At 56.7% G+C, this 60,948-nt stretch overlaps 1 protein-coding gene across 2 annotated transcripts; it reads right to left on the bottom strand.

The window, feature by feature from the left end:
- Positions 1 to 7,125: 7,125 nt before the first annotated feature.
- Positions 7,126 to 60,500, bottom strand: PLXND1 (plexin D1). 2 transcript variants are annotated; one of them, XM_059663663.1, is made up of 36 exons: positions 59,013 to 60,499; positions 42,914 to 43,090; positions 40,095 to 40,226; positions 39,714 to 39,814; positions 39,481 to 39,610; positions 38,081 to 38,258; positions 37,792 to 37,900; positions 37,266 to 37,368; positions 30,960 to 31,064; positions 28,122 to 28,211; positions 27,824 to 27,917; positions 26,515 to 26,669; positions 25,549 to 25,700; positions 24,339 to 24,438; positions 24,102 to 24,241; positions 23,207 to 23,374; positions 23,041 to 23,131; positions 22,575 to 22,838; positions 22,339 to 22,488; positions 21,468 to 21,582; positions 19,971 to 20,078; positions 19,764 to 19,876; positions 18,865 to 18,969; positions 18,220 to 18,350; positions 17,775 to 17,973; positions 15,625 to 15,771; positions 15,273 to 15,429; positions 14,613 to 14,716; positions 14,470 to 14,533; positions 13,722 to 13,756; positions 13,374 to 13,478; positions 12,717 to 12,880; positions 11,480 to 11,627; positions 9,980 to 10,120; positions 9,771 to 9,845; positions 7,308 to 9,550 (listed from the first exon to the last, which is right to left on the bottom strand). In XM_059663663.1, exons 1-36 carry the CDS (start codon positions 60,336 to 60,338, stop codon positions 9,434 to 9,436), a joined length of 5,793 nt encoding a protein of 1,930 aa, XP_059519646.1. In that variant the 5' UTR covers positions 60,339 to 60,499; the 3' UTR covers positions 7,308 to 9,433. The 2 variants fall into 2 exon arrangements, with proteins under 2 accessions (XP_059519647.1, XP_059519646.1); XM_059663664.1 differs by lacking the exons at positions 24,102 to 24,241; positions 24,339 to 24,438 and having other exon boundaries at positions 7,126 to 9,550; positions 59,013 to 60,500.
- Positions 60,501 to 60,948: the final 448 nt, after the last annotated feature.

Here is a 60,948-nt window from a genome sequence, read left to right on the forward strand (position 1 = left end):
GGAAAGTGTGGTGGCTGCCCCCCAAGCTCCAACCCCAGAGCCCCCAACCGTGGACTCTCCTCGTGCAGCTCCAGTCCACTCTGCCCTCCCTCTGCCGGAGCCCAAGGTGAGTGGCTGCACATAAAATTTTGTGTGTTCGTCCTTTAAGAGGGTGCCTGCATTTCCAGATCTCTCTGGGCTTTTCACAGCCAGATGTTATGTGGGCACCTTTCTCAGTTCTGCTGCTCTGGGCTGGGGAGACCAGCTTAGGGTTTAGACCCCAGAGTTCTCAGTAGGAACCTCACACAGCTGAGCTATCCCTCCAGAACTTCAGCTGCTATCTGTGGGGATCCGGCCACCCCTTTCATGTCTTCACGGTTCCTACTAGTCTCTATGCGGTCTCCACTTTCCATCCTTGACTATCAGAGCTCTCTCCAGCTAACCTTCAGCTGATTTTTCTGGGCAGTTTTTCTGTATTTTAGTTGTATTTCCAGTTTGGTCCTGGGAGAGTGTCAGTGTGGCTTACACTTACTCTGCCACCATTTTTAATCCCCTTGTAATCCTTTTAATGTATTGTTGAATCTGATTTGCTAATACTTTGTTGAGAATTTTTGCATCTATGTTCATCAAGAATATTGGCCTGTAATTTTTGTATGTAATATTTTTGTCTACTTTTGTTATAAGGGTAATGCTATCTTTATATATTGAGTTTGGAAGCTTTCCTTTCTCTTCAGTTTTTTTCAATAGCTTAAGGTTTTAGAAGAATATATATTAACTAGAGGCCCAGTGCATGAATTCATGCATGGGTGGGGTCCAGCTGGCCTGCCCCAATGGGGGCCCAATTGGGCCGGGCCAGCAGGGGGAGGGGCTGGCTGGCCCCGCCCCTGATTGGGGTGTTGGGGGCAATTGGGAGCTGGGCTGGCCGGGGCGGGGGGCGCCGACTGGGGGCCCAGATCAGGCCGGTTGGCTGCTGCAGTCACTGGGCTTTTATATATAGAGATTCTTCTTTGAATGTTCAGTAAAGTTCACTTGTGAAGCCATTTGGTCCTGAACTTTTATTTATTGGGAGGTTTTTGGTGTTTTTTTTTCTCTGCTTCAATTTCATTGGTAGTAGTTTGTTTAGATTTTGTATTTCTTCCAGGTTCAGTCTTAGAAAGTTATATACTTTAGAAATTTATTTATTTATTCTAGATTGTCAAATTTGTTGGCATATAATTGTAGTATTCTTTAATGGATCTTTGTACTACTATGGTGTTGGTTGTTACTTCTCTTTCATTTATGATTTTATTTATTTGGTTCTCTTTTTTTTTCCTTGATGAGTTTGACCAAAGATTTGTCAATTTTATTTATCTTTTTAAAGAAATAGCTCTTAGTTTTATAGATCTTTCCTATTGTTTTCTTAATTTCTCTTTCATTTATTTCTGCTCTGATCTCAACTATTTCTTCCTTCTGTTTACTTTGTTGTTTTTTTCTAGTTCCTTTAGGTATAGTTATAGTATTTATTTGGAAATTTTCTTGTTTCTTGAGGTAGACCCGTAAAGAGTTCCCTCTTAAAACTCTTTTTGCTACATCCCACAAATCTTGACAAGTTGTGCATTCATTTTTATTCAAGATATTTTTTAAAATTTCTTCTTTGATCCATTGGTTGTTTAGTAATATGTTGTTTAGTCTCCACACATTTGTGGGTTTTTTTTTTTCTTTTCTGTAGTTGATTTCTAGTTTCATGTTATGGTAGTTGGAAAAGATGTTTGATATGATTTCAATCTATCTTGATTTTATTGAGGCTTGTTTTGTGACCTAATATGGAGAATGTTCTATGTGCACTTGGAGAGAAATACATATTCTGCAGTTTGGGGGTGAAATGTTCTATGAATGTTTATTAAGTGGATCTGATCTAATGTGACATTTAAGGTAATTATTTCCTTATTAATTTTCTGTTCATTATGGAGATATGTCTATGTATTCATTGATGCGAATGGGGTATTAAAATTCCTTGCTCTTATTGTATTATTGTGGGTTTCTCCCTTTGTGTCTATTAATAATATTGCTTTATATATTTAGATACTCCTGTGTTGGGTGCATAAATATCTGTGATTGTTATATCCCCTTCTTGAATTGACCCCTTTATAATTATGCGATGTCCTTCTTTGTGTTTTTTAAAACATATTTTTGTTTTAAAGTCTATTTTGTATGATATGAGTATTGCTACCTCAGATTTATTTTTTCCCCCAGCTTTCTTTTCATTTCTATTTGCATGAAATATCTTTTTCCATCTCTTTACTTTCAGTCTGTATGTGTCTTTCGATTTGAAGGGAGTCTCTTGTAAGCAGCGTATAGATGGGTCATGGGTTTTAATCCATTCAGCCACACTGTGTCTTTTCATTGGATAATTTCATTCATTCACATGTAAAGTAATTATTAATAACTGTGTACTTACTACCATTTTGTTAATTGATTTTATTCTCCTCTGCTCCTTTCTTCTTTTCTCTTCCCTTGTGGTTTGCTGGTTTTCTTTAGTGTTTCATTTGGCTTTTACTCTGTTTTTTGTATACTTTTTATAGATTTTTGGGTTTTGGTGTATATATATATTATTTGGTATATATATATTATTTGATATATACACACACACACATACACACACACACACACACACACACACACACATATACTAGGGGCCCGGTGCACGAAATTCGTGCACTGGGTGTGTGTGGTGGGGGAGTGTCCCTCAGCCCAGCCTGCCCCCTTTCACATACTGGGAGCCCTCAGGCGTTGACCCCCATCACCCTCCAATCGCAGGATCGGCCCCTTGCCCAGGCCTGACGCCTCTGGCCTAGGCGTCTGGCCCAGGCAGCGGGGACCTGCAGTGGCAGCGGGGGGTGCCTCGATCGCGCGGGCTCCGCCCCTGCCCCTGCAGGACGCCTCTAGCTGAGGCGTCCGGCCCGGGCAGCGGGGACCCACAGCTGCAGCGGCCCCGCAATCGTGGGCTTCGCTTTAGGCCCAGGCAAGGGACCCCTAGCTCCTGGGACTGCCAGCTTCGACAGTGCCCAGCTCCCATCGCTGGCTCCACCCCTACTTCCTGCTATCACTGGCCAGGGCGGCAAAGGCGCCTGATTCTCCGATCATGGCAGGGGGGCAGGGCAAAGACGGGCTGCCTTTGCCCTGCCCCCCAGCTCTTAGCTGCCCCCTGGGTTTCCGATCACTGTCAGTGGCAGGGGGCTTCTTCCTGCTTTCCCTTTCGCCTCCCTGCATTGTGCCTACATATGCAAATTAACCGCCATCTTGTTGGCAGTTAACTGCCAATCTTAGTTGGCAGTTAATTTGCATATAGCCCTGATTAGCCAATGAAAAGGGTAGCTCGTATGCCAATTACCATTTTTCTCTTTTATTAGTGTTGATATATATATATATATATATATATATATATATATATACACACACACACACATATATATATATATATATATCAGTCTATTTAAGCTGATAGGTATTTAAATTTGACTATAGTCTATAATGACTACATTTTTACTCCTCCCTCTACACTTTGTTAGTGATGTCATGTTTTAGATCTTTTTGTATTGTATATCTCCTAACTACTTATTTTAGTTTGAATTGAGTTAGAAACTTTTTTCTTTTTTACCTTGTAGTAGCTTCTAAAATGTCTGATTTGCTGTATTTATTAAATATTTGGCTTTTTCTGTGAGATTTTTATCTTTCTCCTCTTATTGTATTCCTGTTTATGGCCTTTTCTGCTTAAAGAAAATTCTTTCACATTTCTTATAAAACTGGCTTAATGGTGATGAACTCTTTTAGTTTTGCTTATCTGGGAAACTTTATGATAATCTTGGCTGGGTAAATTATTCTAGGTCAGTGATGGCGAACCTTTTGAGCTCGGCTTGTCAGCATTTTGAAAAACCCTAACTTAACTCTGGTGCTGTGTCACATGTAGAAATTTTTTGATATTTGCAACCATAGTAAAACAAAGACTTATATTTTTGATATTTATTTTATATATTTAAATGCCATTTCACAAAGAAAAATCAACCAAAAAAATGAGTTTGCATGTCATCTCTGACACGCGTGTCATAGGTTCGCCATCACTGTTCTAGGTTGTAGGGTTGTTTCTTTTAGTATTTTAAAGATGTCTTGCCACTCCCTCTGGCCTATGAAGTTGCTGCTGAGAGTTCACCTGATATCCTTGTGGGATTTCCTTTGTATGTAATTTATTATCAAGATTGTCTCTTTTGGCACTTTAATTACAGTATGTATTCAAGTGAGTCAATTTGGGTACTTCTTGTTTGGAACTCTGTGCTTTCTAACCTGGACCAGATTAGGAAAGTTTTCAGCCATTATTGCCTTAAATAAAGTTTCTGTTCCTTTCTTCTCCTTCTGGGATCCCTATAGTGCAAATATTTGAACACTTTGTTATCCCAGAGGTCTCTTACTCTATCCTCATCCTGCAATTATTTTTCCTTTTTGTTGTTCTGATTGGTTTATTTCCACTAGTCTTTTCCCAGGTCACTGATTCATTCTTCTATGTTAGCTAATCTGCTATTGATTCCTTACAATGTATTTTTTTTTCATTTCATATTATATTCTTCAGGTCTGCTTGGTTCTTTACTATACTTTCTAAATCTTTGTTGAAGCTTTCCCTACGTTCCTCTGTTTTTCTGTCAAGTTTGGTGAGCATCCTTATGATCATTTCTTTGAATTCTTTATCAGGCAAATTACTTGTCTATTTCCTTAAGGGTTTTTTCCCTGGGATTTTTCCTGTTCCTTCATTTGTGAGCTATTCTTCTGTCTTTACATTTTGTTTGACTTTCTATGTTTGTTTATATAAATTTAGACAGAATCTCTCTCTCTCCTAGTCTACAAAAAGTGGCCTCATGTAGAAGCGGACTCGCTGTAGGTGGTCTGTGCCAGGTGATTTGGGCAGGCTGGAAGGAGCTGAGCAGGTCACAGTCATCTGGGGCACTGGCCTCCTGAGCTGGGGCAGCTTTAGTTGGGGAGGCCAGATGTGTATAGTAATGCTCTACTGATCCTGTTTGCTTTCTTTGGCACCATAATTGTCTTGGGCAATGTGTCAGGGAACATGCTGCAGTGACCTTGCAGGTAGGCCAGAGCACCTGGCTAGAGCCCCGGCCAGCCCGAGGTGGAATGAGTTGTAAACAAGGGAGTTCACTGGCACCTCCAACCCCAGAGAAACCCCGCAGCCCCCAGAGAGCTCCTACGACTCCCCAGCCTTCTAGTAGTCCTGCTTAGAAGCCACCTCTGTGTGGGTTTTATGTGTCAGGCAGTTTAAGAAGCTGGCTGGAGCCAGGCAGGTGCTGGCAATGCAGGCAGGTGCTGGCAGTGCCTGGGGCACTGGCTGAAGCAGCTCCTGGAAAGGAGACAGAGGTGTGTGGTAATACCTTGTGGTTCCTGCTCGCTCCCTTTGTGCAGACACAAAAGGCTCCGGGCCTTGTAGGTCCTGCAGGTAGGATGCAGCACAGGCAGTTAAGCCGGAGTCGAGCTCCCACCACCCTGTCCACGGAAATGGCACCAGCAGCTCCTGGTCCCTGAGAGTTCCCACAGCCTCCCGGCCTCCTCTATTGTCTCTCTCTTGTTTGTTGTTCAGAAGCAGTTTCTTCAGCCCACAGTTGTCTCGCAGGTGTAATTGTTCTCTCTATACATATATATATTAGCGTTTTCAGGGAAGGGGGAAATGTAGCATTCTCCTATGTTGCCGCTATCTTGGACCTCCTCAAATTGATACTTGCTCTTAAAACTCAGCCGCCATGCTGTGGGGAAGCCCAAGCAGCTGAGGGAGAGGAACCAAGGCACCCCAATTTTTAGCCCCGGCTGACCTCCCTGACCAGCTGTAGGAGTGTGCTGTTTTGGATTTCAACCTTCTAGCCCTGGTTGAGCTGCTCCAACTGACACCACACAGAACAGGGACAAGGCTCCCAGCTAAGCCTTGCCCCGATCACACGCCCATGAGCAACATAAATGATTGCTGCCGTTTAAGCCGTGGAGTGTTGGGGTGGTTTGTTACTTAGCAGTAGATGACCATAGCAAGGGCTGCAGGGCTCCGTCCTCAAGGGCCCTGTCAGCCAGGGTAAGAACTTTGGGTTTTGTTTTCATTGTGATGAGGACCCATTAGAGGACAGTGAGCAGCAGAGTGACTTCAGAGGGACACGGGCAGCAGCAGGAAGCCAGTGAGGAGGCCCCTGCCGTGGTCCTTCTCAATGGTGAAAGGTGGCTACGGAGGGAGGGGTCAGGAGTGGTGGAACAGGGGTAGGTGCTGAAGCAGGATGGGTGGGATTTGCTGAGGGATTGGATGTAGAATGGGGTCAAGGATGAATCCAGTTTGAATCACAGTTTGAGCGAGGTGACTGCATGGCAGCCAATCCCTGGTGTGAGGACTCAGCTTGGCCAGGAGACTGCTGAGACATGGTCCAATGTGGGGTGACAGTTAAGCCAGGCTGGGGGCAGAGAAGAAAAGATGAATTTGGAGGGAGTCAGGGGTAAACTGGACGGGACTTAATAAGGAAGCAGATGGCACACAAAGGGAAACTGAGGCAGCCCGCATGGGCTTGCCCTGCTCTCTCTACCCCATCCTCTCCTCCCCAAATCTCACACAAGGTGTTGTCTAGATGCGCCAACAGCTTCCTTGGCGTGTCTGCCAGTAGGATCCCAAGGGGCACCGAGAGCTGACGGCAAGGGATTAGGCTAGCACTTCACAAGGTGGTGCAAGTTTTTGTCTCTGCTCTTTTCATGGCTTGGCCAGGGGCTGTGGGAGGTACCCAGGCAGGGTCTTAGTTAGGAGGGCATCACTGGGCATCTCGCCTCCATGAGCTGCGAGGGCAGTACCCTGACCTTGCAGGTAGGCCGGACATCATTTGGCACCCAGGAAACTTGGGCAAGTCTCCTCCTCTGCATGACGACACTGCGCCAAAGCCCACCTCCTGTGACCCTCGGAGCAAAGGGATGCCCGTTCCTACCTGCAAGGCAAGTCTTCAGGGGCCCCAGACAAGGACTGTGGGTGGGGGATTCACAGACGTTGGCCACCGTCTGTGCTGAGAAATGACCCTGAAATCTAGAGATTTCCTCCATTTGCAAATACATTTCTAAATGTCAAGAAGGAATTGCATGTTAATTAGGCATTAAAACAGGCTGCGGAATATTTAATGACATAGAAAGATGTTACTGACATATTGTTGCATGGGGAAAATACAGGTTTCAAAATGGTGCGTATACCCTGGTCCCGATTTTTACTCCTCTGCCCCCAACCCAGGCAAGTACGTGATTTGGCATTCTCTGAGATATTAACCGTGGGTGGGTGGGGGTAGCTTTTATTTTTTCCTTCTTTTTTTTCTTCCTGATGTTTCTGTAGGAAGTGTATTTAATTCTAGCATCACACCCAAAGAATTTTTTTTTTCTATCAAATGTGTCAATAACTTAAATTAGCAATCTGCTGCTTAATAAGCAGGAATCAGTGCTCAGAATAGAAAATTTGAAAAGATAACAAATCTCTCTACCCAGAAGCTACCACAGGAAAAGGCCGTTTTTAGAGCTAAAAATTGTTTACTTTTCTCTTTTCACTTTTCTGTTCTCATTAATTTAAAAACTGGCATTTGTAGGATTTTTGTTTAAATGGATTGAATTTTTCTGTCCTACTTCTTACCTTTGATAAATGTGTGTGCTTATTTTTTTTTTCCCGTAAAGGGAAAAAAATAACCTGAGTTGCTTCTAACTGGGAGGTGGCTTTGCTTCTCGTGACCTCTCCAGGAGGTCAGCGGGGTGGGCTGGGGGCTTCTGGGGATGTGCTGGCCCCCAGTCAGGTTCACCGTCCTCATGGGCCACGGTGAGGAACAGCCTGCCCTCCTGGCCTGGGGGAAACTGTTTCCTCATCTGAAAAATGGGGTCAGTGATACATTTTTTTAAGAGCGATGAAAAACTCGGGGTGCGTGCGTAACTGTCGGCTTTTTCCAGTGCGGACCACCCCCCGCATTCGGAGGCTGCTGTGGAGGCTGGTCTGGCCGAGCCTGGCACTGAGGAACGAGGGCCCAGGGCCCTGGCTTGTGCCCCCGCCCCGGCGCTCCCTGGGGGAATCCCTCCTCTGCGCTGTTTCTGCACCTGTAACACGAGGATGCTGTTCCATTCCTCGGGGACCTGTTAACTAAAGGTGAGTTAGGAGCAGGGCCCACCAGGGGTGGGTGGCACACAGCAGCCGTGACATCTTCCTGCAGGTCCCGTGCTGCCCTCAGAGCCTAGGGACCGTCCGGGCCGGGCCCCGGGCAAGCAGGCAGCCACATTGCCCCGTCGCCGTCAGCCTCCTCGGCAGGCTGAGGCCGGTCTGAGCCAGGGCCCCTGCCTCTCGCTGCAGGCTCCGCTTCCCTCCTCGGCCATCTCAGGATAAAGGCTGGAGCCCACAGCAGGTCTTCCCATCAGGCTTTTATTATAAAGAAGGTTCCATTTAGAGCGTCCTGGTCACCCCCCGGGCCAGGCCCTGGGCTGGCTGGGTCTGCTGCGCGGCTCCGGTCAGCCAGGGGGCCACTTGCGACGGGAACAGAAGGCGTGATTTTTCTCAGGGGGGTGGGGGGAGGGGTGTTCTGTGCCAGAGCTGCCCATCCTCTGGAACAGTCATTTCCAGTGTTGCGTTGGGAGCCCCTCGGTGCCCTCCCAGGTCCTCTGCACAAGCGGCAGCTGTTCACAGTTGGTGCATATAAGTTTAATATAGAAAAGCTTTCTTAAAAAAACAAAGTGGTGCTATCTTTAGAAATACTCCCAGCAAGATCAAGTAGCCCAGCTACATCCTTGGTGCAACTTAGCCCCTCTGCCCCAGACCCGCTCGCCCAGCACCGGCCCCCTTGGCTCCCGCCCTCCTGGCTCAGGGAAAGCCCCAGGAGCCTCCCCACGGGCGGTGGGCGCTGCCCACGCCACCAGTAGCCACTTAAGCAACGAAAATCTGACACTGCTTGCAACTGTGTGGCCAGGGGCCTCTCTGGGTGAGGGGAGACTGGACAACGTTTTGGTGGTTAAATCGGGAACCAATCACGGGCTGGTTCGAGGCGGCCTCCCCTCCGTCAGAAAGGCTGAGGTAGTGTTTCTGGCTGCGGCCTCTGGGCCAGGCGGTCTCTCCTGTTTGTCTGTTTGTGTGCGGGACCGAGTCGGGCGGGGCTCTTAGCAGCTGGCTGTGACAGAGCGTGCGGGGCACCGTCCGGGCTGTGCTGTTGGGTGGTGGGAACCTTACCAGAGACGGGCTGTGTCATCCAAGCCCCCATCCCAGAGGCTGGGCCTGGGGACAAGTAGGAAGGGACAGAGGTGCCCCAGGGGCCAGGGCGGGGGGGCTCCTCACTCCCCCTCTCCAGTGGCTCTGCTCAGTCATGGCCCAGCCCGAGTCAGAGGCACTGGGGACCCAATGAGGCCGAGGGCCGGGTGCCTGGTTCCTTCCCACACGGTCTCCGGCAGGTGCTCAGGCCTCGCTGTAGCACTCGTAGATGTTGTCCTCCATCAGAGCCACCACCTGCTCAAACTTGTGCTGCAGCTGGGTCCGCCGGGCGGTGGGGTTTGCCTCCAGGGCTGTCATGATCTGAGGGAAGCAGAGGCGCCGTGGGGCTACAGGCCTGGGCCCCAGGGGGTCCCCGGGCAGGTTTTTGGGGAGCACACCCTGCCTGGATTTCCACAGCTGCTGACCCGCCCTAAAGCACACATGTCCTGGGATGTCAATGCTGGAGTGGGGACCCCTCTGGGGTGAGGTGGGGAGGGGGCGCCGGGGCTGCAGGGCTCAGTCCTCACACAAGGGCACCCACCTGCGGGCGGTACCTCTTGGCGTATTTATAAATCTCTGCCATGGCCACGTTGGTGTTGAACTCGTTCTGGTACTTCTGCAAGCAAAGGGAAGGCGGGAGTTGGGAAGGGTGGTTAACCTGTCAAACCTGGGCCCGGCCCAGCCCTGCTGCTTGTACGCAAACCCCTCCCTGGACGGTCGAGTTCCAGACCCCCCACAGCCCCGCCGCACCCGCGACTCCTCGGCCAGGTGCGCGTTCATCTCCTGCTCGCTGAGCGGCGTCATGTCGTGGATCTGCTTGTAGTAGCGCTGCACGATTTTGCGGTACTCGGGGATCTCCTTGGCGTAGAGGAGCTTGTTGGTGGGTGAATCCTGGGTAGAGAGAGCGAGGGAATGAATAAGAGAAGGAAAGGATTTGTCTTTTTCTGGATGAGCCATGTTCCCCACTCCGCCAGCTTCAGACCAGGGGCTCCTCACCCCCTCCCTCTGCTGTCCTTTTACACCGAACCCCTGCCTTCTGTGGGGCTGTCAGGGTGAGGACCTGAAAGGGGATCTACTTCTTTTAGGGAGAAAGGACACGGGCTTTGCGCCAGCTCTCGGTCGCACCGCGGCGGTTTTGTTTACATCCTTGCCTCGGGTTATAGGTCTTGGTGGCTAAGATTTCTGGAAGCCTGATGGCTGGCTCAGTGGAATATTCCCCACCACATGTGTTCAACGCCCGAACGTGAAATGTGCCAAGTGCACTCCCAGTTCTTAGTCACGGGCATCCTGCCTTCCGAGATAGTGCGGAGAAGTGATGCGTTTACTATCTCTCGTGGCCTATCTCTGAAAGTCATGGGCAAAATGCAGGGCCATGAACCTTCAATCCTGCCGGCGAGGTCTGCTTACCAGCGGTTCTCAACCTTCCTAATGCCGCGACCCTTTAATACAGTTCCTCATGTTGTGGTGACGCCCAACCATAAAATTATTCCCGTTGCTACTTCATAACTGTAATGTTGCTACTGTTATGAATCGTCATGTAAATATCTGATATGCAGGATGTATTTTTTCATTGTTACAAATTGAACATAATTAAAGCATAGTGATTAATCACAAAAACAATATGTAATTATATATGTGTTTTCCGATGGTCTTAGGCGACCCCTGTGAAAGGGTCGTTCGACCGCCAAAGGGGTCGCAACCCACAGGTTGAGAACCGCTGGCTTACGCCATCTCCTCGATGCTCACAGCTGCCAGCACTCTTTCACGCCTCCCTGCTTGCCCATGCTGTTCCCTCTGCCAGGAACACCATTCTCTCTCGTCTCCCCGCAGAGATGCCTCAGGGGGCTCCCTCCTGCGTGTATCTCAGAGGTCTGGGTCATCTGTTGCCTCTGCCCACCCCTCCTCTGTGCCCACTCAGAGGGCTCATGGCCATCGGGACTGCTGCCTGTAGCCTGGCTGATTCTCAGGTGACGCTGTGCTTGACTAAGCAGGTTGCCTGCATTCGCTCTGGCTTCCCGGGCCTGGCTCTATGGCCTGAATGTCGGGAGCTGATGCCGGGCCCACCTGCGGCAGGTGCCACTGGTCTTTAGTGATGCCGTTTCTGACTGTAGCTGCCGTGTCTGGGTGTCTCCTCCGGTCCGAATGTCCCTGTTCATCCCGCGTCCCCTAGACCTCAGCTCCTATAGTTCCCCTCCCAGAAAAACCTCCGTCCCATCACTAGCACCCAGGCTGCCCCCGGGAGCAGCTGACCTTGCCCAGCTGAAGGTCAGAGATGGAGCAGGCGTCAATGAAGGCCTGTGCGATGACCGAGAGGCAGGCGTCGATATGGTCCGTCTTGTCGATGTCGAAGACAAACTGCGGGTTTTTCAGGATGTTCACCCAGAACCGGAGAGGGAGGCTGTGGGACGGGGTAACAGGAAGGCAGTGTGAGCCCACCCCAAGGGTAGGCAGCCAGGTCCAGAGGACAGGCTGGCTTTACCCCTCCAGGCTGGTGTAGCCTTCTCGCAAGATGGAACCTCTGAGACCTGGGTTTGCTCACCCACAATGGGGTTGATGACCATTCCTGCTGACTGGGCCACGAGCAGCTAAGAGCCAGGGTTCCTGCATGGAGCAGGGCAGGAGGCCGAGTCAGGAGCTGCAGGCCTGGCTGGGGTGGAGGGGCCGGAGTCCACCCTCACTGCCCTCCCCTCCCCCAGAGAGCCTCAAGCCAGGTCCTGGTTCTCATTAGAAGCACCCCCACCCCGCCTGGCAGCCCATGGCTCCTCCCGTAGCCTCTCACGGCAGCAGGAAGTCCACGATTAGCAGCAGGCCAGGGCTGAAGGAGGGTGGAGCCTGGATCCTAGGCCTTGGCCTCAGGAGCCAGAGGGTTGGTAAAACCCCCCCTCCCACCGCAGCGCCTCCCGGTGACTCAGCAGCCAGGGCGTATGCACCCCCAGAGCTCTGAGGAGCCCCTGCAACTGCACAGAAACTTCGGGCCTGTGGCACTTTTTCTGAGGGTCAGCTGAGTTTTTAACAACTTCTTGTTGGGATCTGTGACCCCAAAAAGCTAAGACACGCCTCCAACGAAGGCTGCAGACTGGGTGTGGGAGACAAGATTGTGCTGCTTTGAGCCACCCACGGGCTGCGTGACCTTGGGCAGTCATATCTCTGTGAGCCTCACTGTTCTCCTCTGTAAAATGGAGCCGACAGTGCCTGCCCTTGAAGAATGGAGGGAGGATGATGGTAAGGGCAACACTTACATAATGCTGGCTTCCCGTTAATTCTTATAATTAAGGTGAATTACTTTTATTGCCCTTGTTTTACAGCTGGGGGAACTTAAAGCACAGAGCGGTTAAGTCATTTACCCAAGGTCACACAGCTGGGATGCGGCCTAGTAGGGACTGAACCCAAGCAGGTGGACTGAGAGACCAGGCTCTGAACCCCGCACTCTTGCTGCCCCCAGGGACACATGGAGCTGCACAGCCCTCCCCACATACCCACCACCCACCTGTTGGTTTTCCAGATGTGCAGGGTGTCAGGATCTGAGATTCCCCTCTTCTCAGCCTGCTCCTCCAAGAAGTCGAAGAAGTACTTGACGGCCAGAGGGGGCTTGTCCTCACGAATGCTCAGAATGGCCTTGAACAGGTCATCCAGAAACTTCTGTAGTGTGCCCTGCAGGGGAGCAAGGTGGCTGCCATCAGCCCAGGACCACATGCAGAGGGTAAGTGGGACCCCGATGGCTCGGGGGAGACTGCGGTACCGGAACTGGTGAATGTGGAAGCCATGTGGCATCAAGCCGGTCACCTAACCTCTCTGGGTCTCAGTTTTCTCACCTGTGAAATGGGTTAGTGAAACCTACCTCATAGGGGTGCTGAAAAGTCTGGGGCATAGCGTGGGAAATCAGTGGAGCCAGGGTGTGTTGTGTGGGGTGCGGACTGCCACCTAAGCCGTGTGACCCTGGGGACATCATTGACCCCTCTGCCCTCTCTGTTACACTGGCTCATTTCGAAGTTGTCAGTCAGACACTTTTCACAGCTCTGAGCAAAGGCAGGACCCTAAGCCCTGAGCCTCTCACCCTGGGAGCCCACAGAGGAAGAGCTCTCGCCCCACCCAGGCATGTGGACACAGCTGACCTTCCGAGGCGAGGAGATGCGGCCGGGCCTACCTTGGTAGACAGCAGGCGGGTCAGGTAGATCTCTGGTAGCACCTTCTTGCGGTGGCTCTGCCGGTGGGACTTCTTGGGCTCTGCCAGCTCGTCTGTGGGCAGCACCTGGGAGGCCGGAGCGGTGGTCAGTGCCAGTGCCAGGCACCTCCTCTGCCATCCTGGTGGGGGGGTCCCATCCTTCTCCCAGAGGCACTTGGTTCCCTGCTGATTCTGGATCCCATCTCCGCTCCCCACCCCCAGCCTTTCCCAGAGCCTGGGAGCATTCTCCCCAGAGGACCAAGGCGGCAGGAAGCCAAGTCCACACCCAGTGAGGGGCGGGAGCCCCAGGGCCAGGGGCCGGGCACTCACCAAATGGAAATACTTCTCCGTGTCCAAGTCTTTCACTGCGAGAGGAAAAACACACAATAAATAAACAAGAGAGGGGAGGGAGAGAGAATAGAGATGGAGAGGAAACCAAGAGAAAGGGTGAGTTCCAAAGAGACACACGAGACAGAGTGAGTCAGGGAGGAAAATGTGAAGAAAGAGATGAGAGAGATCCAGAAAGACACCCAGAGAAAGAGACAGAGAAAGGCAGAGGCATTCAGAGAAAGACATGCAGGTGAGAGGAGAAACGGAGGGCGATGGAGAGGAACAGGCGGGGTCACACAGGGAGAGGAGAGGCCCCAGGCAGGAGGGAGGCTGCCCTCACTCCCTCCCCGCCCGACCTCACAAGCTGCTGGGAGAGAACCAAGATCCTGCTCCCGACCTCAGAGGGAACCCTGAGACCCAGAAGCACGAGGCCTGGGGCGTCTGAGGGTGTGGACGGTGGGGTTTGAGGCAGAAACACAACCCAAAGCCTCGAGGGGCATGCCAGCCACCCCTCTGGCCTGGCGGCTGCCCAGACCCATCGGAACCACGTCCCGCCCGCCTGAGGCCTCTCCATGGCTGCCTGGTCACAGGCCCTGCCAAGCAGTCCTGGGTCAGAGGGGCCTGGCTTGGCCCCGGCCCCGACCTGGGAGGCCACAGCCCGGCCCTGCCTCGGGAAACCTCAGCTCCCCACGGGGACTGCTCGGAAGGGGCCCGAGCCACCCCCCCCCCCCGTGCCCAGCGGCGCTACCTCGGCCCAGCGTGTTGTCCTTCTTGTCTGTGAGGCTCATGGCCAGCGAGGCACCTTCGGGGATCTGCCAGGAGGGGAGAGGCCGAGGTCAGAGGTCAGGTTAGGGAGGCTGCGAGGGGGAGCTGGGGGGGCTGGGAGCCCACCTTGTAGTGGGCCAGCGTGTTGAGCTTCTTGCGGCCATCCTCCACCACTGAGGTGTCGTCCAGGTCCCGGAGGATGTAGCTCTGAGTGCTCGAGGCGAACCACTCTGGAGGCAGGGAGCAGGGGGTCAGGGGCTAGGGGGTCAGGGGTCAGGGCCAGCACCAGCCTGGCCACACGGGGAGAGGCTGCTTGCTCTCTGTGAAACCTGGGGCGTGCCACGTTTCTCTCCGAGCCTCCTTTCCCCCCTCTGTAAACAGAGAGTGGGGAGAAAACTGGGGACCCGGGTGCGGGGAGGCCGGGGCCATGCTCGATCCCCGGTAGGAGCACAGAGCAGGAGCTCTGGAAATGCCCGCATCCTCGGGGTTGTTACTGTTATTACTGCTGATGAAATAAGAAAAGGGACCCCCAGCCCTGGCTGGTGTGGCTCCAGTGGGCGTTGTCCCGTGCATCAGGCATTTGCCAGTTGGATTCCCGGTCCAGGGCCCATGCCCGGGGTTGTGGGCTCGATCCCCAGTAGGGTGACACTTCCTCTGACCATCTCCATGTCCCCAGTGCCAAAGTCTGTGCCCCTTTGCTGAGTGAAAGGAGTGTATGACGAAGGCAGGGGCTGGCTCCCACCAAAACAGCCCAACGCCAAGTGGTGCCGCCCCACCCCTGCCCACCGAGGTCGACGTCCTCGGCGCGAGGCCACTGGGAGTAGGGCACGTTCTTGCAGAAGGCCTCCAGGATCTTCTCCTTCACCTGCGTCAGCGTGTCGGTGTCCATGGCTCGCACACTCAGTGAGTCCATGCTGCAGCCCTGGAAGGACACGTTCAGGTTCTGCACGAGAGGGGGAAGGGAAGGTCAGTCGGTCCTCACCGGCACTGCCCTGGGCCCAGGCAGGCGACAGCCTCCCAGAGGCCGGCCAAGATCGTAGCCCCCAGGCATGTGGGGACCCCGCCCAGCCAGTGCCAGTGCAGGAGATGGTCCCCCCTTGCTTCCCAGTTGCCCTTGCCCCACCGCACACCGGCTCACCCGGGGCTTGGCCTCAATGTTCTCCCGTAGCAGCCACTCCTCATTGAGCGTGTAGCGGGCCTTGCCTGTGATGGCATCGATGGAGCCCTTGTTGATCTGCTGCTTGATGGCGCACAGGAGCAGGAAGAACGGCTCCCCGACCGTCTCCTGGGGTGGACAGGGACCGTCAGGGGCTGAGGCCCAGGCTGCCTGGCCCCCACTGCCTCCCTGCCCTCCCTCCGTATTCCAGCTCCCAGGCCTCCGGAGCACCTTCACTACCCACTTCCACCCACACCTTCATGGCTGCCTGTTTAATATCCTTTTGGATCCTGGCGCCGGTCCCCCAGCCCCCTGAAGTCTCCATGGACTCTAAGGCCCAACACCCGTGGCTGCGGGCAGGCTCACTCATTTCATCATCCCAACAACCCTTCCAGATCTCCTCCTCACTGCCGCGGCTGAGAGAGCGAGTCACCAGCCCAGGAGCCCCCAGCAGGAAGAGGCGGAGCGGGACTTGGCCGCTGGATTGGCTGACTCCCTCCCAAGGTGAGTTCGGGTGGAAGCAGAACAGACGTGGTCCCCACCTGAATCGCAGCGCGGTGAGTGGCTTCCCTGGACTCTCCTGCCCTCGCCCCCCCCCCGCCCCCCCCCCCCCCGCCCGTCTCCCTGTCATAACGTTCACAGCCAGAAAGCGACTTGGCTGCTATCCACAGCAATGAGCTGATTTTCATGGTCATTTTATAGCAAGTGATCAGGTATTACACTGATGACAGATATTTAGGTAAAATGGTAAGCTGATTTAAGGACAAAATTAAGTACATAATAGTGTTAGGCAGATTTGGCAAGATGATGAAGATAGCATGCCAACTCCTTTTTTTTTTTTTTTTTGTTACTCTTCACCCCAGGGTATTTTTTCCACTGATCTTTAGAGAAAGTGAAAGGGACAGAGAGGGGGGAGAGAGAAACATTGCTGTCATATCGATTGGTTGCCTTGGGAACTGAACCCGAAACCCTTTGCTGGGCGGGCCGGTGCTCTAACCACTGAGAACACCACCCAGGGCAAGCATGCCCACTCTCAGTCCTGATCTAATGCTCCAGGCCTGGTGCTGGGAGCCACTGACGCCCCATTTTCTGGAGCAGAAAACAAAGGCTCGGAAGGGAAGCCACACAAAGAGGCCTTGGGAGCTGAGTCCAGAGTCCACTGCAGCCGCTATGGGCCCTGTGGCAGCCAGTGCAGACCAATGCCAAGACAGTAACACTGGGAGAGCCTCCAGGGGCTGTGTGATGGCCCCGTCCTAGGCCCAACCTCCTCTGCTCCATCCCATTCCCCTTCCCACCACAGGGTTCCTTCAGGCTGCTGCCCTCACGAGCCCCAAACCCAGGGGCATGGCCCACACGACAGAGAGGGGGATTCCGTTTCCAAGGTTCACAGCTGGTTTGTGCCAAAGACTGGACTCGAACCCAGGACACCTGAGGCCCTGGTTCTGGGCTTCGGTCAGCCCCTTGCCTTTCTCCTGTGATCCCCAGATGACTTCCTGGCCTTGGAAGAAAAGCCCTAATTTAGGGGTCCCTTTGGCAGAATGCAGGCGGGCCTGACCACCTGGCCTCACTGGACTTCCCAGCCTTATCTCGTCAGAAAGACTCACCCGCCTTCCTTCAGTTCCTTTCAGAAACAGTCCCTGCTCCTGGCTTTGCCCACGCTGCCACCAAAACCTGGGACAGCCTCCCCACCCAGTTCGTTACCTGGCTCATTCCTACTCCAACCCTCACTCAGGCCCCTCCTGGATCCCTCCAGCCCGGTCAGAAGCCTCAGCGGTGGAGTTTTGCTGAATTTTAATGTGTTTCCACATCTCTCTCCCCTAACGCTGGGAGCGCTCCCGTGGCTGCGAGGGTTTGATGACTGAGGACAAGTTCCCTGACGTGGCATCCGTTCTGCCCCGGTGGGCTCTGAGCCTCGCAGGAAGCCAGGCCTCCGCTGAGCCTCCGTCCCCGTCTGTATCATGGATCCTCTGGGCCTGTCCCTGCCCTCCTCTGAGTCCCTCTCTCCTCTGCACACAGGATGGGATAACTCTCCTGGGAGAGTTGGCGGAAGGATGCACAGAGTCCAGTCTACCGCGGGAAGACTGGGAGACGGTGCTCCCGCCGTATCGGCGGCGCCTTCACGCCTGCCTCACCCTCAGGCAGCTGTACATGCAGATGGACATCCAGTTGGTGAGCATCTTCTCCACCACGGACTCCGTGCGCCGCAGCATGAGCTTGGGGTTCTTGGCGGCGGAGGCGTCGATGAGGTCCACCAGCAGCTCCTTCATGATGCTGGTGTAGTACTCGAGCTTGCCGTGCAGCGCGATGGTCAGCAGGGAGGCCAGGCTGCACCTGTGGGTGGGCATGGGCGCCAGCGGCCTTATCACGGATGTGCCTGTGCGGGTGGAATCCAGGCCCGGGAAGGGGAGGAATGTGGGGTCTCAGAACCCCCAGTACCCCGCCTTGATGTTGGAGGCCAGCTAGCTGCCCAGAGGACATGGTGATTTGCAAACTCCCCGAGCCCAGGGTCCATCCAGGCCGGCCCAGGACCAGTGGGACCTCAGACACAGCCCCACCCCCAGAGCCTCGCAGCCTCACCTGTCCCGCACTGCGAAGTCCTTCTGCTGCTCTAGGGCATGCACAAAGACGATGAGGAAGTGCTTGTTGTTGAGCAGCGAGGAGAACAGGCTGATCCCCTCTTCCATGTTGGGCCGGCAGCTCTCGGGGATCTGCAGAAGCAATCAGAGAGGGGACCAGTGCCTCTGCCTGGCTGAGGGGTCAGCACTTATAACTCCCCGAATGGCTCCTTGAATGCCTCCTGGGCTGGGGAGCTCACTACCTTTTCATGGTGGATGCCTCCTAACTCCCCATGACTGGGAACAGTGGCTCAGTTGGATTGAAAAGTGGGGCACAAAGGAGGACAGGAGTGCCTGGAGGTAACCCAGCACCCCCATGAGGGACCCTCTAAGGCACGGGCAGAGTGGGATGTCTAGGGAGGCCCAGTCCTCTCCCCTCTCCACCTGGCCTGGGGTCAACACTTATAACACCCTGAGGGGCTGCTTCAGTGCCTCCTGGGATGAAGCGCTCACTACCTTCCAATGGCAGATTACCCCCCCCCACACACACACCCCCGCTCCCCTGTGATTTGGATCAATGGACCCGATGAGCTGGAAAGTGGAGCCTGACAGGGACTGGGTGGCCGAGGTGGCCCAGTGTGTGAGAGCGGGAGTCGAGGGTACTCACCTTCCACTCTCCCAGCAGTGGGTGTGTCTCTTGCACCGGGGAGCTGCCCTGGGAGTTGAGGGTCTGGGAGGGCAGTATGTAACGCTCTTCATAGAGGGAGGAACACTGTGGAGGCAGACCCAGCACCTCAGCAGGGCTAGACTCCCCTGACTGGCATGCAGGGACGCTCAACAAAGGCAAAGGGACACTTTACAGAGAAAGACAAGGCAATGGGCCGCGACCACGGAGTCACAGGATTCCAGAGGAGTGGGGAGGGGTGTCCCCGGGGGCTTCCTGGAGGAAAAAGAGTGGAACCAGCATGCGCCAAGCTGTAGCAGTGCAAGAGGGCACAAGGCTTAAAACAAAAGCAGCTGAGTGTGGAATAAGGGAAACTGAGGCAGGGAGGCTGCTGCATGGTGTGACCAGGGCAAGAGGAGGGCATTGGCCATCAGCACAAATGCTCTGGGCAGGCCAGGGAAAGTGGGGACAGGGCAGTAGCCAGGAACAGAAAGGCATGGAAGGGGTGGGCAGAGTCCAGGGGGCAGGAAGAGGGTAGGTGGAGACCAAGAGAAGCCTGGCTGGAAGGGGCCCCGATATGAGAGGCTAGCAGGACACATGACGCCTGGGCCACCTCTGCTCCCCCCCCCCCGCCCCCGTCTCCCCAGTGAGGGGAGAGGTAGGCCTAGCACCCTAGGAGGAGAGTGGGGCTGGCAGCCAGCTTCTATATGGAGAGTTAAACATTAAGTGAATAATGAAGGAAAGCAGGGGTGGAACCTGGGCCCCTCCCGGCAGGCCCTGTGGATCTGCACGGCTCCCGGGGCCCACACTGCCCCAGCCCAGTTTCCCCACGTGCATAAAAGTGCCCTCGAGAGCGGCACAGCCTCGAGCCCCCGAGGTGGCGGCCGAGGGCACCGGCTGACCTTAGGGAAGAAAGTGCGGGTCACAAAGTGCTTGTACTCCAGGAACGGGATGCCCTGGCTGCGGTTGAGCTCCTTGGTCAGATCCGTCATGTCCGTCTGCAGCTCGGCAAAGCCTGGCGGCAGGAAGGGCGCGGTGAGTGGATCTCCAACCCATTCCCCAGCTGGGAAAGCCGAGGCCCGTGGTCCTGCACGGTCCCCACCCGCTACCTTTACGGATTTCCTCTCGGATCTGCGACTCCATCTCCTCCATCTGCAGCAGGGTCTTCTGCCAGTAGCGCTCAGCGCGGCGGCTCTTGGTGCAGAAGACAAACAGGGCTGCGGGCATTGGAGAGGGGATCAGGCCTGGAAAGCCCTTTGGAAAGCTTGTGTGGGCACCTGCTGTGCGCAGGGCCTGGAGGGAGAGGTCCGGCCTCAGCGCCACCTCCTCGGGGACAGGTGTGGCAAGGCGGCCCCGGCCTCCCCTCCCCAGTGGGCAAAGGGTTTGGAGAAACCAGTAAAATAAGGCTCAGTGTCCCATTCTTATAAAAAGGAGTGTGTATGTGAAACAGTGGTAAGCAGTGGCTTTCCCTAAGGATAGAGTACATGTGAGAAATATGGGTGCTTTGTGTGTTTTTAGCATTTTCAATTCTTTCTACAAGGACCAAGTGTTACTTGTGAATTGAGAAACTTTTAAAAGCAGATTACAAAGCAGTATTATATTATAATCCCTTTTCTAAGTTGGGAGAAGGGATATATATATATATATATATATATATGATATATGTATTAAAATATCTTATTCTTATATATATTTGTACATATTATAAATATTATATAAAACTTTAAGAGACTGACAGGAAACATACCAAAATATACAGGGTGATAACGATGGGAGTGTGTGTTTTTTTGATTCACTGATTCCCTAAAATTTTCTACATTGAATATTTTTTAAAAACAGCTTTGTTAAGATATGAATGATGCACATGCCATGTGACCCATCCATCCATTTAAAGAAGACAATCCTAATGGCTTTCAGTTGTGCGTCCATCACCTGGGCTCCTACAGCATGCGGTCTTTCGTGAGTGGCTTTTCATTTAGCATCATGTTGTCAGGGTTCAGCCCCGAGGCAGCGTGAGCCGGCACTTCATTGCGTGTATCTATACCTCACATTTTACTTATTCATCAGCTGATAGACATTAAGTTGCTTCTATTTTTGTCTGTTATGAACAATGCTGCCATGAATTTTCATGCACAAGTTTTGTGTGAACATGTTCTCGTGTCTGTTGGGTAGACACCCAGGAGTGGGATTGCTGGGTCACAGGGTAGCGTTTTGTTTAACATTTGGAGGAACTGCCAAAGTATTTTCCAACCCCACCAGCAGTGTATGAGGGTTCCAATTTCCCTGCGACATTGAATATATTACCTTTATAACCACTACTTTAAAGTGGTATAACAACCCTCTCAAGTACCTTCAACAGCTCCCTAATGATTAGCTAGAAAGGTTCCAAATCCCACAGCGTGCCCTCCCAACAGCTATCCTACCATTGGTGCTGTAGCCAGGGACACCTCTCACCCACCTCTGCGGGCAGGACCTGTTCCTACCCCCACACCGATGTTCAAGCTGTGCCCCCAGCCCCCTATGCCTCCCCTTCTATCTGCCCATCTTCAGAGGGGCAAGGGGGGTAGGCCTGCCCTCCAAGGTGTCACGAGGGTGGGGCTCCTTACCAACCACAGAGAGCAGCAGCAGGACGCTGCAGATGACGATGGACACGATGATGGCGGTCTCACTGCCGCCCAGCTGTAGTGTGGCAATGGTCTGGTTGAAGTTTCCTACCTGGACCTGCACAAAGATAAGAAAGGGGGTTGTAGCTTCCCTGGACTTGTGCCTCGGCTCTTCTCCTAACTAGCTATGTGGCCTGGGGCAAGTCGCCTGACACAGAGATAACCACACCCACCTCCAGGGGATGCCTGAGGACTAAATGAGAGAATGCTTGTCGTGCTTTTAGTCCTGGGACTGGCACAGAGGAGAAACTCAGTAGGGTTTTTATTAAGCCTGGGAGGCATGGCAGAGGAGCAAGGCTGTTCACAGGGCGTGGCTGCTGTCCCCAGGTAGCTGTAGGATTGTCCTGGGAACAGGAGGCGTCTGAGGACTCCAAGGGCAGAATTGGGACTGAGATGCAGACGAAAGGGAGCTTTCCCAGTCAGAGCTGTCTGTAAGGAAATGAGCTCCCCAGCCCAGGAGGCATACAAGCAGGTGCAGTGCAGAAAAGATCCCGTTTTCTGGGCCCTCGCTCTACTCCTCTTGCTTCCCTGCCTTCCATGATCCTGTGTGATGACTGGCAGCCCAGACTCTGGGGAGAGCACCTAGAACGGGCAATTTCTTATGGCCTTCCAGAGTCCAGCCCCATCAGGCCTATCACTGACCTTGAGCAGGTCCCTCAGTTCTTGGCCCTGTTTCCTCATCTGTCAAGTGGGGACGTAGAGCTCTGCTTTGCTCTGCCTGCTCAGTTCCAAGGTGCTGAGCCAGGGACAGGCACCTGGGCAGATGGGGCTGGGAGCCATGTCCGCCTCTGCCTCCAGTGCCCCATCCACTCACCGTGATGGGCAGCTGCCCCTCGGCTGTGCCCAGGGACTCGTTGACCGAGCAGTGAATGACTCTCTCCGAGACGATCTGGATGTCGCAGGCCACTTGGCCGATCTTGACCCGGTACTCGTGGCTCTCCAGCCCCAGGCTGTCCTGCTCTTTCTGTGGGAGAGGAGGGGCGTGCTCACCCGGGTCCATGGCTGAGCCCAGCCCATTCGCTGCCCCCGCCCAGCACCGGCTGCACTCACATGGATGACTAGGGTGAGGGGCTCCCCAGGGTGGTGTTTGATCCACTTCTCCCTCTTGGCCGTGGAGAACTGAGGGTCAGGGAGGTAGTCCAGGCGGAACCTGCTGCCCCGCTGGGCCTCCTCGGAGTCCAGCAGCTCCTCGGCCACTGCTACCTCGTCAGTGTAGGCCCGCCCGTTGATGAAGAAATCCACTGGTGCCGACGCGTTGCTCAGGGCCCCCGGGGAAGGGCAGGTGATGAGGGTGGAGTTGAGAACCTTGCAGAGCTGGTGGGAGAGGGCCATGGACCAAGGTTGGGGTGGGGGATGAGCAAATAGACATGGAGAAATGGGGAGAGTTTGAGGTTTAGGAGGACAGAGAAGAAGGGGGGCGGAGAGAGACAGGAAGACAGGAGAGAGACAGATGGAGAGATGCAGCAGAGCGGGACTGCCAGCCACCCCCACCACCTCAGCCCCCTGCCCCGCTCACTGTGGGCTGTCGGCCGATGTGGTGCACAGCCATGGACACGTTCTGCACCATATGGAAACGCTCACCAGCCACTGTGATGGTCCTGCCACCGCTGTGGGGACAGCAAGCCCATCAGCCCACCTGCAGCCCAGGAGAGCTAGACCCACCTGGGGGGTCAGGGTCTCACCTGACGGGGCTGCGGCGGGGACTGATGGCTATGATGACCGGGTTCCGCATGTACCAGAAGGTGAGGTTGCCACGCACACAGCCCCGGTGCTCGAAGCGCACACACACAGGCACGGGGGCTGGCAGGGTGCCCCCAGGCACTGTGCAGGCGATGCTAGTTTCTGTGCGCCTGTGGGAGGGCAGCGAGCTGTCAGCAAGGCCCCCACCTCCCATTGCTTGCTCCTACCCACTGACCAGGGGCACAGGCCTTTTCAATGGCCCCAATCTGCTCTTCTGCCCTCTTGCACATAAGTCTGTTTCTATATTCCCACTGCCATATGTTGCTTGGGCTGTCCTCTCCACCTAGAATATCTTCCCGTCTCTCTGACCCTGCCTGTACTTCCCAGTTGCCCAGTCCCACCTCCTCCAAGAAGCCTTCCCAGAGCTCCTCTCCTAACTCCTGCCCCTGGCAAGGGCCCTGTCCCGTGGCTCTGAAAGACCAGACTTTTCTCCCAATCCAACCCCACTGGACATTTCTGTTTCCTGTGGGAGCGTCTGCTTTTCCCTGAGGGCTGAGACTGTGTTGGGCTCATCTATTTGTCCCCATCAATGAAGCCTGGTACACATTAAGTGCATAATAAAGACAGAGCTATCTCACCAAGAGCTAAGGATCTCAGAGTGTATGCAATTACCACCATTTTACTGCAGCTGTCACTTATGAAGCACCTACTGTATGCTGGGCACAACGTACTTCCCATAACTCCCTGTTCTTACCAGATGAGGAAGCTGAGGCTCAGAGGGGAAAGGGCTTGGCCAAGGGGTGATGCTTGATCCCAGGGTAGCACCCCCACCCCTCCGGCCCCCCAGCCCCATGGTTTCTATGGGCCGGAGGGGGCAGCTGGGGCCAAGGGACTTACATGAGCTCCGTGCAGGGCTCTGTGTTGTTCAGCAGGACCTGGAGCTCAGAGCCCACGTGGAGGTCGCTCCCGTGGATGGTAATCCTGGTGCCCCCCGCCTTGGGGCCCATGGCAGGCTCCAGGGAGTGGACCAGGGGCAGCTGTGGGGTGGGAGGCAGGTGGTCAGGCCTCAAGCCAGCCCAGGGGGTGTGCCTGGCTGGGTGGGTGAGCGGGACAGCGGGTGGCGGCCTCCCTTACCACATAGGAGAAGCGCTCCCGTGACTTGCCCTCCTTGGAGACGTTCACTGTCACCACATCTGAGAACGCCCCTGGGGCTGGCCCCGTGACACACACAATCCTGGAGGAGGCAGCTGTGGTCAGGAGAGCAGCTAGCGGGTCACGGGGGCCTATCAGGCACTGCCCCATTTCTCCCTTGAACAATGTCCGCAATTGCACCCCAGGATGTGTGCGCTCCCCATCCTTGCACTCAACTACCTGTCCCTCCCACTCACAGCTGGGGCTGGCATTCGACTGGGACACGCCTGAGGGCATTACCCCCTGAGTTCCCTATCAGCTGGAAAACAACCACTGAGCCCCCCAAATGTCATCCTGGCTCTTCCCAAGGACACCCCCCCCCCGACTCTACAATTTTCCCACAATTCTGCAACTATATGACAAGGGGTTAGAGACAAGATAGTCTCTTAGTACACTTGAAAGTTCTGTGACCACAGAACATTTGCTCGGCTGGTAGCCTTATCTGCAAGCCTGACATATGGGCTCCGAAACAATATCCAGTTCGTTCATTCCCTGCCCCCAAAGGTATCCTAGAGCCCTCAGGCCAGGCCTATAGGCCCAGATCTTTGCACCTCACCAGCAGCCCACACACTCTCTTAACTGTGTTTTTTTTCTTTTTTCTTTTCATCAGAGCGAGGCTTCTGTGGAAGTTGATCTAGGGCAGCGGTTCTCAACCTGTGGGTCGCAACCCCTTTGGCGGTCGAACAACCCTTTCACAGGGGTCGCCTAAGACCATCCTGCATATCAGATATTTACATTACGATTCATAACAGTAGCAACATTACAGTTATGAAGTAGCAATGAAAACAATTTGCTGGTTGGGTCATAACATGAGGAACTGTATTTAAAGGGCCAGAAGGTTGAGAACCACTGCTCTAGGGGAACATGGGAGGGCTTCCCAGAGGAGTGGGCACGTGAAGGTTGAGTGGTGTCCTGAGCAACAAATGGCAGAATGTGTGGTGGGAATGATGGGAGCAAAGTCCAGGAGACCTCGGAGTGAGCAACTTGGGGGGGGAGGGGGGGGCAGAAGGGTGTCTGCTGAGGAGGGTGGGATGGCCAAAGGGAGATAGGAGGGCAGATATGAGGTTGTCACTGCCAGGTGTGTGTGGGGGGGGGGGGGAGCGGGAGGGGGACAGAGGTCACTCAAACTGCCCAGGGACTGCCTGCTACTTACTCCTCTGACACTGTGTATCTGTCAGCCAGTGGCTCACAGGCCACGCCGCCAATCCACACGCCATGGGCCACATCGCTGAACCGCCGGCCCAGGTTCCTGCCGTGGATGGTCAACAGGGTCCCACCGTCCAAGGGGCCACTCAGGGGCTCAATCTGCCGGGTGACCAGAGAATAGGGTTCTGAGGCTGGGATGTGGGCAGGGATCCCCGCCCCTGTCACAGGCACCCAGGGGGAGGCGGGGCCACACAGACCGGCCACTTAGGGGAGGCTCTGAGAATGCTGGGGTTGCTAGTCACCTCACAGGTCACTGGGCTGCCAGTGAGGGTGTGTGTGTGTGTGTGTGTGTGTGTGTGTGTTTGTAAGCCCACTAGGGTCTGGGGCCACAGAGTGCATGGACAGACTCAATGCTATTTGGTGGGGGGGGGGGGGGTGTCTCCGGGGATACCGGGGCACACTCTTAGTAATCACATCTGACCACACGATCCTGCATCCCAGCCAGAGCTGACTGGGCCTGGGATGGGCCCCTGACTCAGGCTAAGACAATCAGACTCCTCCCCTGACCCCCCCAGGCTAAGCAATCAGAATCATTCCCTGAGACGTTTTTCTTAATTAAAACGGAGGCTTGGGAGTAACTGGCATCCTCAGTTGTCACCATGTCCCCTGCCATTGCTATAACACTAGACACACTCCGTCCAGCATCTCCGCCACCCGTCTCCCAAGGCCCCTGCCCTGCGACTTTTCTCCATAGCACTTGCCTCTTCCTCTATAACTTATTCCCTTACTCACCCTCCCTAAAGCATGGCTCCCTGAGGGCAGGCACTCTGTTTTGTTCACTGCGATGTCTCCAGGCCTGCAGAGGCCCAGCACCAGGTGTTCCACAGGCAACAGCGCGGGTGTGCCGGGCGTGCAGGCACGTGTGCTGTGCCGGAGCACAGGCAGGGGCTCCCATGGGGGTGGGGGTGCTTACCGCCCGGATCTCGGGGGCAGGGCAGGCTCCAGGCAGGGGCTGCAGGGGCCCCCGAAGGCGACAGCTGTCGCTCCACACACACAGGTGGCCCAGGTCCTCCCGGCCCAGGCACTGAGAACAGTCGGGGCTGCCCATGGCGCAGTTATAGACCTCCACTGGGAAAGACATGCAGGCAGCAGGGGTCAGCCCCCCATTACCGCTGTCCCCTCCACACTCACCCACGCACTGTGGTGCCCACCCACAGGCAGGCCCTGTTTCTGAGGGTCAGGACCCCAGGAGGTTCTTCGTACTTTCTCCAGACCTCCTGGGGCCTGTGCTAAGCCCAGGACAGCCACAGCCTCGTTCATCTCATTCATCCCCACCGCAATTCTATCAGCTGGGAGCTGTTTATTAGCCCCATTTGGCAGACAGGAGAGGAGGCTCAGAGAGGGCGAGTGACTGGTCAAGGTCACACAGCCTATGGGTGACGGAGCTGGGATGCGCACTCAGGTCTGAGCGGGTCTTTTTACCCCATGGCGGAGCTCCGGGGTGCTGGGAAACACTGCGCAGCGTGGTTCTGCGGGCCGCAGACCCTGGGAGTGGCCCAGGAAGGCCTACAGGGAGGGTTCTCCGGGCCGAGGTGTGCAGGCTGGGTCTGAGGCCTCGGTGGTGGGGATGTGGGGGGCCCATGCCCACGAGGGGATGTCTGAGGCTCCCCATGAGCAGACAGGCCTTTGGAGAGTTGATTCAAGCATCTGATGAGAGTAAGGATGCCAACCACCGTTTGGGGGCTGACGGTGCCCCGGGCACCTGCTAGCTTTGTGCGCATCATCCCCGCAAATCCTCCGAGGCCCTGCAAAAGGTCCTGTGCCCCCGTTTCACCTGGGGGCACTGCGGCCCAGAGAGGGAAGGGCCAGGACACGCCCGAGGCTACACAGCCACTGGCTTGGAGGTGACCCGAGGGCGTGGTACCTGGCCCAGAGCAGCTGCTCAGTACATACGTACTACAACGTCACCACAATAAATTCAATAACAAAATAATTTAAAAAAAAATTAATGGCACAGAGTGGAGCCCCAAGTGAACCAATGAGTATATAAATTGAGTAAAACATAAATCTTTGGGCTGCTGTTTTTCTTTAAGTAAATAAATAAATACTAAATGAACAGGTACTAGATGGCAGGGCTGGCATCGAGAGCCTGTGTGCATCAGGGATGGCGAGGGGGGGCAGCTGTGCCTGTACAGTGAGCACTGGAAGGAGACCCCCCACAGCTGAGCCCACCCGTGGTGGCTGAGTCCCCTGGAGCCATGTGGGTGGATGGGGGCTCCAACCTGTCATGGGGTCAGGGCTGTCCAGGAACCGAGCTGGCCGTCCCTTTAGTTGGAGGCTGAGTGGAAACACCTGGCTCTTCTGGGTCGTGTGCAGCTGCAAAAGGATGGGAAAAGCGTGAGGGGTGTAGACGGTGTCCGGGTCTCTGCTGGGGGAGAGGATGCCATGGAGAGAGCTGAGGGCAGAGCTGTTGGGAATGGGGGGGACCAACAGGAGCAGGAGGTTAGGTGGGAAGAAGACAGTGCAGCATGTGGACTTGTGCAGGCCTCCCCCTGCCCCCGCCGGAGCCACACCACTCACCACCACTTGGTTACAGAGCACAGCTGATTCATTCACCCACACGGCCTCAAAGATGTCCTCCTGCCCAAAATTACATTCTAGGGCTGCGCTCTGTGGGAAAGAAGAGGGTGGGGTAGGAGTGTCTGGTCAGCACCCCCTGCTCCAACTCCAGCAGGACCTCATGGACCACTGCCCTGGAGAGTGGGCTTGGTCCTACTCTCAGCCTTTGCTGGGCTGTACCCTCCTCCAGAATGTCCTTTCTTGCCTCCATGCCCAGTGCTCGAGGGCGGCAAGGAGTACGTGAACTCCTAGAACTTTGGCCTGTGCGCTCCATGTCACTAAAAGCCTCTCCAACACCCCTTATGGCCCAAAACGAGAGCCTTTTACTCAGCTCGTGAGGTGCTAACTCGTTAGCATGCTTAACACCCACACCTTCACACCCACACCTTCACACCCACACCTTAATGCCCCACAAGCCCATGCCCCAGGCAGACAGGACACTCTTGGACATAGCACAGACTGTCCTGCCCTCAGGCCTTTGACCAAGCCCATTCTTCCACCCGAAAGGTTTGTCTCTCCTCCTATCACCCAGCAAAACTCCACAGTCTTCAAAATCCAGCTCAAATGCCCCACATTCCAAGCCTTCCCAGACCCCCTCAATTCAGGGGGCATCCTCATATGGTCACTCATTCAGCAGTAAGTACTTGGGTGCATGCAGAGGGTCTACTACGCTCCTAAAGCCTACTCGCCACCCTCTACGTCAAGGACTGCCCTTATCCCGAGGCCCAGGCTCTGTTCCCACCTGTCCCCTCACCCAGATCCCTCTGACACCTGGGGAGCTGACAGCAGTTGAAAGAGTGCAGGTTCTACCTCACACAGGCCTGGGTTTGAGTCCCATCTCTGCTACTTCCTAGCTGTGCAACCCTATGCATGCAGTCCTCCTCTCTGAGCCTTGGTTTTCTAAACTCTGCAATGAAACGAGCCTCCCTATTCTTGCAGGGTTGCTGAGAAAAGTGGAGACTGTGTATCTTTAGTAGGTTCTACACTGTGGGTGCCTAATATGTGCTGGCTGTTATTAGTATGCAGAAGGCACTCGATAAATGGTGGGTGAATAAACAGGGCCCGATTCCCCAGTCTCTTCTTGCCCTTGGCCCAGCACGGGGCTTCTGGGGAGCAGCATCAGCCAATATTTGCTGAGCGAACAAACGGGTTTCGTGAGTGTTGGGCAGCCACGTGGCAGGACTTCCTGTTTGTGTACCTATCAATGGCAGATGTGACACTCTGCAGAGAAAGCAGGTCAGCAACCTTTCCCCTACCCTGCCCCACGCCCCCTCGCTCTGAAGCCAGCACAGGGAAGTGACTGTTGACAGGGCTGAAAGCTCATTTGTCCCCTGTGACGCTAAGCCGAGAGGTGGGTCTGTCCTTTTGAGTCCCTGAGCTCAGGCCTGGGCCACCTGGGGGACGGCAGGTCCAGCCTGTCCTGGGGCTCCCCAGGGTGTGGGCTCAGCAAAGAGGGCTGCAGCCGAAGCCAGGCAGGGAGGGGCTCTGCCCACGCCCACCCTCAGTGCTTAGGAGCAGCCTGAGGAAAGGAGGGCCAGTCACTGAGGTTTCAGTGAAGGAGACACGTGTCCCCGAATAGCCGGAAAGCAGCAGCCAAGACCCAACCAGGGTGTGGGCCTCCCGATGGCAGGTTCCTGCAGCCCAGGGGAGCAGCAGGGTGCTCCCCGTGGACCCAGACCCCTGGAAGTTCTGGGAAGCTCAGCCCCAACCACTGCAGGGTGGAGCGTGAGGGCCAAGGGCAGGGCCCCGCCTGACCCACACAGAGCTCCAGCCCAGCCACATCCCGGACGCCCAGCGCGTGGCCCCCACGAGTGACGACAGGCCCAGCTTCCCTGTGAGAGCGGCAGATGGCGAGTACCCAGGAGTGGGGAAGGGGGTGGCTGGCAGGCTTCCAGAACTCATCAACGCTTCCCACCCAGAAGGGACCCAGAAAGGGGCGAGATCCCCTCCCCCAGCCCAGATGGGAAGTGGGGGGAGGGAAGGCTGGCTGTAGGGAAGAGCACTGGATCGGGAGTCCGGGGCCAGGGTACGAGTCTAGCCTGACGTGCTGTGACCCAGAGGCATCAACTTCCCTTTTCTGGACCTCCTTCTCCCCATGTGGACCAGGGAGCGCGGGGCGGCAGGGGTTCTCTGGCCTTTCTCCAGGGAGGACTGGCAGCCACCCCTGGGGAGATGTGTCCAGGGTCACAGTTCAGCCTGGGGGTGGGGCAGGGCGGGGTACACATGGGCAGTGCCCACCATGGGCTGTGGCCCAGCTCTGCCGGGGATCTTAAGAAGGTAGGGGAGTCTGGGGGTCCTGGACCCAGCATTCTGATGCCCAGTGGGTCCTGGCCAGGGTTCCCCTTAGGCTGCTGGTGGCTGCTGTCCCCTTGGCCTAGGCCAGTGATGGCGAACCTTTTGAGCTCGGCGTGTCAGCATTTTGAAAAACCCTAACTTAACTCTGGTGCCGTGTCACATATAGAAATTTTTTGATATTTGCAACCATAGTAAAACAAAGACTTACATTTTTGATATTTATTTTATATATTTAAATGCCATTTAACAAAGAAAAATCAACCAAAAAAATGAGTTCGCGTGTCACCTCTGACACGCGTGTCATACGTTCGCCATCACTGGGGCCTCACCACCCACTTCCCTTTTTCTTTTCTGTGCAACCAGAGCGGGGCTTTCTCTAACAGAACCTGGAAACTCAGAGCAAGGAAACCAAAACATGGGTGGTGGGCCCACAGCACGGGGCCCCACTGGGACGTAGCTCTCCCAGCCTCCCGCCCCCTCCCACCTGGCCTGGCCTCCACTCACCTGGAAGAAGGCAGCGTTAGCCAGACGCACTGGGATGGTCTGGGAGCTGCCTGTGGGCATGGGTACTAGGGGTGAAGGCAGGATCTGGGGGCAGTCCTGAGGGCTCTGCAGGCAAAACACAAGGAGGTGGAGTTGACCGAGGAGGCATTTCAGAAGAGACGGCTTTATGGCCACCCGGCCTGCCCATGCAGTCCTGCCTCCCCAAGGAGATACCAGCCAGCTGGTGTGAGGAAACACTAGCAACAAAACTGTACGATCCACCAGCACTGAAGGCAACATGCCAGTGAGTCCCAACCCTCTCATTTGATCCTCATGGCAACTCCATGGGCAGGAAGGTGTACTGGCCCCATTTTACAGATGAGGAAACTGAGGCACAGAGCGATAACATAACCCGTCAAGTGGTAGAACTGGATCCCTCCCATGCCTCTGAGAGGAGGCCAGGAGGCTGAGGTTGAGCATCGGCCCCTGTGAAATGGGGGCTGTGCCCACACCCCAAGACCCCACCCAACTCTGGAATGCCAGTTTTCAGATGACACACATTAATGATTCAGAGAAAAGAAACCGGACTTCTGAATGGCCCATGAGAAACGGGCTGTGAAGGCCCTGGTGCCACCAGGCTCCAGCAGACAGCCTTTCTCGCTGCCTGGGCTCAAGTCACAGCCCTGGGCAGAGGCGCCAGCTCCCAGAATCCCAGGGAGGACCTGGGCATCATCATTCCCATGGCAGAGGTGGAGCCACTAAGGCTATTTCAAAGAAGGAAGGGAGGGAGGGAGGGAAGATGAGCAGGCAAGAACCTGAGGTCCATGCCTGTCCGGTGTGGCTCAGTGGTTGAGCGTTGGCCCATGAACCAGGAGGTCACGGTTCGATTCCTGGTCAGGGCACATGCCCGGGCTTTCATACAGGAGACAGCCGATCAATGATTCTCTCTCAGCATTGATGTTTCTATCTCTCCCTCTCCCCTCCTCTCTGAAATCAATAAAAATATATTCTCTTAAAATACATATAAAAAAAAGAATCTGGGGTTCAGAGAGGTGGGGGTGGCCTGAGGTCAGAGGGCAGAGCTGGTCTTTGAACTCCCATCTGTCACTCTCAGGCCAGAAACTGAGGCCCAGGCTGAGGGGCAGAGACCAGGGCTGTGCCCACCGTGCCAACTTAGTGGCCTCTCGGAGCTCCTATCCTGCCCTGGGTTCCCGGTGGGCCATGTCCTGCCTCAAACTCCCAGAGCCTCACCTGCTGGGACCCTGAGAGAGGGGAGCGTAGGGGACCCTGGAGCAACCACAGCCACCCTAAGGGGCCAGCCACCCTTCGGCCCAGGGGCTGCCTGCTCTGCGCTCCTCCTGCCCAAGTCTGGGCGGGGAAGGGTCTGGAAACATGATGATCCATGTCACCTTGAGGTCACCAGCCAGAGTCAAAGGCGCCGAGGGAGGGAGGTGGAGGCCTTTTCTCCTCAGTGTTAATCAGACAGGGAGCTCCTTGAGGGGAACCTCAGGGGTCTCGCATCAAACCTGACCTTGAGGGGATGCCAAGGCCAATAATCACTAATGATCATGCCCACGACAGTGGCAGCCACGACCCACACAGACCTCACTGTGCACCGGGACAGTTCTCAGCACCAAATCCTTCCTCCCTCACCCTAGGGAGTAGGTACTCTCATCATACCCATTTGACAGACAGGAAATCGAGGCACAGAGAAGTAATGGTTTGCCCGAGATGGAATGTGCAGCACAAGAGGGCTCTAGTTGTCCAGACCTTTTGCTGACCACCAGGCCAGAAACGTCACCCCAACGGGGGGGTTTCCTTGGGAGCTGTGCCTGGTGCAGAGCACAGGGCCTCGGCTGAAGAAGCGACACACTCAGGCCCTGGTGAGGCCTCCTGAGCTGATGGTGCACGGCTGGGAGGTGGGAGGTGGGAGCTGGTGTCCAGCCCCCTGTGTGAGCACACACAGGTCGCTGTCCCTCTCTGAGTCGTTGTCCTGTGCTGTCTCGTGTGAGCGCCATGGAATTCCAGGGAATGGAACCCACATGTTCTCAATTAGGTTTCCCAGCTGCCGCCAGTTCTGCTTTGTAGCTGCCTGGAGACCAGCGGCTCTGTCCCCAGCTCCTCCCTACCCATCGGTAGGTGGCCGGCCGACAGAGGAGCCTAGGGGTGAAGGTCAACAGAGGGGGGCTCCCATAAAAGGCCCTCCAGAGGGAATGATGTGGGGCCATCTCTGAGGGGCCCGACTCCCCTTGACCCCTATCACCCGGGCCACTTGGATGTTTGAACGCATTCTACTGAGTAGAACCAAGGCTGAGGGCTGGCTCGGTTTTGCCCTCCTCCAGTGCCTCCCCAGGGCCAGCGAAGCCTCCACGGGGGCAGCAGGTGTGTCTGCTGGGCCCCACCACGACCACCTGCCTCCAACTCTGGCTTGGCCTTCGGGGAACTTCCCCCAAACCCAGCCCCCCGGTTTGGGAAGACTGCCTCTAAACCCAGCCTCGGGGATGGGCGGGTGCCCAGACCACCCTGGCCTCAGCAATTGGTTCAGAGAATGTAGGGAACCCTGGTTCAGCCAGTGAGACTCATCTATGGGACTTCTGCACAACCAATGAAAGCTCTTCTTTTTTTAAAAAAACCCTCACCTGAAGACACGCTTAGAGAGAAAAAGGGAGAGAGGGGGAGGACGAGGGAGAGGGAGGGGATGAGAGCGGGGTGGGAGGGGTGGGGAGAGAGAGGAACATCGATGGGTTGCCTTCTGCACCTGCTCCGACTGGGGATCAAAGCCACAACCCAGGCATATGCCCTGACTGGGAATCAATCCAGCAAGCTTTCAGTGCACAGGAAAGTGCTCAACCAACTGAGCCACCCCAGCCAGAACCAACGAAAGCTCTCCTTGTTTCCCAGGGCTAACGGAAGGGGAGCAGCCTGAAGTAGCTAAGCCCATCTTGCTGCCAGGAGGGATGACCTGCTGAGCATGACGCCCACCCAGAGGGGTGGGGAGGGCCCGGCCACCTTGCTGGAGCCCCTGGATCCAGTTGTGCCTGACGGTGATGCCACCCTCCCAGACCTTTCACTCACATGGGTCAGTTAATCCTGTTGGGGCTGAGGCCAGCTTGAACTAGGGCAGTGATGGCGAACCTTTTGAGCTCGGCGTGTCAGCATTTTGAAAAACCCTAACTTAACTCTGGTGCTGTGTCACATATAGAAATTTTTTGATATTTGCAACCATAGTAAAACAAAGACTTATATTTTTGATATTTATTTTATATATTTAAATGCCATTTAACAAAGAAAAATCAACCAAAAAAATGAGTTTGCGTGTCACCTATGACACGCGTGTCACCTATGACACGCGTGTCATAGGTTCGCCATCACTGCACTAGGGCTTCCCTACTTGCAACCAAACCAGCCAAGTGGCTTCTCCCTTTGCCGGAGGAAGTTCAGGGCACGGCCTGCAGGCTCAGGAGGGAGATGGGGAGTGGGGACAGATGCTGGGCAGCAAGGCGGGGAGCCACAATAAGCCAACGGGAGCCCAGCGTGTGCTGCTTCACAGAGGGCCTGACCTGTCCCTCTGCGGGAGCTCACAGCCTCTCCCATGTTCTCTACCAAGTTCAAGGGCAGAGAACCGGTATCCCAATGAAGGGAGCACTGACCGGCCCAGGGACGCTGACCCCACTGACCTGTTCCCTCTCCCTACCTCTCCTCAGTCCCGTCGTCCCCCTAAACTGCCCCACATTCCTACCAAGCCCCTCATTCCACTGGCTCCTCAGGAAGGCGTCCCTCCAGGCTCCCCACCAAGGGAGCCGCCCTTCCACCTGCCGGCCCTCCTGGCTCCTAGGCCTGAAGTCACACCTCCTTGGGGAAGCCACCCTCAGGGAGGCCACACCATCCCTTGGACAACTGAAAGTGGAAGAGGTGGCCGCATTCCTCTCTCCCCCCTCCTCGGAAAAGCTGAAACCCTGCCCCCAGCATCCTCTACGCCCCCACATCCTTCCTCTGGGGCCTGGGAGGAAATAGGGAAGTGACCCAAGACTCAGCCCTAGCACCTGCTTCCCAGGGACACCGCCCAGGCCTGGCTACGACCACCGCCTCCTCCCAGCTCCTGAGGGGCCCAGAAGGATGTTCCGACCCGTGCCTGCCGCCGACCACAGGCATGGCGCCTCCACAGCTAACTGGCACTCGATTAGATGGCAAATTAAGCATCGGTCAGGGCCTCCTGCGGGCGCAGGGCGGGGGCTGCCTCTGCTCCTGCTGGATTACCATAATCCTTTAAGACAGGCCCTCTCTGTGCCCCCACCCCACCTCCTGACCCACCGAGCACAGATCTGGGGGAGAGGGGGTTATGAGGGCACCGCCAAAGAAACACCTCCAGGCTGGTGAGCTGCTGGCACAAAGGGCCCTTCGCAAAGAAGCCCTCCTGTCCCACCTCGCCTTTTCCTGAGCTCCTACTATGTGCCCAGTATGAAGCCGGTCCCTTACAGGTGCAGCCTCTGAAGTAGGTCCCATCTTACAGATGGGGAAGCAGGCACAGAGAGGTTTGGTGGCTGGCCCAGAGCCACACAGCCACAACTCGCAACTCAGGTCTTGGCTCATGATGGGGAGGGCAGAACTGTGCCTCACTGGGTTCTCTCCCAGCGCCCAGACTCAGGCACACAACAGATATTTAATAAATGCTGAACACACTGGGTTGAGACTGGGTCCCCCTCACCCCACCACCCTTCTAGGGACAGGCTGCCAGCTGAAATGCTTCCCACTGGCATTCACTGAGTCCCTGCTGTGTGCACAGCCCCGGACTGGGGGCTGGAAGATGTGGACCCCAAACAAGAGCAGGAGTCCTGGTCATCGAGGCTGGAAATCCCAACGTCCTGCAGGGGCTTGGGGCCTCCCCTGTGGTTTAGCCACGCAGCCTCCACTGGCTCTCGCCCAGCACAGAAATCCACATGACTGCCTCACTGCCCTCAGTCAGGCACTGCTCCTGGTGGTCTCCCCTTCCTCAGAGCCTGTCTGAGGCTCAGGCCGGAGGGGCTGGAACCGGAAGAGTGTGAGCAGACAAGGTTCAAGGATTCCTGACGAGTTTCTCCGAGTCCAGTGCCAAGAGGCTGGGGCTGCTTCCTAGGATCCATGTCTAGACCGGAGCCCCTGGGATCTCCTCCTGCTGGGAGCCAGCCCCTGGTTCATATTGGCTACCTCAGTTGTGCCATCTGGAAAATGGGCATAAACACCCCTTTCCTAGAGAGATGAACTGCAGGCCGGTACCAGGACCTCAACCTGGTCCCTTGCAGCCCTCATCCAAAACAGAGGGCCGGCAGCCAGGTCTGACAGGAGATGAGCTGTGGTCTCAGGACCCTGTGGCCCCCCATCCCCAGTCCAGTCATCCCACCTGGCTGGGCATTACCACCCCAGCCAAAGTCTCCGGCACCCCATTTGGTCATTTCCTGGCATACGGCTTAGAATAGCCTGGGAGGCTCTTGGGGCAAACATAAGAGGTCACCCTGCAAGTGAACTCACCCCGGAAACAACCAACAAAAGGTATGTCGCATTTCCATTTGTATTTTTCCCCGTTCCCCACTCTACCACCACACCTGGCCCTGCTACAATTAATTAAGCCTATCTACCCCGTAGCACCGGGGAGGGCCCGGCCCATAGCCAGTGCAGAATCAGCCTGTGGAGCCCAAGGAACCAGCATGAGCAAAAGAGCCTGGGAACATGTGGTTCCTGAGGCAGCGTGCCCTCTCCACCCAGGAAGAGCCTGGCACCCCCTACTCTGGGTGCCCAGGGTCAACGGGGAGACCAAAACACGGGCCTTTCAGCCCAGCTCATGTGGGGAAACGGGAAGAACATGGTCTTAGAAAGAGGGGTTTGGATTCAAATCACCAGTCTGCTACTCCCTGACCCCTAGGGCTGCTGAAAATATTAAAGGTGAAGTTAAACCCTCGTCAGTCCTGGCACGATGTGCGGACAGGGGCCCTCCTACGGCAGGTGGGAGTACAAACTGGCTCAGGCTTCCTGGAGGGCAGCTGAGCAAAGGTGTAAAAAATATAGCCACACTTTCACCCCAAAGTGCCACCTCTAAGGATTGGTCTGCAGGGGATAGTCAAGGATGCGTACGGCGCCCTGGCCGCATTGGCACGCAAAAAGTAATCAGCACGTCCAACAACAGGGATTGGTGAGATGCTCTGCCATGTGGCCGGCACGGCACAGCTGTGCAATCTGGTGCCAAAGAAGAAAAGTTAATGACGTGGAAATGTTTCCAACATATTAAATGAAAAAGAAAAAAGAAAAAGAGGTGATGAAATAGTGGAGGCAGAGGGCAGCCCAGGCCCGGCTTACCGTAGGATTTGGTGAGGCCTCGCACCGAGACTGGTTGGAGACACAGGTGTGCTGCTGGGTGCACCAGAAACAGGGCCACTGTGTGGACAGGCAGCTGGTGCAGCTGGAAGACAAGGGGATACTCAGCTCTCGACCCTCACTCCGCCCCGGCCCTGCACCACTGCAACCCAGGAGGCAGATCCCAGCACTAGGGAAGGTCTTCCTCATCATCAGAGCTGCCAGGAAGGGCTGTGCACTTCGTAGCGTAGTGAGTTCCCCACCGCAAGAGGTATGCAAGAAGGGGATGGGCAGGTAGAACCTTCAGGAAACTATATGAAGAGTACTCACAGCACTTTCTCTGCCCCGACCAGCCTAGGTGCTCACAGAACCCAGGCACCGAGGTGAGAATAGTTGGTTGTCTAAATGAGTTGGCGAGTGAACAGCTGAGGGGCCTATCTGCCTCTAGGACACTATCATTTTTCTTCCAAAGGCTTCCCCACGAGCGAAAGCCTCCCACCACCTGGAAGCTAGCCCCCGCCCCACTCACGCTGTGTGGGGGTACACTTGTCCGATGCGGCTGCAGTCGTAGATGGTGAAATTGGCCCTGACGATGTTCCGCCCGTTGACCCTCACAGACATCTCCACGGTCACATGGTCTGGAATGGATCGGGGGATCCAGGGGGAGAAGGACAAGAGGGTAGAGGGGTCTCCACTGACATCAGAGTCCGTGACATAAAGACCCCCATGCCTGAGATCCACCATTGCACCCTTTCGGGGCTGGGCATCTGAGGAACCCCAGATGGCTGTCTCCACAGTCCAGTGAACGGAGAGCTTACCTTGGTGTGGCGGGAAGGGCGGGAACTGGTCCTTGGGTAAGAGGTTGCAGTAGGCGATCTGGTGGCCGAAGGCAGGGCCTGGGACCCGGGCCACAGTGCGGATATTGTTCCCGTAGTCACAGGCCATCTCCATGCCACTGAGGCTGGGCAGGCTGCCAGAGATCTGGAGGATCATGCCCTGGAGGCGAAGGACCCTCAGCTGGGGGCAGGCCCTCCCCGTATAGCCCCGCCCCCAACCTCGCCACCCGGGAGAACCAATGGCGGTGGGGTGGCTAGGACTCTAGGTTGCAGCCTGCATGTGACCAAGGGGCTTCAGTTTCTCTATCTGCAAAATGAAACTCATCTTACAGTAGCCAAGGAGGCTCTGCAAGATCTGGCCCATGACCTCTCGGAGCCCACCCGCTAATACTCTCTCAAATCCTCCAGTCTCGCTCTCACCTCAGTGCCCTCTGCCCAGAATACTCTCCCCAGATACTCGGCTTGGCTCACCTACTTCACATCTTTGCTCAGATGTCACCTTTGCAGGGAGGCCCCCCACCCTGATCTGGTCTAAAATGTCAGCACCCCCGACTCCATCTCCACCCCTCTCTCTGTCCTGCTTTCTTCTCCGTGGCGTTTACCACCATCTTGACCATCTTTCTTGCTCATTTTCTCTCACCCCAGGAGCATGTCAGTCCCTCAAGGGCCAGGGTTTTGTCTGAAACAGGGGACAGATGAGGACACCCAACTCCAGAGAGGTCACTGAGGGCAAGGCGGGTGGGCCTCAGGCCTGCTGTCCCTCTGCCCCAGCTCTTTGCCAGGGTCTGGAAGGACTCCTGCCCCAACGCTGCCTGCTATGGGTGGGGAGGGGCTGAGGTAGTGCTAGGCCCTCCTGGGCACAGGCAAGGGGGGAGCCACTGGCCCCCACAGAGTCACCTGTTTCTGAGAACGAGAAATAGCAGCCGGGCACTTGGTGGTCCCTCCACCCCCTCCCTTGTTCTGGGGCTGGAAAAAGACAGAAACGGGGGGCGGGGGGCCTCATTCTCCTCCCATCCTACCACTTGCTCCTTCTTCCTGGGACTCTGGAGCCTGCCCACCTGAGTTCAACTCCCAGCTCAGCTGCTCCCTAGCTGTACGGCCTGTACCCCTGTGTGCCTGTTTCCTCGTCTGTAAAATGGGGATGTAAAGAGCATCCGCTGCATAGAGTGCTGTGGGGCCGACCAGAGGTGACCGCCACGCACACAGCACGCCCTGACACTCGGTAAGAGCTCAGAAAAGCCAGCCATTCTCACTGAATTGTCGTCTCTGGGTCCCAGGGGCCCTACGGGCAGGAGTCCCACCTCTCAGGGCTTGGGTGCCAGGTGAAGGGCAGCTCCCCACCCTGTATCCCCCACAGTGGGTCCTGCCCCCCCAAAACTCACTGGGTACTCCTGGCGCACATCAATCTCGGCAGGCAGGACTGTCATGGTGGGACAGCGGCCGGGGCCCTCGCTGGCGCTGGTCCAGAAGTGCTGCTGGCTGGAGTTGGCACAGTCCTGCTGCAGGGTGCACCTGGAGCGGCAGGACACACGTCAGGACCCCTGTGGGCCGCTTTCCTGCTGCAGCCTTCAGGCCCAGGCCCAGACCCTGCCCCTGCCCCTGCCCGGGGCCTCACCGTGTCTCCAGGGCACACCAGCCGCAGTAGGCATCGGCCGCACCCACGCAGTCCCCACAGGTGGCGTGCACGGCACACGCAGCGACTTTCACCCTAACCATCTGGAGGCAGAGGCAGGGGCCCACCTCAGTGAGGCTGCCAGCCCCTCCCAGGGCACTCAGCCTGTGAGGGCCATGAGAGGCAGGGGAAACTGAGGCTCGACACTCTAACGGGGGTAACATGGGAATAAGGCTTCCCTGCACTGGGAGGTGAAGGGTGAGCAGGCAAAGGAGGTGGGGGACTGGGGTGCTCCTGGCGGGAGGAACAGTGTGTGCAAAGGCCAGGCAAGCAAGACAGCTCAGCTCATCCTGGGACCTTGTCAGGCCGGGGCACTGGCCTTACCTGGTGGGACGTCATCAGGTAAAGGTAGCCAGGGTCTGCTGGGTCAAACTGCATGACGTGGTGCACCGGCTCCCCATAGGCCACCGTCACCACCCGCCGGCTGACCACCTGCATGCTCTCATTCAGGTTGATCTGCGGAGGTGGGGGTGGTCAGGGTGATGGTGTGCTGGGCGGGGGCGGGGGGGGGGTGCTCACAGCAGGGGGAGGCCGAACGCAGGGGAGCTGTCACCGGGCGGAGGGGACCTGACCCAGGCTTGGGGGCTCAGCCTCCCCATCCTCTCGGGCCCTCCAGGACAGGGGGGAAATCACAGACATGGAAGGGCGATGGGTCCAGCCGCCGCCACACTTTTGCCTCTGCTGTGCTCCTATCAGGAGCTCCCTCTCTGCTCCTCACCAACACATCCCACCCTGTGAATACGTGCGGGCTTTACAGTTATAAACATTTTCTGGGAGGCTGTCTGGCGTCACGCCTGAGAGCAGGAACTTGGGTTTGGATTCTGGCTTTGACATTTACAAGCTGTAAAACGGACAAGTTGTCCAAGGCACTCCCCGTCTATGGGCCTTGGTTTCCTGAGCTAATGGGGCTGACAGTACCTGCCCCACAGGGCTGCGGGGAGCACTGAATGAAAAGATGCATGCAAAGTGCCCATGCGGCCATACTGCTCATGCCTCCCCCCTCACACCCATTTTGCAGATGAGGAAACTGAGGCCCAAGGAGGCCGCGGGACTTGGCAGGCATCATAGAACGAGGACTCCTCAGAGTCACGATACAACCTCGGCCTGTCAGACCCCAGAGTCCAAGGCTGGAGCTGGGTGATGGGGTCCAATGTCCAGGCAGGAGGACAACCAGGACTAGCGGGGGCCTGGAAGCTTCTCTAGCTGAGGGCCCCTCTGTATGTCCCTCAGAGTCCCTTCAATCTGCTCTTTTTCGACTGGCCTTACCCACTCCCAGCATGCGGCACCAGGCCTGGGCTCGTACCACTGGTCAGGGCCTTCCTGGGGCTTCCTACTGCCCCGGCCTCCTCTGTGGGCCTGAAACCTTTAGTGAGTCCTTGCTGATTATGTAATAAACTTGTGCAAGTCCTAACGATCTGACCCTAACTTACTGCCGGCCTCATCTCCACTCACTCAACCCAACTCACAAATTCCACTTCCAGGCCTTTGCCCCAGTTGTGCTCCCTTCTGGAATATCTCTCCCCCTCCCACCATGTGCCAATGAGGCCAGCCTCTGTTCTCCCAGGGCCTCCTCCAGAAAAGCTGCCCGCATGCCCTCCACAGACCAAAATGAAATTACTCTCTCCCCAGGTTCCCACAGGCTTTTGTCCAGCCCCCGAGACATCGCCAGTCCCAGGTGGCCTGTTGGCAGAGTCTGTCCAAGGCAGCTTGGCCCAGGTTCAGTATGCTGCCCCCAGCCCCACCCCCACGCATCCAGCAGACACTCAATTCATTTCTACTCCTTCAAATGTTTATTGAGCACCTACTGTGCTCCAGGGCCCGGGCTGGGTATTATGATCTCAACCCCAGGCTGGCGGGAGACAGAGTCTTCACAGAGCAGGATGGTGGGTGAAGAGGTGGGTTGAGGGGTAGTGTGTGCTCTGGGCCAGCTGGACCTGAATTCAAGCCCTGCTCTTGCTGTGTGACTTGGGGGCAACTGTTTTCCCTCTCGGAGCCTCAGTATCCCCATCTGTGAAGTGGGAATCATGGCTCTGCCTCCCTTGCAGGGGTGTGAAAATTAAAAGAGGAAATGCCCATGATGTGCCCTTCGAGGCTGGGTAGACAGTGGGTGCCTAATAACTGCAGCTTCATGGGCAGGGAGCAGCGGAGACTCCTTGTGTCCCACACACAGAGGCATCATCGCAGGAGACTCTGACCACAGTCCTGGATGGTCCAGCTCATTTTCCACATGACGGACAAGGAAACGGAGGCTCACTCAGGACACACAGCTGGGCGTGGCAGAGCCAGGATCCAAATCCAAGTATCTGGCCCCAAAACACGAGCCCCACTGTGTGAGGGCCTTCCATGGGGGGCTCAAAGGCTGAGGACAAGCCCCCACACCTGGCCTCCCCACCACACTGTGAGTGGTACAGCAAGGGTCCCAGGGACAGGTGGGCTGGGCTCCGCACCCCACTCCACCCCAGCCCCAGCCTGTGGCGTCTGCCTGGGCAGCTGAGGGAATTGGATTATCAGATCTGAGTCCATTAGGCCAGGGCCTGGTGCACACGGAAGGCCTGCCAGGCAGCTGCCTTCCTCGACAGGCAGGGAAAGGGAGGTGGTTGAGGGGGCAGGTCCAGGCCCTCCCCATCCTGCCCCATCCCGGGAATCAGATCCCTCGCACCTTCCCAGCTCCAGAAACCTCAGGCCAGGTGTGACTGCCTCTGGAAACCAGTCACCTTGGGGGTGGGGGTGAGGGGAACTGGGATGACGGCCCCCACTTGCCAGGCGGTGGCCTCCCCCCATCAAAGCCCCACAACCGTCTCAAGAGGCAGGGCTGACAGCCCTGCACAGATGGAGCCAGTGAGGCCCAGAAAACGGAACTACGTTGCCCCGGGTCAAACAGCCTGAAAGTGGCAGAGCCCAGAGACTTGGCCGCAGCTCCATGGCCTCAAAGCCCCGGCGCAGACACAGGGGAAGGGCCGGCCCCTGGCAGCGGGTTCCCTTCTCTGCACGACAGGGCACTTGCTGTCATAGCAGGAGGGGAAGGAACAGATGTGGAAATGCTCTGTGGACTGAAGTGCTGGCAAATCGGAGGACATGAAGGCGAATATTGGACCTCGGCCTCCTGCTCCCCCGTCCCTCCCGGCCTCCTCCCCCAGCCTCACCTTGAGCAGCCGCCCGCTGGCTGTGCCCAGGAAGACCACCGTGTAGTTGCTGACACTGGCCACGGCCACGGAGGAGAGGCCCGGGGCTCGGAACACGGGCGTGGCCTTCAGGGGCTGCAGGATGGACAGCGGGTGCTGCAGGTGGGCGGCTCCACAGTCCAACTGCTCTGGCTGCAGCTGGAAGAGAAACCGCACATCAGACCTCGCCCCAGAACCTTCTCCCACTCCTGCCCGCACGGTGTGCATCTCCAGGCTCAGCATTGGAGCCTAAAGTCTTGCTTCTGCTTTACAGGCCCAGCTCTGCGCTGAGACCCAAATACGAGCAGGGTCCCGCCCCTGACCCCAGACTGACCCCTGACCTTGGCTTTAGACACAAACTTTCCCCAAGATGATGTTTCAGGTCCATGGGAGCCATTCCGGAGGAGTTGTGGATGGGGTAAGAAGGGCTGGCAAGGGGACAGGTCAGTGTGCAGGGGCTGGGGAGGCTGGGATAGGGGGAGCCTTACATACCCTCATGCCCTTGTAATAACAGGCTGCTCCTCCTGGCTGGTCACAGCCTGGGAGAGCAGAGGAGCCCACACCAGACCCATCCTCTGCCTCAGCTATGTCCCCACAGCAACCATGGGGTACCCTCCTCCCAGGCCCCCTGCTCTGACCCCAGTACCACCTCCAATTCCCAGCAGCTCACAGGACTCCAGGTTGAGGCCTCCCCTCCCCTCAAGCACACATCCCCTCAACTACCCACATTACTGGTGGGCAAATCAAGGCTAGATGCCTCCAAACCCCCAGTCCCACCATCCAGATCAGTCCAGTGCCACCCTGGGTAGCAAACCAGCCCCACCCCACAGGAGCATGACGGCTGCGGCTTCTGATCCCCGTGCCCCGCCGTTTCCCAGACTTGCCCCCACCTTTCCCACCCTTCTCCAGGTCTAGGTGGTCCTTTCAAAGTTTCCAAAAATACAAAGCAGATCCCAGGAAACGCCTTTGAGAAGATGACTGTGCACATCCACAAGGATGCAGATACAAGCGCAGTTCAGAAGACCCGATGGGGGACACAACCTCCTACCTGACAGGACTGAGCCGGAAACTACATAAATGACGGCACATAGTCCCGAAAAGCCACTCCCGCCCCTTCATGCCACACACACACACACACACACACCTGCACCGATTATGACAGAAGGGCATCTGGTTGAAGAATTCACGGGATGTCAGAGCCATTTTGGTAAAACAGATGCATAAACAACAAAGTAAAAGTCATGACAGTAACCATGTCAGGTTGGCTGGGACAGACAGTGGGCCAGGCCTGGGCATCAATTCCCTGAAACCCGGAGGCCCTCTGAGGCCACACGTCACAGATGGGGAAACTGAGGCTCGAGATCACCAGCTCAATGCCACAGACTGAAGCCGACGGCAGACTTGAACTCACACTGGCCCCCAGAGGCTCGGAACAGGGACTCAGAAGGTCACCAGAACACAGCATTGAAACGGGCTTTAAGGTGCAGCTTTAGGGAGGCTTTTTTTTTTTTTTTTTTTTTTTTGCTTATCTGTGCTTTTTGCAAAACCTAAGCCATTGACTATGTGCCTGTGTGATGTTTGCACAAAAGCTCAGCTAGTTTTCAAAAGAAAACAATAAATACTGGGTCCTTCTGTCCTTGAGCAAATAAACATAGTTGTGGCCTCATGGGCTTCTAGGCAAGGGCTGTTTCCCAGCGCAACCCTGAGAGGTTGAGCCCGGACGGAGTCTAGAGATGGGGTGGGGCTGGGGTGCCCTGGGCAAGAACCCATGAGTGGGGTAGTCTTCCGTGGGATGGCTGGAGGCGACCTGAGCAAGTCACTTCTCCGAGCCTCAGTATACTCAGCTATAAAATGGGTGCATCTCTACCACCCCCCTCCGAGGAGCTGGGATGAGATAATTCATTGAAAAGCACTCCCAGCAGGTTTGGCCTATGGTCAATGCTCAGAGTGTTAGCTGATGCTATTGCTGTTTCTGATATGATCGTCACTACAATTATTATAAAGCGGAATCGGGCAAATCACGCCTACCTCAAAGCGTTTGAACCTGACTCCCTCTGACCCCTTAAGGGTAAGGCGGCCATTCTCTCATACAGGAGGCCCTTCCGGTCCCCCACATTTCCCCAGAACACAGCAGCCAAGTGAGCCCTTTAAAATGCAAAGCAGGTCTTCCCCGTTTAAAACCCTCTATTGGTGACTTACAGAATAAACCCTGAATCCTAAATCCTCCCTCCCATCAGGCCCCTGGGACCTTCAAGCCCATTCCATACCCTCCTCCCCTCACCCGTCCACTTCAGCCACACTGGCCTCATTTATTTCTCACACATTCCAGGCTGGGTCCTGCCCAGGGCCTTTGCCCTTGCTGTTCCCTCTGCCCGAGGTGCCATCCCCCGGTGTGTCATATACAGTTGGCCCTTGGACAACACAGGGGTTAGGGGCGCTGCCTCCCTGTGCAGATGAAAATCCGCGTATAACTTCTGGCTCCCCGAGTCGTCCCTAGGTATCCGAAACCTGAGGGTGCTCAGGTCCCTGATATAAAATGTCACAGAATAATGCACAGTCTGCCCTCCACATCCACGCACTCCCAAACACAGATGCAAAACAGTGTTTTTGATCCGTGCTTGGTTGAATCTGTGGATGAAAAACGTGAGGATACAGAGGGCCGACTGTACGCTTTTTAAAAGCTGCCTGTAAGTGGACCCGTGTGGTTCAAGCCCGCATTGTTCAGGGGTCAGCTGTAATTGGCTCCCTCTCGTCCCTCGGCTCCAGTCCTGCTCTGCCCCACTCCATCCTGTGTGTGTGCCCAGCTGGGCAGCCCTGGAGAGGGGGCACTGCACCCCCTCCCCAGCCAGGCCCCCTGAGCCACCCCGCAGCTGCAGGGAGGAGGCGAGCGGGCTGTGTCCCTGGAGGGACACTCTCCCTCGGGGTTACATAACTTTTCTTCCCTGAATATGGACTACTTGCATCATTAAACAGTAAGTTGTTTTAAAATTAAAATGGCAAACCTTTGCCCAGAGGACGTGACTTTCCTCCCTGAGCTCCGGGAGTCTGGGAAGGAAGGGAGACCTGAGGCCCCCATGTCACCTCTGAGGTTTCCTGCCCTGGGCCCTGCGATGGGGGGCCCCAGCCAGCCCGGGCGGGGGGTCCTGGGAAAAGCCGGACAGGCGCCCAGCTCCGGGTGATTTGTGGGCCAGGGCAACAGAGACGATGAGGGGGGGAGCGTGCTGGGAATTCGCTCTCGCCTGCCTGCCCTGACGTTCACAAGCCATTAATTCTGTGCCGAAGGAATTTTCTAAAAAGCCTTTGCTCCAACTTTTTTTTTTTCTCATCCTAAAAATAAAATTAAAAAAAAAAATTTTTAAAGGAGAAGTAACCCATCGGCCGCTCCGGATGATCTGAGCTCTGAGGGGTAAGCTGACTCCCTCGCCGCCAGGGGAAGTCACAAGGCTTTGAACTGGCTCAAGAATGGAAGCGGGAAATGCCTCCGCTGTTGGGGGAGGGGCTGCGGGCCCGGAAAACGGGGACAGTAGGCTTGGGGACCAGGCAGCTGTCCCACGTGTGGCCTCAGCCGAACTTGGTCTCCTGGGGAGGCCGGCTCCACGGGCCCAAAATACCCCTCTGACCAGACGACGCTGCTTGGAACTCCTTCATTAGCACCCGCCTCCCTTCAAGTCTCACTCCGCGTGGGCCTGTCAGAAACAGTGATTCCCCTGGCGGTGGGGGGAGGGCTGGACTGTCCCAGCAGCTCCCTGCGACCCACAAGGGTCACCTTTCCAAGAGCAAGACTGGCCAGGCCTCCCCGGAGTCAAACCTTGCTCTGGCTCCCAGCTGTCCTCAGTATCAAGCCTGGCACCCAAGGCCTTTGTGATCTGGGTCTTGCCAACTGGTCAGGCCTCAGTCTCACTTCTTCCCTGTGCCCCACCCTCTGCGGCCAGATACCAATCTCTGCAGTTCCTCAAATGGGGCCACATTTCCCCTCCAGGGCTCCCGAACCTTCGCAATGCTGTTTCCTCCACGGCCAGTGCCCTTTCCGCATCTAAGAGCCGCTCAGACCCCTTGTCCTCACCCCGCGGTTCCCTTTGACAGGCATGCCCAGCCAGTACGTTTTTAGCCAGCCTTCGAAGTGTGACTCAAAACAACCCCCCTTCCTCGGTGAAGGCTCTGTGCCCGTCACCCCCTTCATTTATCACGGTAGCCTGTGCACGGTAGTCTCCAGGGCAGAGACTGAGCTCTGGGGTGAGTGTTTACTAAAGAAAGAAAACTAATTCTGACTAAAGTGTGAACAACTGCATTGGCCTGCTCCCTTCCAAGCAGGAGGGAGACTGAGAGCAACACTGCCAGGCCGAGTGCTGGAGAACTAAGGGAACACTATGGGTCAATCGTACGCCTACTCTGTGTGTGGCCACACAGGGGAGGCAGGTGTCCAGGCCCAGACAACACCTGGCGGCTAGTGTTGACTCCTCTAAGAACTTCCGTTTACCCCTCTCTAAAATGGGACGAGCAGCAGCCCCTGGTCTCAGCTCTTTTCTGAGAGCAGGACGCTCCCTGACCCCTCCGGCTAGCTGCCTCCTGGTGCCAAAGCTCAGCTCTGCCCACTCTCCCATTAAAACTCTGACATATCGATTTCACTACCAGCTGTAATTGTGTTGACTTTCTCTCCCCAGGAAGCCAATTGGAGTAAGAGCTTCAAGAGCCTCGCTTCTCAGGCCTCCCACATCCTGCCCGCAGACCCCACCAAACCTCAGTCGCACCGCAGGTGGCGCTCTGAGGAGGATGAGGCGGCGATGGTGGGCACCATGGCAGGCTGCAAGACCCCGTGGTTCCGTCCCAGGTGGAGACTACACCGGCTGTTGGGACTTTGTGTATCTTCCTGCCTCAAGTTTTTTATTGTTATTGAACTGTGATCTTGGGCAAGTGCGGTTTCACTGCCAGGGGCGGAAAGCACACTTCGGGGTATTAGGCGGCAGACTACAGATGGCCCTCCGCTCACCTCTCCGGGGCTGGGGCTAAGTGGGCACCTCCCACCCACCCTCCACAGCAGCCAAAAGGAACCTTTCAAACTACGAAGCACTAAATGCAAAGGGGGGCCTGGAAAAGTAAAAGGACGTTCGTGGAGTAAAATCTGGAGTTTAGCTGAGAGCAAATGACCTGTGTTGGTTCCTTAGTTTAGACAAATGTCCTAAGGTAATGGAAGACCTTAGCAGTGGGGAAAACTGAGGGAAGGGTATGTAGGAACTATCTGTGTAACTTTCCTGTAAATCTAAAATTACTCCAAAATAAAAAGTTTATTAAAAAAAAACAACAACCCAAAACAGGTTGTACCCCCACCACAGCTCAACAGCCTTCAATGGATCCCCAGTGCCCTCGACATGAACCCAAACTTTGCTCCTGGGCCCTCAAGGTCTTACTGGGTCTGGCCAGCCCCTCTGTTTCCCTCGACCTTCTGTCCCGGCCACTCCTTCTCCCTCAGCGTGGACAGCGGAGGAGCAGCCAGGGGATGCCCCAGAGACAGGAGCAGGGTGGAGGGAGCCAACAGGGACCAGGCAGGTGCAACGTAATGGGGGCCTCAAAAGCCAGGCCCAGACAAAAGGGCCCGGATTGCTGCTTCCCACAAAGCCCAGCTGAGTAACCCCCCCCCCCCCCCCGCCCATACTTCTTCAGAAGCGCTGAGGTCAAAGGGGAAAGTGTCCTCAAGGTCACCCAGGGACACATGGTCAGGTCCGGATTTGAAGGCACACCTCTGATTCTCAAACCCAAACTCCTCCCTCCCACACCAGTCTGTGGGGCCCCTCTGGGCACTGTGCCTACCGGGCTAGGAGTCCACTGAGCTGACACCTGCACTGAGGATAAGCATGGAAAGAGCTCTGGGCTACTGTTTGCTGGCCCTGGGAGAGGTCAGAATGGACTCCATCCTGGGGGGCCTCTCGCAATGGCCCCCATGCCCAGGAGGAAGCTGCCTGCTGCCCAGAGAGGAAATACCAGCACCTCCCTGTGGGTGATCAAGACGCCCGCTTCCTGGACGGGCCCGGGCTGGAGAGGATGGCCCACAGGCCAGAGAACAATAGGAGGCCTGGCCCTGAGCTGGAGAGCAGAAGCCATGGAGGGGGGAACGAAGGCACACAGAGGGGCAGAGGCTCCCGCAGAACACACGGCGCAGTAATTCCCCACCTTGCCCCCGGCTGCCTGAATCAGGAGGGTGAACTGGCCACAGCAGTTCACGCAGACCCTTCCGGAGCTCGAGAAGCCCGCGTGGTCTCCCCAACCCCCTCTCTGGAGGAGGCAGGTCACCCAGGCCCAGGGCACTGCGGTCATCCAGGCCAACTGGGCACCGTCAAGAAGGGCTGTGTGAGCCAGCTGGCCAGGCTGCCCTGAACACAAGTGTCCACCCACCCCCAAACACGCCGGGGCCTGCGGAGGGGCTGGACACAGACTGGAGGGACAGCCCCCAGGCTGAGGTCAGAGGCCTGGCTGTCCTGGGATGGGGATGGGAGCAGGGGGCCCACACACTCTTGCTGTGTCCCCCGCACAGACAGAAGCCGAGGCCTCTCATGTGCCAAGCTTCATGGCTCTTAGCACGGTGGGGTGCCCCATTCCCTCTGAGCCTCAGTCTCCTCATCTGTAAAGTGGGGACAGTAACAGCAACACCATAACAAACGTTCCCAGGTGGCTCTGCAGGCCACTGGGCAGAAGCTCGGGGATGCCTGAGGAGGGGGGAGCCCCCAGGGCGAGCCGCTCTCCCACTTCCCAAAGTGAAGCAGGTGAGGCGGGGTCAGCAGTGCCGCCCGCCCGGATGTTGGGAGCTGGGCCGGGCCTGCTCCGCTCAGGGCCCGCCTGGGAACGAAGGCCACAGCCGCTGACTCAAGCAGCCATTGTTTTGTTAGCTGGACGTGCCCCCCCCCCCCCCGCCCCCCAGACACTCCGCTCCCCCTTCTTGAAGCTGTTTCTCATTCCAGCCCAGCCTGGCCCGGTTTCCCGCCCTCCCCCAGGGTCCCAGAGGAGCACAGTGTGGGACGGGCAGCCCCAGTGAGAAGTCACTCCCTCCCACCAGCTCTAATGGGGGCGGGGTGGCAGTGCAGTGGCGCTGGCCGTCCTTACCCGGAACAGTTTTGTCCCAGCTTCTTCCCTGAAGGGGATGCGGGCCAGGAGAAGCTGAGAGCCGGCTGCCTTCCTCCTCCGGGGCCCTAGAGGCCGGAACTCACACTCTCCTCCCCGGAGGGTGCTGGCCTGGGTCCCAGAGTCACGGTACAACTGCTGTGGGTGCAGCTGAGGGGACAGGGCTGGCCTGGGGACCCCAGCAAACATCCCTGGGCCAAGTCCCATGTGCTGGAGACACGGAGGTGACACGTGGGTCCCTCTCTCTAGTTGACCAGGTCCCAGTTCAGGGACCAACCCCTAGTTGGGAAGTGACAGCTTCCAGTAATAACAATACAGTCGTATCAACAACATGACAATAATCATCAGCTACTGTTTACTTTGTGCGCAGAGCTCGGCCTGCATAACCTCACTGAACCCTCACCACACCCTGACGCGTGGATGCTACTTTACAGCAAAGGTAACTGGGGCACAGAGAGGTGCAGGGATCTGCCCCAAGTCACACAGCCATTATGTCTAGATGGGAGCTTCACACCAGGCAGGCAAGCTCCAGGGTCCTGGCCCTTCACCACAGCCCGTCATCAGCTGTTCTGTCGGGCGGGCGTTGCCCACAGCGGCTGGGAGCGTGGCTACTTGGAGCTGGAAATGCCCTGGGTTGCAAGCTGGGGAAACTGAGGCCCATCAGGGAAATGTCCACTTCCGGAGGCTCAAACACAGACGGTGGACGCATCCTGAGAGGGGCTTCGGGGCGGGGGTGGGTGCTGATCCCCCTTTAGCTCCTTTCCCGGGCCTGGCTTCCACTTCGAGGCTTCGCCCACTGCCCCCCCATTATTGACCGATCAGAGCAGAAAGTGCTATATGATTAACGCCCCACTGGGGCCTCACGGAACCTCGTAATGGAGCTTACAGCTTCCTCCCTCCTCCAGCACGTGATTTATTATATTTCAGGGTAAAGGACAGTGGAGTGGGCGGGGCGAGCCACACGGGCCCAGAGATGGGCGGATCCGGTGGCATGGAGTATTAGCAGGAGAGTGGGCAGTGCAAGGCCCGTCCTGGTGGCCCGTATGGCTCGCCCTGGCCCAAACAAGGGCTTTGGAAGGAAAAAAACAGACTCGCTCTAGGGGTAGTAGCCAGGATCCAAATCCACGTGGCTGGCGCCAGGGGACTTTCCGGGCCTGTCCCCATGTGGAGACCTGCTGGTTTCCATGGCAATCCCCACACCGTTGTCAGAGCTGGCCCTGGCCCTGGGGAGTCACCTGGTCCAGCGGCGGGTGGGGGGGCGGGGGGGGGGTGCGGCTCTGAGAGAGAGCCTCCTGCTTCTGCCAGCACCTGGCAGGACTAATTCGGGGCTCGCACCCACGGTCCCTTCTAGAAACAGATCAACTGTCTCGCTCTTCCCAAACCCTCGCTGGCTCTCCACAGCCCACAGGACAGTGTCCAAATCCTTGGCCTACACCCCAGACCCCACACACTCCCAGTTTCATCTCTGCCTGTTACCCAAGCCACGTTCTGCCACATCTCTGGGCCTCTGCCCCTGCTGTGTCCTCTGCCTGGAATGCCTTCCCCAGCCCCATCTGTCAAAGTCCTGCTCCAACGTCACCTTCTTCCAGGAAGCCCTCCCTGACTTCCTCAGATGAGGCTGGTCAGTGTGTGGCTTTGGCTACAGCATTTCTTTTGTCATGATCTCCTCCCTGACCATCTGAAGGGTGGGGGGGATTCCTGGAGAGTAGGGACAGGGTCTGATTCATCCCTTTTGGGGGCTGCCATGTAACAAAGCTGAGCCTCTCCCCCTCTGCCCCCTCCCCCGCCCCTCCCACCATACTGCCACACTTCAGAGCATCCTCCACCAGGAGGACAGACAGGTAGGAGATGCTGCCCAGGAGGTGCTGGGCTCTGGTAGGTGAAGGTAGCTGCAGTCCTGGGGAACAGGGGCCCCACACTCGGGGGCGGGCTGACCCCATGCTGGGTACTGGGGTTTGGCAGTTCCACAGGCCCCACTAGAAAGCTCTCACTACTCCCAGAGCAGCCCCAGTGGGAGCAGAACTTCCCTGGGCCTCAGTTTTTCCACCTTTAAAATGGACCCATTCACCCCTTGCTACTGGGACGTCAGGGGCCCTTTGGCTCACACACGCCTTTGGTCGGTGTTTTCAGAGGACCCAGAGATTAAAGGTGAGGAACACAGACTCTGCGGCCAGGCACCGGCTCCACGTTTCACCCACTGTGACCACAGGCAAGTCACTGCGTCCCTCCGGGCCTCTGTGTCCCCTTTTTGTAGATCGGGGATAACAATTCCTTCTGTTTCGGGGGGGGGGGGGTATTAAGAGGTATACTACATGTAAAGTGCTTTGTAGAGGCCCAACACAGAAGAAGTTCCCAAGAAACAGCAACAGGAATAATAATGATGCTGATGGCAGCCGTTCTGGTGACAGAGTGAGGGCTTCCTTGCCACCCCATGTGCCAACTCAGAGCAGGAAACGGAGGTCCAGACCAGGGAAGGGGCCCCTCGTTCCCAGGGGCTCAGGCCCTCATGCTCCTTCCATACACACCACCTCTTCCCCCTGCAGCAACCAGAACTTGGAACCGGCCAGTTCCTTACTCTCCACAAAGACCAGCAGCTGTGGGCGGGCAAAACGAACTCCTGTCGAGGGTGTTCTGCCGGGACCGACACCGACTCACACGGGGCCTGGGAGACACTGAAGGCCAGGGCGCCCCTTCTTCCCTCGGCCGAGCCCTTTACCGACGGGGACATCCCGGGTCCAGCACTCACCGGCCTGCCTGGCCTGCCTGGGTGTGGCAGGTCTTACTGTGGTCGTGGCCAGGGCCATGACAGAGCCTCCATCCACCTCTTCTCCAACGCCAGGCAGTGAGGTGCTGCCCTGCAGGGAGGCCCAGTGCCCAGCACGGTCTGTACCGGGTAGGGCTGGGGTCAGTGTTGAAAGGGATGTGTCAAGTCATCGTTCAAATTGACCACATCCCTCATTGGCACACCCAAAAGGCCAGGGGCTCACACCTTCCGGAATGTAGGCAATCAATCCAATTTTCAGAGCCGAATGCAGCCAGGTGTTCCCCTGCCTCCCCCACTTCCGCGGGAGGCCCCATCAGCTATAGCCCCCAACTTACGGCCCGGCCTCTGCAGACGCCCCAGCCGGCCGCACCCCACTCTGGATCTGAGTCACTGTAGCGTCAGTCCTAGCTCCATCTGGGCCTGCATGGAGGTGCTATCACAGAAGGGGGTTTTTACGAAGGGCAACACCCAGATTTCCATGAGGCGGGGGAGGGGGTGCAATTGTACAACTTGCCACAGAGCTCACAACTAACAGCGCCATCACCCAGCGTGGACTCTGCAGTCAGCAGTCACACTGGTGATCAGCTGTGTGGCCCTGGGCCTCAGTTTCCCCATGTGTAAACTGGGGATAACGGCACTTCCTGCCTCGGGGAGGCGGGCGGGGGGACTGTGAGATCAAAGGCATTGGTGTTCGTGAAGGGCCAGCAGAGTGTCCCTGCTCAGAGCTCAGCCCCAGAGAGCCAAGAGGGCACCTACCCTCCGCACACCCTCAGGTACATCAGAAGCTCAGCGCCTAACCCCAGCACAGTAGTGACAGCAGGCTCACTCTACTCATCTCAATCCAGGCCCTCCCGCCCCTGAGCTCGCTGGGACCCCCACAGCTCTAGACCCGCCTGCTCACCTTTAGGGTCTGTGTGATCCTCTAGAGCAGTGGTTCTCAACCTTCCTAATGCCGCAACCCTTTAATACGGTTCCTCATGTGGTGGTGACCCCCAACCATAAAATTATTTTCGTTGCTACTCCATAACTGGAATTTTGCTACTGTTATGAATCGTCATGTAAATATCTGATATGCAGGATGTATTTTCATTGTTACAAACTGAACATAATTAAAGCATAGTGATTAATCACAAAAACAATACGTAATTATATATTGTGAAATATTTATTTCTAATTACAAATATGTGTTTTCCGATGGTCTTAGGTGACCCCTGTGAAAGGGTCGCTCAACCCCCAAAGCGGTTGCGACCCACAGGTTGAGAACCACTGCTCTAAAGCCTCCTCCCTCCTCTGAGCACACGCTGCCCAGCTGGCTGTTCCACACACCGAACACATTTTCCTCTGATGTACTCTTTTCCTCCGCCTGCCATTTCTAGGCACTGCATGTGAGATCTTAATCTGCCCACATCCTCAGAAGACACTGGCCGGTTTTACAATGAGAAAGCATGAGGCCCAGAGATCACACAGGGAGGAGAACAGAACTCAAGGTCAGCTTTACCCTCACCTACTTGGGAATCAAAATGGATGACTTTCCCAGGGTGGGGAGGGATAGTAACAGTCTTCTGGCCCAAGCCCTGTCTATCTCTCTAGGTTAGAAGGTCATCCTGGCCAACCTCACGGGAACCCCTTCTCCTGAGTCCTACCAAGTGTCTCTGCTTATACCCTTGGCCACGGGGGGCTCACTCCCAGCCCCATTCCAATTCCATCTATAAAGCCCATCTTGGGAGCTGTCTCCCTCCACCTCCACCCAGCATTTCAACCCCTAAATTGGTTCAGAAAACGCCTTCTTGACAATGAGCACCCACCCACCACATGCCAGTTTAAAACCGCCTGAGGGTTTTTTTTCCACCTTTACTATAAAAAGACACCTTGAAAATGAAGCATTGACATTTCCCTGTCAGTTTTCTTTTTGATTTAAAAACACAAATACGATGGTCATTCAAAGGTGACAGTGGGGGAGCTCGGGGAAGGAAGGAAGGCTCAACCTCACCCAGCTCAGTGGTTGAGCATCCACCTATGAACCAGGAGGTCACAGTTTGATTCTTGGTCTGGGCACATGCCTGGGTTGCAGGCTCGACTAGTGTGGGGCGTGCAGGAGGCAGCCGATCAATGATTCAATTTCATCACTGATGTTTCTATCTCTCCCTCTCCCTTCCTCTCTGAAATCAATAAAAAATATATATTTAAAATTTTAAAAAAGACTCAGCCTGCCCTTGCCTTGCTGGTGACCCTGTACCTCAGTTTCCCCCCTTGATAGCTGTGGCAACTTCCCAAACTTGCTTTCACCTCAAACATGAGGTGACGGAAGGAATCCACACTATACGCAAGGAAGGCTAATTTCCTCACTCCCATTTTATCAAAATAGTCCAACAGCCCCAAATATGCCAAAAACAATCAGGGACAAAGCTGGGGCCCTCGGAGGTTCCCCGCCTCTGACCTCACACCTCAGTAGCTCCTCCCTTCTCTGCCAGATTCCCAGATGGAAGGTGGCAGTGGATGCTGACACTTCATTGTCTTAAAGGTGGACAGCAGAGGAAGAAGCCTGCCCAAAATTACCCCGACTGAGGCTGTGGGGTTGAGAGACCCCCAAAACAACGGTGGGCCCTGGCCAGGTGGCTCAGTTGGTTGGAGCATCATCCCGTACGCCAAGCGGTTGCGGGTTTGATTCCTAGTCAGGGCACATACCTGCGTTTCAGGCAACCCTGGTCTCTCCCCTCCTCTCTCTCTCTCTAGAAATCAACAAAAAGTGAGGGGGGGGGGCAGGGAAAGTGGGAGGCATCTGTAAACTGTCAACAATAAAACAATTTAAGTAAATAAATATAAATACATATCAATAAAAACACATCCTCTGGTGAGGATTAAAACAAAACCAAACAAAAAAGCCCACAACGGCAGGAAGCCGAGTTTCCAGAGGCCTGGCCAAGCCACCTCCCTTGCCTGGAGGTCAGATGTCCTTGGAGAACAGATGGAAGGACAAGGTGCTGTCCCCTAGCCCAACTTCCATCTGATGCCGGGCCAGGCTGGGCAGCTTCCTTCCCCTCCATCCTGTCGGTCCCCACCTCTGGGGCTACATCCTGGCAGCCAAATCTGTCCCAAGCCCACTGCTTCCTTCTCTGCCCCCCGATGGCCCATCAGGTCCCCAAGAACAAGGCCTGGCCCACCGCCTGCACTGCTGCGCCCAGCGCCCACCCGCGGTGAGTGTTGGAGAAATATCTGCGAATGAGTGAGTGCATCTCCTGCCTGGGAGATGGCACCAGCCTCCCAACTACTCTCTCCCTGTCTCTCCTCTTTCCTTCTCACCAATCGCCTAGGGACTTTCTAAAATAATTATGTTACAAATGATCATAGTAAGCACTGGCCAGGGAGCTTAGTTAGCGACAGCATCCTGCCGATATGCCAAGGTTGCTGGTTTGATCCCCAGTCAGGGCACATGTAAGACTCAACCAATGCATGCATAAATAAGTGGAACAACAAATCAGTGTTTCTCTTCTCTCTCTCTCTCTCTCATCAATAAACAAAAAATATGTATATAAAATAAAAATGTTTCATTAATAAAAAATAAAATGAAAATAATCATAGTAATTGCAAGCACATGTGCCAGCCACTCTACGAAGAGCTTCCCAAGTATTAGCTCATGGAATTCCCACCTGCAGAGTAAGTACTTTTATTATCATTCCCATTCCACAGAGGAAGACATGCAGATGCTCATTCAAGTCATATCACTCCTCTGGCTAAAACCCTTCATGGCTCCCAATGTCCCCAGGATACAGTACCAATTCCATCATACGGCCAACCTGCACCCTGCAGGCCCCACCCGTCTCCCCACTCCGTGCAGTTGCTCTAGCCCATTTGCTGTATCCGACCTGCAGGTGTTTTGCATAGGCTGTTCCCCCTGCCTGGACCCTTCCCTCCTCTCCTGCCAGCCTCAGGTGGCTGGCTACTCCTGCTCACCCACCTCTGCTTTGATATCACTCCCCCAGGAAGCCCCTCTCCTGGCTCCCACATCCCTCCAGCTGTAAGAGCCTGGCTACACCTCAATCCTCTGCTCGCCTGCATGACCCACAGGAGCAGAAACCGAGTCACCTTTGTCCCCCAGTGCACAGGCCCGGGCACCCAGTAGAGGTTTAGAAATGTTTATTGAGGTTTCTAGAGGTGGGAGAGGGTGGAGTCATCTCTGCTGCAGAAGAAGCCAAAACAGGTCACTCTTTGCTGTTCAGGATCAAGCCCAGACTTAACGTTGATACTGTCCCCTGGGGTAATGGCAACAGGAACAGCATGCCTCTCTCTACCAGGTGCTTATTATGTGCCAGATAAGCGCTTCACACTAATTAGTTCATTTAGCCCTGAGAGATTTGTTGTTATTATTCCCACTTTACAGATGAGGACATGGAGGCACGGAGAGGTTAAGTCCGTTGCCAAAGTCACATAGCTGGGAAGTGGCAGAGCAGGGTTTGAACCCAGGGTGCGCAGTCCAAATTCTTAACCTATAACGGGGGAGCTGGCAACAGCCTGGAGCAAGAATAATGGCCACCCTCCCCACCCCCACCCGGGGGCCTTGATTTTACACATCTGGGAGAGCCTGCCCAGTGGCACTGGCCTGTGCCTATAGCTGGGTATGGGGAAAGGGAGAGGGATGGGGAGGACACAGGGAGAGTGACTGAGAGCTGAGAATCCACCTCACCTTGGGGTCAGGAGGAGGCCCTTGGCCACTCTGTCCCTGGGGCTGTGTCCTTGGAGTGGCCCTGCCCCCTAAAAAGAAGGAAGCCCCAGCCCCCTTCAACAGAATGAGTCACTGCATGAGGCCAGGCTGAAAATAATGGACCTTAGGAACTGGGAAGGTTCCTGCCAGAGGGGGGGAGGAGACTGTGGAGGCCCAAGGGGACAGACTCACCGAGGGCTTGGATGGACATGCAGGGCCTGGAAAGGTTGAGGAAAGGCTTTGGTCCCCCAACAAGGTCTTCCTTCCATAGAGTAGGGCCGACGCCCCACTCACTCCTAGCCCTGAGACCTCCATAAACAAAACTCACCCCTCAAACACAGCCCACTGGGGTATGTAGCTCTGGGAAGAGGAATGGTGGATGTCTCAACCACAGCGCTGGGCGGCCAGCCCTCATCTGGCTGGCCCCTGCTCCCTGGGACAGTCTGCCCTGCTCACCCACCGTGACCTTTATTCTCAGGGCAGCCAGCCAGCCGGGTGGTGGGCAGCCATGGGAGCCTGACTATAAGAGAAGGAATCTGCGTTTTCTGTAAGTCCCAGCGTTGGGCACACCCACGGCAGAATAATTAAGCTCATGAGATGCTTGCCACAGCCTGAGGACCACAGAGAAGGAATGGGGCAGGGCAATCGGGGGCCCGGCCCCAAGGAGGGCTCTGTAATCACCAGGAGTCGGTTTGGCATTTGCAGAAGGAGAAACGGAGGCTTCCTAAGGCAGTGGCAAAGCCTGGGGCTCAAATGGATCCTCAGACTCTGACACAGATGCAGAGTGTGGAAAGGGTGCAGGGTTCCATTTCCCAGGGCCCCCTAAAGAAGTGACCCCTTGCTGGTGCGCCTACTTGGAGAGAACTGCACAAAATTCCCTCGGCACCCTTATGTCACGTCCACACAACTTCAACACACACATTGATCCCTGAACCTGGCCCCCCCTCCCCCTTCACTCCCCAACCCAGCTCCAGACACTTGGGTCCCCTTCCCACCAGCTGGTGTGCCCCCACGCCTGGCCCCTCCTCATTCCCTCCTGAGCCTCCGGGCCAGTCCTACCCCCGGCATACCCCCCTGGCCCTGGCACCTCCCCACTGAGGCCTTTGGTCAGACTCACACTCACTTGCCGCGTGCTCACCGCCCATGACCCACCTGCAGGTGCACACCTGAGCTATATATACACCTTGAGCTCTCTTCAGCACGTACCCATCCACACCACAACCTGAACCCCTCCCACACACCTAGGTATGCGCACCTGTACGCCAGCACTCAACTGAATGACCTCACACGCACACCTGGGCCATATTCGCGCTAGTTGCCCCCATCTCAGCTGACACCTGTACCCCCAGAGTACAACTAAGTCCCCGCAAATGCACCTGTGGCCCAGAGTCCACACTTGTGTCCCCGTACGCTCGCACCAGTGACCCGCTAAGCGCGCAACCCGCCTAGTTACCGGCCCGCTCTCCCTTGGCGACCTGAGCTGGCTCCCCCGCACCGCCTGGACGTACCTGGATGTTGCGCTTGCTGTCGCAGCCTGGCCCGGTGCCCTGCACCACGCTGTCGAGCACCGCCACCACGTCGGATGCCGGCTCCACGAAGCAGGCGGTGCGCGCGGCGCGGATGGCCGCTTGCACGTCGGCGAAGCTGAAGGCGCAGAGCGCGGCGGGAGCCGCACGGGGCGCGGGGACCCCCTGGGGCCGCTCGAAGACGGCAAAGAGCAGCTCGCGTGCGGGAAAGACCGACACCAGGCGGCTGTAGAGGTCGCCGCGGCCCGCGCCGCCCGCGCACTGCAAGCCCAGCTGGATGTAGGACTCGGTGAGCTTCTTGGCGTCGCCGCCGGCGCCGCGAGGCAGGCAGATGCGCGCCAGGAGGCTCCGCGCCTGGCTCTCCTTGTCGCCCGCACGCGCCTCGCTGGTGAGCGCCAGGTACGCGTAGGACGGGGCGCCCCGCGGCGGGTCCGGCGGGTGCAGGAAGGCGCGCACGAAGCCCAGCTTGTGCTGCTCCTTGGCCCCCTGCTTGATCTTGAGGATGTTGTCGTCGGAAGGGTTGAGGTCGAAGGTGAAGAGCTTGGCCAGGTCGCCGCGCGCGTCCAGGGAACGGATGGCGATCTCGGGCGTGTTCTCAAAGCGGTGGTCCTCCAGGCTGCGGTTGCGCGGGAAGAAGGCGCTGCCGTAGCCCGTGTACGTGGCGCCCACGAGGAGGCGGCTGCCCCCGGTGCCGGCGGCGGGCGGCAGCACCAGCCCGACGGTGGACGCGTTCGGGTGGTTGGCCGCCACGTTCAGCATGCTGGGGAACACCGTGACGGGCTCTGCGGACGGCGCGGCGGGCGGGAAGCGCACGGCCACGGCCGAGATGTTGCCCCGGCGCCGCAGCTGGCAGAAGCCCTGGTAGATGGAGCCGCACACGACCACCAGGCCCTGGCCCGGGTCCAGCTGCAGGATCTTGTTGTAGTTGTCGGTGAGCCGCCGCGGGTGCTCGCAGGAGGCCTGCGGCAGCTGCGGGGCGTGACACAGCGGGCTGTCGGCCACGGGACCCACGGCCGCCTCGGCCTCCAGGCTCAGGTTGGCGCTCGACAGCTGGTAGAGGCGGTTGACGGCCGCCAGGTACACCGTCCCCGCCGCGCCGTCCAGGGCGAAGTTGTTGGTGGGCGTGGGCGAGGGGAAGCGGCGCTGGATCTCCAGGGCGCCGGCCCGCGCCGCCCCCAGCAGCAGCAGCAGCAGCAGCGGCGGCAGCGGGCACGGCCGCGGGGCCCGGAATGGCGGGCGCGGCGGCGGGGGGCTGGTCGCGGCGGCCCGGGCGCTACGGGGTGCGCCGCCCGCGGCGCGACGAGCCATCCGGGCGTGCGCGGGCTGCGCGGCACGGCGAGTGCATGGGGCGCGGCGCGGCCGGGAGCCGGGAGCCCGGAGGAGGCAGGAGGCGGGGGGCGGGCCCGGGCCGCGAGGCGCTTCCTGCCCGCGCCAGCCGCCCCCGGCCCCGGCGCCCCGGCCGGGCTCAGCGGCGCAGCGCAAGCCGGGGGCGGGGCGGGGGCGGCTCCGTGGCAGACACGCCCTCGCGCCGCGCCCCGCCCGGCCGCGCCCCGCCCTCGAGCCCCTGCCCGCCCCCCCGCCCACCTTCCCGAGCGCCCGGGCGGGCTCCCCGGGCTGCCCCCGGGCCCCGCCCCGCCCTCCGGCTGCCAGACCCCGGCTTGGCTGTCGGAGGGTCTCGCCGCCCCGCGCTCTCCAGGACCCTCCTGCGGGCGCGGCGTCCACGGCCCGAGGCTCCCTTTCCCGGCGTCGCCTCCGCCTCCGTCGCTTCTTCTTTCCTTCCTTCCTCCTGGCTGCTCGGCCCGTCTCGCTCGGGCTGGGTTTTTGCTTTCTTTCCTCTCTTTCTCCACCCTCCTCTCTCTGTCTCTGTCTAACCCCCTCCCCGTGTATGTTGTCTCTCTTTCCCCTCTCTGTCTTTCTG

The sequence above is a fragment of the Myotis daubentonii genome, chromosome 14 (assembly GCF_963259705.1).
Source record: "Myotis daubentonii chromosome 14, mMyoDau2.1, whole genome shotgun sequence".
Taxonomy (NCBI): domain Eukaryota; kingdom Metazoa; phylum Chordata; class Mammalia; order Chiroptera; family Vespertilionidae; genus Myotis; species Myotis daubentonii.

Bases quoted from the DNA above. Each gene is read 5' to 3' on its own strand.
- PLXND1 (XM_059663663.1), bottom strand. From the start codon at position 60,338: ATGGCTCGTCGCGCCGCGGGCGGCGCACCCCGTAGCGCCCGGGCCGCC. The intron at 31,065-37,265 runs GTAAGCCGGGCC...TTTTGCCTGCAG, and splicing joins AGGCCTCACCAAATCCTACG to AGCCCTCAGGACTGCCCCCA. The intron at 28,212-30,959 runs GTGAGTGGAGGC...TCTTTCCCACAG, and splicing joins CTAACGCTGCCTTCTTCCAG to AGCGCAGCCCTAGAATGTAA.